Source organism: Chanodichthys erythropterus, chromosome 11 (genome assembly GCF_024489055.1).
Source record: "Chanodichthys erythropterus isolate Z2021 chromosome 11, ASM2448905v1, whole genome shotgun sequence".
NCBI classification, from domain to species: Eukaryota; Metazoa; Chordata; class Actinopteri; order Cypriniformes; family Xenocyprididae; genus Chanodichthys; species Chanodichthys erythropterus.
The window spans coordinates 3,516,906-3,588,994 of record NC_090231.1 but is presented as its reverse complement, the minus strand read 5'-3'; the positions used below and the strand labels follow the sequence as shown (position 1 = coordinate 3,588,994).

General features: G+C 39.4%; 2 protein-coding genes across 3 annotated transcripts; both read left to right on the top strand.

The window, feature by feature from the left end:
- Positions 1-34,495: 34,495 nt before the first annotated feature.
- On the top strand, positions 34,496-40,224 carry LOC137030274 (uncharacterized). Of its 2 annotated transcripts, XM_067400488.1 has the most exons (6): positions 34,496-34,755; positions 34,900-35,062; positions 36,224-36,364; positions 36,782-36,822; positions 37,068-37,128; positions 37,381-40,224. In XM_067400488.1, exons 5-6 carry the CDS (start codon positions 37,073-37,075, stop codon positions 38,234-38,236), a joined length of 912 nt encoding a protein of 303 aa, XP_067256589.1. In that variant the 5' UTR covers positions 34,496-34,755; positions 34,900-35,062; positions 36,224-36,364; positions 36,782-36,822; positions 37,068-37,072; the 3' UTR covers positions 38,237-40,224. The 2 variants fall into 2 exon arrangements, with proteins under 2 accessions (XP_067256589.1, XP_067256587.1); XM_067400486.1 differs by having other exon boundaries at positions 34,496-35,062.
- An 8,614-nt stretch (positions 40,225-48,838) lies between these two features.
- On the top strand, positions 48,839-55,039 carry LOC137030610 (uncharacterized). Its single transcript, XM_067401024.1, has 3 exons — positions 48,839-48,917; positions 49,940-50,033; positions 53,711-55,039. Exons 1-3 carry the CDS (start codon positions 48,884-48,886, stop codon positions 54,399-54,401), a joined length of 819 nt encoding a protein of 272 aa, XP_067257125.1. The 5' UTR covers positions 48,839-48,883; the 3' UTR covers positions 54,402-55,039.
- The last annotated feature ends 17,050 nt before the right edge of the window (positions 55,040-72,089 follow it).

Sequence of the window (72,089 nt, the reverse complement as noted above, 5' to 3'; positions counted from 1 at the left end):
GGATGGAGGTGAAAGTTTGCGTCAGCATCTGCGAACTCAGACAAGTGTAAGTACCAATCTTTTATACTCCAAGTGTTAGATAATGATTGGTTAGATCTGAATTAATAAGTGACGTAACATTTGAGTCTTCCCGGCAGAACTTGCGCTAGAGCTTCATTTCTACCAGAAAGACTCGGGAGGCAAGATAATGAAACCGATATTTATTACCAAACAGCAAGCAGAATATATAAGGTTAATGATCTTTGGCGTAGGCCCCGTCCGTAGCTCACGTCCTGAGGGTTGGAGACTTTGCATTTCCTGCCTGAAGCTGAAGGCAGGGGCGTAGCCAACCCCCAAAAATGGTGGTGAGACGTGACCGCCAGGACGGAGCCCACTCTCCCCCCAAAAACTGTGAGAGGGAATGTATACCCACCAGAGGAGAATCTTGCAGTTCCTGAAACAGAGAAAAACAAATTAAAACATAATAAGAGAAGGAGAAAGGACAAGAAAACAAGCAACACAGAGACAAGGCTGCGATCGGCCACACAGAGACAAGGCCGCGATCGGCCACACGACCACGATAGGTCACACAGAGACAAGGCCGCGATCGGCCACACGACCACGATAGGTCACACAGAGACAAGGCCGCGACCGGCCACACGACCACGATAGGTCACACAGAGACAAGGCCGCGATCGGCCACACGACCACGATAGGCCACAAGAAGACAAGGCCAAGATAGGCCACATGAAGACAAAGCCACAATAGGCCACACAGAGACAAGGCCGCAATCGGCCACACGACCACGATAGGTCACACAGAGACAAGGCCACGATAGGCCACAAGAAGACAAGGCCACGATAGGCCACATGAAGACAAAGCCATGATAGGTCACACAGAGACAAGGCCGCGATCGGCCACACGACCACGATAGGCCACACAGAGACAAGGCCGCGATCGGCCACACGACCACGATAGGCCACACAGAGACAAGGCCGCGATCGGCCACACGACCACGATAGGCCACACAGAGACAAGGCCGCGACCGGCCACACGACCACGATAGGCCACACAGAGACAAGGCCGCGACCGGCCACACGACCACGATAGGCCACACAGAGACAAGGCCGCGACCGGCCACACGACCACGATAGGCCACACAGAGACAAGGCCGCGACCGGCCACACGACCACGATAGGTCACACAGAGACAAGGCCGCGACCGGCCACACGACCATGATAGGCCACACAGAGACAAGGCCGCGACCGGCCACACGACCACGATAGGCCACACAGAGACAAGGCCGCGACCGGCCACACGACCACGATAGGTCACACAGAGACAAGGCCGCGACCGGCCACACGACCATGATAGGCCACACAGAGACAAGGCCGCGACCGGCCACACGACCACGATAGGCCACACAGAGACAAGGCCGCGACCGGCCACACGACCACGATAGGTCACACAGAGACAAGGCCGCGACCGGCCACACGACCACGATAGGTCACACAGAGACAAGGCTGCGATCGGCCACATAGAGACAAAGCCACGATAGGCCGCATGAAGACAAGGCCACGATAAGTCTCAGAAAATTAATAAGGTTATAGAAGCTGAAAATAGTATGAAGAAATACAGCAAACATACACCAACACAAGTATTTGCGTGAAATTACTAAGAGAAAGAGAAAGAACAAGAAAAGAAGATAACATGGAGACAAGGCTGTGATGAGCCTCAGAAAATCATAAGGCTATAGAAGCTGAAAATGGAATGATGAAAATACGAAAACATACCACCACCAGTATTTGCATGAAATTACTTAACACGTGAATGGAGAAGGATAAAGAACAAGAAAGGGAGATAAAAGCGACATAGAGACAAGGCCACAATAGGCCACACGGAGACAAGGCCACGATAGGACACATAAAGACAAGGCCGCGTTAGAAATACGTTAAAGCTATAGAAGCTAAAAATACGGAAGCAATGATGAAAACGAGAAACATACCACCCCCACCAGTATTTGCAGAAAATTACTGATTGTAATGAGCATTTGAGTTGAGCATTGAGCACACAGCAGTCCTCTTCATCTGCTGTTAGGAGAATTTCTAAACCATGCTAGTGGCTTGACGGAACTTAGCCAACAGGACTCCATCTAGCAGTCAGAACCTGCTGAGAGAACCCCCAAAAGAAAGTTAACTAGATAGCATAACAGATAGGTATGAGAATACTAAATTGCATAGATACAGATGAAGACTGAGAAAACCTTGTCATAATGCTATTGAAGAAAGGAAAATGCATACTTGGTAATGCTATATTAGCTAACCTTAGCTAGCTATTGAACTCTGCAAAAGCTAGCAAACCTTGGCAAAAGGATAATGCGATAATTGTTGTTCAGTACCTCGGTGAAGAGAAAAACTGTGAAGAGCCCTGCACAGGAGATGGGGCGCGATAAGCACAAGCAAAATGCTTATAACCAGGCAGGGGCAGAGTACTGAACGCAATAAATCCAGATGTTTGAAATGCGGTAGGCAGCACGATCGCGATGAACACATCCACAATAGTCACGTCACAGAAATTGCAGTGATTAGACCAAGTTGCATGCGTTCAGGTCCTGAAGATGAGCACACTATTTTCTGTGAACACCAAAATATGTGTACCATCTATTTGTGTTTGGATGGGCACGCGCGGGTTATGTCAAAAGTCCTTGTGCATACAGCACTTATTGCTTAGGTAACGAACACAGAAAACCAATGTGCTAATTGTAGGGGATCAGCGAAATGCGAGATCGAATTGATGAAATGTTAGAATATCGTCAGAATATTATAATTTGATCTAGCTTACAGTCGACAGACTAATACACAGAACTGCATAAACTTTAAACATGCTCAAATGCAGATTAGTATGATAGTATGACGCTAAGACCAAGTAAAACATATCTGCTTTATCTCACGATTTTAATTTGACAAATAAACTGACAAGTATGAGTAATATTTCAGCACTGGAAGTATTTGGTAGAATTAATCGTCTTATCCTTTATAGCTATACCCTGGGATTCGCTTGGCACACCCACAATTTCACACTGAAATAGATTTTAGTTTTATGCGGTGAAGACAATGCAGTATTATTTACATTTAATTTATTCATTTCCTGAACTTAAATACTTACCTGAAAATATAAACACTGTTATTACATTTAAAGGTGCAATAAGTAATGTTTTTTGCTGTAAATATCGGAAAACCACTAGTCCAGTGTTATATTTTTTGTTTACTTGAGTACTTACAATATCCCAATGTTTCCAACTTTATTTTTATGTTGCGAAAAATTACGATTTTAACCAAGGCTCCGGGACGTGTGAGTCGCCGCCTGTCAAGGGCGTCATACCTGCATTAACCTGGTTATGACCTGGTTGTGACCTGCATTAACGTGGTTTCCGGTTTTAATTTGTAGTAACCATGGAAACACCATGCTTTAAAATATTACACATTTTAATAGACAAGGGAACAACTGTTTTGATATATAGACAAAAAACAATTGATGATAAATAGCTCAACATGATTATTCATTGTTTAAATCTAATATCCTTGATTTTGGTGAGTATGCCTCAGAGAAAAACGCTATTTTTGTCAAGTAGCTAACATAGCATAATCAGATGCAGCTTTATTTTTATTAACAGTAATACAGCATTTTCTCCATCATACAATACATTTTAAAATTAATTTATCATGCATAAATTTATCATTTATCAACACGAAACATCCAGCAATGATATTCCATAAAATCGATCTATCTTACTGCAGTGTGTAACAAGTGTCTCATAGCAGCCGCCGAGTGAACGCACGCAGTAATGTTATAACATCATTTTCAACACACTAAAATTATAATAAACGGAGCCATGTTACCTCATACTCGTGACCGGAAAAGCGGAAGCAGCGCCGGCGACTCTGTCATAATAAAAGTCCCGCTGCTCGTGAGGCGTGTGTTGCGCAATTGCTCCAGCGGCCTCGTTCAGTTCCTACAACATTCGGTCCTGCTCTGCTTCATACTACAATAACGTTAATATTCACATCCATGAACATAATTCTTACTGAGTCCTATCCCTATTCTTTTGCACCGACCGTTAAGGTGGAGACCACATGTCCCAAGATTCTTACATGCCATACATCAGCCCAGTCATTCTAGAATTACTATTAAATTCCAAAGAATTATTTGAGTAAACTGATGATTTTATGACGAATTACAATATTCGATAATACAATGTCTCAGTATGTAATACAATGTCTCGTTAGAAGATCTAGACTACATGTAATGATGTGGGTGTGTTGCTTTAAGGTTTAAACCGCAATGGGGTTTTCCAAGCCTTGCAACAATATCCGTATATGGTATGCCATTCTTTGTTTTGTCCTAAACGAATGGTACTTGAAATATGTGGATGATCATAACAACGTGCTAAAGGCTATACAATATGAACAAGCACTACAAGCAACGTTTAACGAGCGCTCTGACTAACAAATGCGTGCGCTTGCATACTGATTATGAATGTGAAAAGAACAGAAGACGATTCTTCGCCCAATAGACACCAAGGTGCATAACACGATGAAAATACTTATCGCTGAGATGAAATGGCTAATCCGTAGTGAAGAGGCGAGGATGGTGAAGATTGCAGCCGTGACTAACCCTTTGATGATATTGCTGAGACGAAATTCGAAAACAAAAGAAATCCGTGAAGGGAGAACCTGCATGCTTCTGAAATTAAACGGGAATCTTTCTCCTATGGCCGTAACAGCTCAAACATTCGAAATGATAGGCTGACATGAACTCAAATGACACTGTAGCTTAACATTTTTACATGGAGTAGTAAATCAATATACGCAGACATTTTGTAATCTGTTTGATTATTTAGATAATCACTATAATAGTCTGTGCATGCATCGAGAGAGGAATATTGTTTTACAGTGGTTCACTGAAGCTTGGGTTTTAGATTGAAATACCAGTGATTTAATGGATAACGACGAGACAGGCTGAATTTTAAACGAGCTATATCCCGCACCGACGTGAAAGTTTGCGTCAGCATCTGCGAACTCAGACAAGTGTAAGTACCAATCTTTTATACTCCAAATGTTAGATAATGATTGGTTAGATCTGAATTAATAAGTGACGTAACATTTGAGTCTTCCCGGCAGAACTTGCGCTAGAGCTTCATTTCAGTTGTATAATTTCAAAACAATTATTTTGTTTTAAAAAAATGAACAGTGTTTACTTGCATAATGCTATCAGATATGTTTTTCCCTATCGTTGGAGGGAAACTTGCATCCCAGCAGGCAATGACGTGACAGGCGGACCTAAACCAACCTATTCAAAAACAAGGTGACATGGATGACACTCGTCTCATCGTTGAGGTGGAAAAACATAAAATTCTGTATGACCCGCAGAATGTATTGTACAAAGATTTGAATGCGAAGGAAAAAGCATGGGAAGCAGTTTCGTCGGCTGTTGGTCTCGACAGTAAGTTTTCAAATCTTTGTGTCATGTTTACGTGTACTAAACTAATCCAGCAACTGTCAATATAAGCGTAATGAGTATAACATTACGTTATTTAGGTTTATGGTTTTTCAAAATGATTACAAACATATTATTGCTGTTAAGCCTATATGTTGTTCGTGAATGGTGTTGCCATTATTTTTGCAGCTAAATGTCATTAGCATGTAGGTGTATACATTTAAGTTTAAGCATTAAATAGCTCGATGTACATACATTTGTATGTCTAATTAGTATGCTACATGTCATAGGGCAGACGTGAAGTAGTTATAAAATGTCTTGCAAATGTGTGCTGTGTCAAAGCACGATGGCCGCTTCCTGCTTCAGCAACACATACGCACTGCATACGGACCGCACACACACTGCAGACGGATTGTGTGTGAAACAGGCGTTTGTCAGCCTCCGTCTTCCTCCGCATACCCCTCGAGTGAATTGTCTCCCTGTGATACGCTGGATCCACACTCCTCCGCTGAGTCCAGAAGGCGGAAGAGGAGGAAGAAAGCCACTCCAGCCCTCTCCGAGCCTGCCGCTCCCGTTCCAGTCGGGATTTTAATCACATATGAGGGGATGGACTGGACCCCTCTCCCAGTATCTCCAGACCCAGCCGCCGCCAAGCCCTCTGCTCCAGCCGCCGCCGAGCCAGCCGCTCCAGTAGCTGCCAACGAGCCAGCATCTCCAGTTTCAGCTGCCGAGCCAGCATCTCCAGTCTTGGCCACCGAATCTACGGCCTCAGCCTGCCATGAGCCCAATCCTACCCTGAAACCCATGCCATTCCTCAGACTCATTAAGACCCTCCTGAACGTTCTCAAGTATTGTTTGGGGGGGGGCAAGTACCCGTGGGTGGAGGACATGTAGACACTACACATGTGGGTTGGGCTCAAGAAACACCATGGCAGCCCACGGCACCTGACCCTCCGTGGCCGTCCAAATTCAAATGTAGCTTAAAATGGTTATCATTTGTTTATTGAAAGTTCTGATGAGTAATGTTTTAGGGATGTTATACCATGCTTTTGTAAATATTCCATATTTTATAAAGTATTTTGTCGTATTAAGTCATGAGTCTCATTGTCATTATTTAACTTTTTTTTTTTTTTTTTGCATATGTAAAGTGGTTTCTGTATGCATTCTAGATTATTAATAATTGTCATGTTCATGGCTCTCCTGAACATTTAGCTATGATTTCCAGTTGCTGCTTCACCTCTTCAATTTCTTTCTACATTTTATTCAGCACCTTATTTGTCTCATAAATGTCATTCTGAATATTACAGATCCTGGACTGATAATCACCCAGCCAGCACAGCTATGTGGGGCCCAAATGGGCTTGACCTGGCCTATCCACCTGGGGCCCAGCCAGTTTTGTCCTCAGTTTCCATGTATACTCCACATGATGAAATGAACATATACTCCGCTCAGATGAAATGAACACTACTCAGTGTGGACACTACAGGCTGTTAAATGTAACACTGAAACATTGAAGTTAATGAGATAATTATGTGATGACTGAGCATTATTGAAGATAGCTGATGAGAACAAGCAGAAGGAAAGAGGAACAAGAAGAACAAAAAAAAGAGACTTTGACTTTTAAGGTCTCTTTATTACAAAATATAGTTACTCAAATATAAATTTGAAAGCATTCATCAGAGTCAACTTCACAAATACATTGATTAACTTCCCATTTATATTTGAACATCTGCAGATCATTTATTAACTCACAATAACTATACTTTATACTAATACAGGATTTTATTAATCCTTTCAATATGGAAATAGCATCAGTTGATCCCTCATCATTCTATTTACTTTTTCTTGACAACCATATAGCAATCTTTGCTTGACCAAATAAGAAGTTTAATAAAACATGACTCCTCATTTTACTTCTGCTGTACTTTGGCCCAAAAATTAACCTTGCAGGTACAAATATTTCCCCCAAGGTTTGACATCATTCTTCCATTTTATAAAATAATGGCTGTAATTTCACACAATTAAAAAAAAAAAAAAAAAATGGAAGCCAGTTTCTTGTACTCCACTAAAAGGACAGCTCTCCTCAACCTGTGGATCGGAACTAGTAAGACATATGCAAAATCAATTTAAGACAAACTCAGTAAGGTTAAGATTAACAATTAGCAACAGCCTTTAGCATGAGGTGCCCCACTAATCACAACATGATCACATCTTCATTCTACTATAAACTTTAAACCTAATATGTTCCTTTATATTTTATGAATTAAGTAATTGTAAGTAAAAATAAAAGTAGATCTGAATAACTGCATTTAGTACATGACCAATTAAACTAAAAGCCCCTCAAAAAGTTGAAGTAACTCAAATCATTTGAAGAAAGCAATTTAACAAATGGCATAAAAGTGATCCACTAAAAGTGCATACATGTGTAACTAAGAGCATGCAGCTTATAGTCTTGACCCATCCCTGACCTAACCACTGGCTCTGCTTTCACCAAAACTACAACTACAGAAAACCCCAAAAATCAAAACAATAACAGATCCCTCCTATAATAATGGTGTGGAATAAATACACAAAAATACACAAAATAACTCTCCTTTACTCTCCTTGTACAATCTGTAGCAAAGAAAGCTAGGAAAAAGATTTCTGTTTGTACGATTAAGTGTGTCCTGCTTGTGTTGAAATGTCGAATAGTTGTTTTAAAAGATGAAGAATATTGAGTATATTCTGAGTATATTGAAACTGATCAATATAATTATTATGCCCTTTAAATATGTTGATTGAAATGTAATAAAAATATTAAGCATATCTTAAACATAATTTGTTTGTGCAATGCAAAAGAATACATGTACATTTTAGGAAAAATTAACTGTTGGATTTTTAGCCATTACGTTTGGTATATGTCCAAATCAAGAAATCACTGAAATATCTTTAGAGTATATGTTTACTCATGTTGTGTCAAAAGTTGTTTTTGCTTGAACAACTCAATGTTGGGCCATGCAATGTGAACCAATCACTCTTTTACAATCACTTTTTTTGTTACACATCACTGCTTGCTTGCAATGAAGTTAAACTAATGGAAAGGGAGCAATGCAACAAAATAATGTCTTGACACTTGATACACAGAGCTTCATTAATTATAATTTGCAAGAGCGTATTGTTCTAGTATCCAGTTCATCTGATGGTCTGCACATAGGAAACTTGATAACTCTAAAAAAATCAATATTTGCTCATATTAAATAAATCTACAAATCTACTATTCATGTAACACTTTTATAAGATGTGAGACTCTTTAGACCAAACAATGAGTGAAAGGAACATTACACGTGAGCAGAACAAAAGTAGGTCTACTGTGTCTTTAGTAACATTTTAAACATTTTAAAAAATGAAAACAGAGAAAAAAAAAAAAAAAAGCAATGAAATGGCCAAAGTCTAATGCATGTTCACATAGGAAAACAATGGAAAAACAGTGTGGGCCGATACAAAAACACTTTTGAATTGCTGCTTATATACCTAGCAGTTGGCCATCTAAATTTTCCCAAAGTTATCTGTCAAAAAGTTTGTATCAGTTGTTTGTAGGTGAACATCCATTTCATCCAGCTCTGTTACACTATCGGTTATTAGAGCTGGGACAATACATTGATTCTGTATGTTCACAAAGAAGAGTGCTGAAGAGCATTCAGCTGAGTCATGAAAGTGGTTAAATATACTTGCACCTCAGCTCAGAATGCTTTTAAGATGCGAGATTTATGTAAACACACCCTTTTAATTCACTTCAACTGTTTCAAACTTTATGAATGATTATTTATGGTTTAAGTGGTGTGTGTAAAGGAACGTCTCAGTTACAAAGGTAACCGTACGTCGGACAGACCGACGAATAGGAAACTTGCTAGAGAGGCCAATCTACTTCGAGTGTAACTAAAACGAGCCAATGCACATTGGCATGCAATCATATGCATCAGCTGCTCGCCTCGCAGCGCGGGTATATAATGAGCAGCAGGTGCGTTGCATCTTCAGGTTTTCGCTGACGAGCCGAACCGGATAGGCAGCAGCATCAGCGGGGTACAGCGACTGTGGCGACGGGACGTACGTCTCTGTTCCCTCCTTCAGGGAACGAGGGTTACCTTTGTAACCGAGACGTTCCCATTCAGTCAGTCACGTTCGACATACGTCGGACAGACCGACGAATAGGAATCCCTACCAAAGCGCCACAGGAGGTGCCCCCTTCCAGCGCTCTGTTGTAAGCCGCCTGAACCCCCTTGCCTGAGGATGGTGGGACAGGGCTAACACAGAGAGAGTCGATCACTGCTGTTCCCCAAAACCCATTCAGTGAGACTATTGGATAACGCTGGGAAAGCGTACCCTTTCGCTGGGAAAGGAACGGTGTGGAGAAATACATATGGACTAACCCTGTAGGGCTGTGCTACATATGGAAGAGCTGGGGTGACTCCAACCCGATGAAGGGTAGGTTCTCCCAGAGGGAAAGACATGGGCTTCATTTAGGAGCAACCGTGGAACCATCCATATGGGATCCCCGTAGGGTCACACATATGGAACCCAGCCTAAACCCGGTTCTCAAGGATACAACAGAGTATAGGCCTGGTGCCAGACGCTCCGCCACATCGGCTTCTGAAGGGATATCAGAGGACTCGACAGGGTCTGCCTTGTAGGGACTCTCTGGAGAAAAGAAGCGCATGTAGCGCAGCAAGCCGACACTAAGCCGGGACCTCTCCGTGCCTCTGACCTGTGGCGAGAACACGGGAGGAGACCGGCTCGACACGAAGGCTATAGTATCTAGCGAACATGTTAGGTGTCGCCCAGCCCGCAGCTCTACAAATTTCTATCAGCGAGGCGCCACGAGCCAGCGCCCAGGAGGATGCGACACCTCTCGTGGAGTGAGCATGCAACCTGAGCGGGCAGGGCACGCCCTGAGCTTGGTAAGCCAGGGCGATGGCATCCACTATCCAGTGGGCCATCCTCTGCTTGGAGACAGCCTTTCCCTTCTGCTGGCCTCCATAACAGACAAAGAGCTGGTCTGAGGTCCTGAGGCTTTGGGTTCTATGTACATTCGCAAAGCGCTAACTGGACAGAGTAAAGCCAGGGCTGGGTCTGCCTCCTCCGAGGGCAGCGCTTGCAGGCTCAGAGTAGGATTTAACCGCCTTGCCCCCCTAAGGAACCTGACGACCAAGTCGTGTTGACCAACAGATTTGCCATCTATGTGGTCGTGGTAAGCGGAGATAGCAGCAGTATGGACTTTGAGGGTGGAGGGGGACAGCCTACGCTCCAACCCTTGAAGCAAGAAGGAAAGCACGACTCCGATCGAGCATCTTCGGGGGTCTTCTCGGCGAGAAAAGCACCACACGACGAACAGGTTCCACTTCGAGGCGTAAGCACGTCTCGTAGACAGTGCACGTGCCAAAGTGATGGTGTTAAGTACCTCAGGGGGTAAGTCACCTAGAACCTCCGCGTCCCGTCCAGGGACCAGACATGGAGTTTCCAAAGGTCTGGACGCGGGTGCCAAAGAGTGCCCCATCTCTGATAAAGCAAGTCCTTCCTCAGAGGGTTGGGCCAGTAGGGCGCAACTAAGAGGACCTGCTCCTCGTCCTCCCTGAATTTGCACAGGGTCTGTGCAAGTAGGCTCACTAGGGGAAACGCATATTTGCGAAGGGTTAGTGCGTCTGTCCCAAGTGTTCCTTCGGACAGGGGGTAAAACAACTGGCAGTGCGTGGTTTCCGGTGAGGCAAACAGGTCTACCTGAGCCTCTCCGAACTCTCTCCAGATCAGCTGGACTACCTGGGGATGGAGTCGCCACTCTCCTGGCAGCTCAGCTCGTGATAGCTCGTCGGCCACATGACTGAGCACACCACGGACAAGAATGGCACGAAGCGACCTCAGACGCTTCTGACTCCTGTGGAGGAGATGGCGGGCGAGTTGCGACATGCGACGGGAGCGTAGACCACCTTGGCGGTTGATATACGCAACGGTCACAGTGTTGTCCGTACGGACCAGTACATGCTTGCCCCATAGCGGCCATTTGAGGCGGCTCAGAGCAAGACGTACTGCTAGCAACTCAAGGCAATTGATGTGCCAATACAGAGGGGGTCCCGTCCAAACCCCTGACACTGTATGCCCGTTCTACGTGGCACCCCAGCCGGTGGCAGAAGCATCTGTGAATACCACAGCATGCTGGGACACTTTTTCTAGAGGCACTCCTGCCCGGAAAAACAAAGGGTCCGACCACGGACTGAAGGCTTGGCGGCACTCCTGAGTGATTGGCACCCGGAACGTGCCGCGTTGCCACGCCCATCTCGGGACTCGGCCGTGAAGCCAGTGTTGAAGCAGTCTCATATGAAGCAGACCGAGCGGGGTTACTGCTGCCGCGGCCGCCATATGCCCCAGAAGCCTCTGAAAGAATTTCAGTGGGACCGCTGTCCTGCCATTGAACGTATTCAGGCAGTTCAACACCGACTGAGCACGTTCCTCTGTGAGGCGTGCTATCTGTTCGATCGAATCCAGCTCCATACCGAGAAAAGAGATCCTCTGCCCAGGGGAGAGTTTGCTCTTTTCCCAGTTGACCTGAAGACCCAACTGGCTGAGGTGACTGAGCACCAGATCCCTGTGTTCGCACAACCGATCCTGAGACTGTGCTAGAATGAGCCAGTCGTCTAGATAGTTAAGATTTGCGAACACCCTGTTCTCTCATGGGAACAAGGGCTCCCTCCACGACTTTCGTGAAGACGCGGGGAGACAGGGCCAGCCTGAAGGGTAGGACTCTGTACTGATATGCTCGACCTTTGAACGCGAATCTCAGGAATGGCCTGTGTCGTGGAAGAATCGAAACGTGGAAGTACGCGTCCTTCAGGTCGATCGCTGCAAACCAATCTCGGGGACGGATGCACTCGAAAATGAATAAAACCACTGCATGTTTAAAGGCATCCTCTCCACAGCACTCAACAATTTTATCCAGAATCTCCATTTCTTGTCTTGTGTACCTTTCAACTTTTAGAACGATGACAAAGGCATCAACAGCTGGAGCACATTCAATAATGGATTTAATAATCAATAATCTGAGATTTTATGAATTCCTTGTCAAGACGTGTGTCAAAGAAACCAGGTGTGTCAATAACTGTGACTGATCTTCCACCAACCATCTCAACTCCTGTTTGACATCCAGCTGTTACAGATTCAGGTGAAGATTCAGCTGTGAATCTTTCTTTTATTGAGAAAAGTATTTCCACTGCTGCTTTTTCCATCTCCTGTTTTTCCAAGGAGAAAAATCTTTCTTGCAGGTTTAGACTCTATTTGAAAAATACACTCTGGTAAGTGAATAATGTTTTGAATACTGATTAAATAAATAAATAAATAAATAAATAAAAACTATAACATGTTAATACATATTAAACCAATTTGATTGTAGTCTTATTTTAATAACACTGTTCTTACCTCTCATTATGTGTGTACATTGCTGAGCTGAATATCTGCAATGTTGTAAATAATATTCAAGACATTATTGTTACATTATTGTTTTTCTAGATTGCTTAGACATTTAAATCAAGTCAAATATCCTAAAGCATAACACATTTATTATATATATATATATATATATATATATATATATATATATATATATATATATATAAACACATTATATATTTATTTATATATATAAAACTACAAAACTATAATCACTATTTCTGTTTCATTCAGGTTGCAAACACAAATTCAGTATTCCACTGGGCCTCAAAGTGATTTAAAGGAGATTTCTTGATTTATGTCATTGAATGATTGAAACATGCATTGCCTATAGACAAAAAATAAATAAATAAATAAATAAATAAATAAAAAGCTATACAAATAAACAAACTGAATTGTGAATAATTTGAATAGTTTGAATTATATTTTAGTTTAGTTTTGAAGAGATTTAAGTTTGAGTTTCATCTTTAAAGTTTGAGGTTTGTACATCTGGAAATGTTACAGCAACTGAATTGAACAAGTAAATTGTTTCTCTAAATTACCAATAAAATTACTTGACCAATGATCAATTTACAACAAGATTCAGCATCTATAGCCTATATGTCATTTTATATTTTATCAACAGCATCAACATGGTTGCTTAAAGTGCGCCACCAGCTGGACGGGTGCCAATGAGCACTCCAATGCCCCAGTTATGAATTGTTTTCTAAAATACAGTGTTAAAGGGTTAGTTCACCCAAAAATGAAAATAACGTCATTAATTACCCTCATGTCGTTCTACACCCGCAAGACTTTCGTTCATCTTCAGAACACAAATTAAGATATTTTTTGATGAAATATGATGACTCGGTGAGGCCTCAGCAAAGCCAAAGCCATCGAACCTCTCAAGATCAATAAAAGTACTAAAAACCTATTTAAAACAGTTCATGTGACTACAGTGGTTCAACCTTAATATCATAAAGCAACGAAAATGCTCTCTGTGAGCCAAAAAATAAATAAATAAAAAATAAATAATAATAATAATTACTTTTTAACAATATCTAGTGATGGTGATGGAGTATTTTATCCATCCTACAGAGAACAATTGTAGAATTTGCTTACTATAAAAGCTAGAAGTGTTTTGAGGCCTCTTGGCCTATGTAACTGTAAGGGTCAGATGTGTCTGAGAAGTTAACTTGGCCACTAAGCATATTTTGCTGGTAAATTTCCACCAGACAACAGGTGGCTGTGAAATGAAGAAGATCATTATCAAGGGAGCCATGTGAAGGCTTCTTGTCTCCGGTGAGTATTGACTGGTTTGATACAATGTTTCATTATTTGCCCATGGGAAAAGGGTTGACAATCAATTGGCAGCAGGACCATGAGAAATTAAGTAAAAAGATGAACAGTAGTTGGCTAGAGAGATTCAGATGTGGAGCTGGCATCTCAGTTTGCTGCTTGACAATAAAGTTAAACTCACAACAAAAAAAATTGCCACAACAATGGCCGATTTCAATACACTGCTTTAGAGCTTTACAAATCTTTTGTTTTGAATCAGTGATTCAGAAACTGCCAAACTGCTGAAATCATGTGACTCTGACGATCTGAATCACTAATTCAAAAAAAAAAAGATTTGTGAAGCTTCATGAAGCAGTGTTTTGAAATCACTTTTTTTATTTTTTTTTGGTGCACAAAAAGTATTCTTGTCACTTCATAACATTAAGGTTGAACCATTGTAGTCACATGAACTGTTTTAAATATGTCTTTAGTAGCTTTCTGGGAATCTGAAAGTGTTAATTATCTTGCTGTCTATGCAGGCATCACTGAGCCATCAGTGAATAAAAATAAATAAATATCTTAATTTGTGTTCTGAAGATGAACGAAGATCTTACAGTTGTGGAACGACATGAGGGTGATAAATTACAGAAATTTCATATTTCGGTGAACTAACCCTTACATTTAAACTAATATTAAACCATTAACCTTTAACCCTTTTAAAAATAAATAAAAATAAATAATAATAATAATTATGGCATCGTTGGCAAAATAATAGTAGAGACAGAAGTACCTATATTCTTTTGAATACTAGTGCATTTAATGCCGAGTTCAAACTGCACAATTTTCAAAGTCATCAGATCACTGTTGTTTTCTCTATAGTGTTTTGCTATTTTGAACCAATAATCAGAAACAAAAAGCAGTTGAAGGATGACTGTAAGGAACCCCGCATCAGCCCAAAAACGGAGTCTGACGGCCCGGGCTAAGGTTAACGCGTGTATGCCTTTTCAGCGTCTCTATTAAGTTCACTTTATTTCACTCATTTAATCTGACTCCAATTTCAAATGATTCTTATTCTTAGGTTGTGTTTCCAATTAGAATTCAATCCTTAGTTATGCCTTAATTTAGATTTTTGATGTTCTGATTACCTTATATCTTCAATTATTTCGTTCACTGCAGTCCGAGTATCGCTTTAGAAGAGTTACTTCGGCCGATTTGAGCACTCTTCCCGGACACAAACTCGTCTGTTCTGACCTTAAACATTGGATGCAGGGTAAATATCTACCTTTAAGTTGGTCGCGCTCTGCTTACTCGTAAAAAAAAGCATAGTTTTATATATATGTACGAAAACTGCAACTTATTTAAGGCAGTGATTGTCAGAAATCGAAATGGACTTAATGGATGTGCCCCATGCTCCATCTATTAAACCTTTCGTATGAACAATCCTGAACACAGATTTGAGGTAATACCTTCGCTTTGATCTACTAGAAAATAATGAATAAAGAATAATACAGAACAAACCATTTTATTTGTCAAGTAAAAATGTATCATGCCAATTACATTACAGTTAGACAATTAGAAGTCAATTCAGAAATGGTAAATGCATAACATCAATTACTCAAAGAAATGCATATACACACGGTGATGTGTGAATGTCTTCAGATGTCTTCAATCTCTGCATGGGGGTCTCTGGCTACAGAAAATCCCACATGACTGCTTTGCACTTTACCTTTTATACCAGGACCAGAACAAAAGAGTTATAAATATTTATTACACCAACACCTGTTTTGGGGGAAGAGGAGTGGGTTTTCACAAATGGCACCACCCAAAGACAGGACAAAAATTTTCCTTAGTTTTCAATCTTCTTCATAATACCAGTGACTGCTGTGAATTTGAGACCATTTTACCAATCGCACTGAGACATTTAAAATGATACCAAACATAAAAAGGGAAGAACAATAAATACACAAGTTACATTATATGTCTTGAAGAATTTTCAGTGACTTGAGTCAAGGGAAAGGAAGGAGGGTGTGTGTGTGTGTGTGTGTAGGTGTGTATGTATGTGTGTGGAGGGGGGGCATTGTCCTTTTGGGGTTAGGGCAAGGCGTTGTCAATTGCTATTTCTTTGAGATCTTCTTCTCTAGGTGAGTTTTATTGCTTTATTGCAGGATGCTTGATCTCAGTTTTCATTTAGCAGGAAAATCAAGCCTTACAGACGTGCATAATTCAGTTATTTATCTGACTCCAGTATAATTAATCTGACTTCATTAAAGTTGTCGTTATTTTTACCTCTTATTCAGTAAAGGTAAAAGTCTTTCTTTGAATTGATAGGAAAATATAGGGTTTAAACTAAACGTTTAGATAATGAAAGTTACAATCAATTTAGCTTTCAACATTATCAGTTACAAAAGGAAAGATTCTTAAACCCTTTAAAGCAGGCAAAGTTATTTATTATGTTACATATTTAAATATACAGACAGTAGAATGGAACAACATACTGTATAGAAAACTTAGTTGTAACAAATAATGCACTGCTGTGCAGAAAAGGCCGTAAAAGCCTTTATTGTATTAAGTTAATTATAAAAAAATAAACTAAAGAGTGTTAAAATAAACTAACCAGAAATAATCCTAATAATAAAAGTGTAAGAAATTATAAAATCAAAGTGAAATGTATGTTAGTGTGATGATTGACATTTTAATGACTGTCCAATTATTTTTTAATTGATTAAAAAAAAAAAAATCCCCCCACCCTCCCCCAACCCCAAAATATTTTTTTGTTGCCTCAGGGCAACGTTGTGCGACAATGGTACAGGGTCATAGAGAAAATTATTATCAAAATCATATATTTTTTTTAAAAATTCAAGAAATCATTAAGTAAAAAGGGAAAAACACTTGAAAGACATTGATATATTGAATTTGATACATGCATAGGTCTGTATCATGTAGTGTGCTATGCAATATAATGTACTTCATGTAATAAGATTTCACTCCGTACGAAACTTCAAAAAGCACTTCTTCTCTGCTGTGACATAGTGGTGTATGTTACAATTTTTGCACATCACTTTGGGTGTTCCTGCACACCCAGGAATCTTGCATCTTCCCTTCTTATAAAAAATGTCTAAAACTCCTCGAAAAGTACCCCTTATCGCACAACTTTCGAGGCAACGAAAAGAAAAACTGAATTTCTGAACATGCAAAATAAAAAAAACTTCATAAAGTCTGACAAAAGCCTTCTCTACACCTTCATATACGCACACATATTTTTTTATGTGCAGTTCATGTCGTTTTAAATAAGATTACTAAAGCAAATAATATTGCCTTCTTCTCCCACCATTTGCTCCTGTGTCCATGAGTCAGAACAGGACGTCTCACCTTTAAATGGTGCTTGATAGTGACTCCAACACCTTACTGAACTGTTCTTTGGTACTTTCTCGACCTTTCTAATTGGTTGTTATCATTTAAAGAAAAATTTACTAAACATAGGGCTTAAGAAAACTTTCTGTTGCCTGAGGGCAACGCTGTGCTGTAGAGGGTTAGGATACTTCAGTGTCTCCCATAATTACACTACCATTCAGTTCAGTTTATAAGCTGTCAGAATAGACCAAACATGAGTTAGAAAACACTAGTAGATACATAGCAGGTAGTTGAAAGCATATATGCCATGTGAAGCAAATGGTACAGATGAGGTGTATTGAGGTGTAAAAGACTGTCTCTACAAACAGAACCACCCTGTGCCTGGAGTGTCCCAACAGTCCTCAATCAGCATATTGATGAATCGCTCGCACTAGATAGGCATTAGCATACTGTGATGATATGGCCATTTTGCCATGTTTAATTCACATGTATACCTTTTTAAAGGGATTTCTGAAGTACTAGGGCAGTAAAGAGTTCTACCCATATTTGCTCAGCCCTACATTAGTTAATGCATTAACTAATGTTAACAAACGAGACCTGATTGTAAAGTGTTACCCTGGGCAGAGTTTCCCAAAAGCATCGTAACCCTAAGTTGATCGTAGCTCCATTGCAGCTTAAGCTTATGATGCTTTTGGGAAACTCTGCCCTGGTCTGTGAAGGATGATTTCTGTTTTTGTTTGACACCAAAAAAAAAGTACAATCTGGAATTTTTAAGGTATATCAAATTTTTTGATAATATTACCATTGATCTATTTATCTAAAAAAAATAAATAAATAAATAAAATGTCAATGAAAACATGTATTTAATTGCTCGTTTGTTTGTCAGCATAGTTTCACTGGCACATTTGTCAAACATACAACAAACAAACACACAGAGTGGATTGTGGCCTTATCTTAGATTTGCTACCGTACTTTCCTAAAGTTGTTTCCTAAACTTTGCAAACATGAATATTAGCATGAGATTGTCATTGAACTGGAACAGACATATTTTTCTTCCCAGTTTCTTTCTCTGAAGCTGCCAGTTCCTCTTCTAAATGTTTTTGAGCATTTTATGATTGTCAAAGATAGACTTGTCATTTAATTAAATGATCTTATATGAACTGTCCTTGTGCCTGTATGTAACAGATTTTAGAGTGCATTAATGTTTAAAATGAACAGACTTCAATATGAAGCTGTGTGACTCAGCACTATCAAAAATATGCTGGCAAATGGGTTAATGTAACAAGCTGGGTCAAAAATAACCCAGCACTGGGTTGCCAAATAACCCAAAAATGGTGTTTTTAATTTTTAGAGTGTCGATATTAATAAAAACATTGTGTCTTCTCTATAATGATAGACTTACTCTTAAGCTTAAATGTTGATATGTTGATGTGTTTACTGACTTGGTGCTCTGAATATTGACATTCTTTTTATTTATTTTTAAAACTGCTACTTTGGTGTAATGCAACTGTTACTGTTTTTTTTTTTTTTTTTTTCTTTAATAAAGTTGAATGTGTTAATAAAATTAGAGCTAGAATCTCCTAGAATGTCCTAGAATCTGGTCTTGAATTTCTGCTTTTTAAATTCAACAATATAACATTGTTTCAAAATTATATCATTGCTCCTATTAACTTGCTTGTTTGAATACTTAATTAACAGGCTTTACAATTTTTATTATAATAGCATATCACTGTCTAAAAAAGGTCAGAATATCTTGCTCACCTTCAAGAGTTTCCTCACTTGTAGAAGTTCTTACAGTGATATTTATAGATATTTTATACTAACACCCGCTCGTGTCCGTTATATACCCTGCTGTCATGATGATGGGTGGAGACTAGTGGACAGACTTGCATACACATTTATTTTTTGCTTTCACTTTTGATTGGTAATTTCATATCTTTCACAAAAACAACCTGAAACTTCTCATCCATGATGCTATGACATTAAGGACTCAAATACAGGACTGACAACGTGTGAACGTGGCCTTTGAAAAACGTTTTCAAAAGTTTGTGTTTTCAGGCCCCCAAAACTCCGATGTTGTGTAAATGAATAGGCAAAACACATAAAAAAAAAAAAAAAAAAAGTTTTGACTGGTGGATTCACTTCACCTGTGAAGATTTCTCTAATGAAAGTGAAACTACAATATACAGTGCTGCAATAAAGTATGATAATGAAAAGTTTAATGTTTTCACCATAAGACATACAGAAATCATATTTCATAGTTTGAAACATATGGTGAAATATTTACCCACCAACAATGTTTTAATGAAGAGATGTATCTTGTCTTAGAAATATTGTTGTAGCCATAGTTTTCTTTAGTTTTTGGTTAAATGTTTGCTCTAAATAATAGTTGTAATATTTAACCTATAATATTAAAATTAAACCATGTTGCATCAGTATTTGTATAATTCTTTCAAATTAATATTTTAGAATGTTATAAAAGCACATAACATTATTATGCTTTTTCGATCCAAAGGCAGAAATGTATTTATCTGTTTTAACTAGAGCGAACATGAACTGGAATGAACCCGAGCAAAATCAAAAATGCTGTTTGAACCTGCATATCTTCTGGCAAAAGAATGAATTATAGAAATATGAGCCACAACCCTTCCTTAATGTGAATATATTGAAAATACGTAATGTATGTGACGACTTATACCTTGCATTTTACTTATTGTTCAGAACAGATCATCAACAAACATAATACAACATATTTTGCTTTGGTTAAAATTCTACAAAAATGACTTTAGCATACTTTAGTGATATTTGTATACAGTGTTTAAACTTTGACAAAATATGTTCTCCTTGCTTTTCTTGAGCAAACAGTTTAAGTGAAATAAATGTGAAATGATCATATAGAAATTGCATTTTGTTTTCATTTATTTAGAAACACAGTACATTGCATAAATGTGCACACAGACCCACCCTTTGACCAGTTTATGTAACAAGACACAGGACGAGTTCTAACAGGGGTGCATACTTGGTTTGCTCTGTTTGTTTTTTTTAATTGTACTGTCATACTCATGCACATTTTGCATCATGTCTGGACTGGAATTTTGAAGTTATTGCATGCACAAAAAATAGAAACATTCTTATGAAGAAATGGGGTCCAAATGGGTCTCTTTTTTTCTAATAAAATACTATCTTCAAGTATCTAAATATTTAAAATAAATGACTGCACCAAGGAAAAGGACATAGTTTCAATAGTTTCAATTTGTTTATTTTGCACAAATCAATAAATAGTTTTAATTCTTTTGGTGTTATTTGAATACTTCATGTAGAGGACAATTTTAAGATTTTGGTCTAGTTTTGCTTCCATGTCTTCTTGGAACTTACAAAATACACATTTAGATGGTATTTGTTTTAAGCCTACTACCCCCTGTTTGTTTGCATCTGTAGCATTCTTATAAATTAACCAAAACAAGCTAAGCTGCATATCTAAAAACATCAAGAGTTTTTCCCGCTGAAATGTTATAAGTAGCCTACATAATATATATTATAACAAATGCCTGAAGAGGGTGCCAAAAGCCTTGTGATTGTTGTTGTTACACAGCATGATCAAATCCTTGTTTTTGGCCACTTCTTTATGATAGAAATGCTACAGCCACAGTAAATTCTTCAAAAAAAATATGTGGACATCAAAACATGCACACTCAGAGCAAGGTTTAAATTTTTATTGACGTATTATCCTGTGTAAATGTAAAAATTATTTCATTATGCAATGCTGTTTTATGATTTTTAAATGCTGTTTTATTATTTTTAAATGGTCCTCCAGTCTCGCTTGCAGAAAGGGAAGAATTGACACCACATCACAAGTTACAAGTTATTGATTCCAGCTTTGTACACCAGTCGGAAAAAAACATTTAAGGGATTAGTTCACTTTCAAATGAAAATTAGCCCAAGCTTTACTCACCCTCAAGCCATCCTAGGTGTATATGACTTTCTTCTTTCTGATGAACACAATCAGAGTTATATTAAAGGTCCCGTTCTTCGTGATCCCATGTTTCAAACTTTAGTTAGTGTGTAATGTTGTTGTTAGAGTATAAATAAAATCGGTAAAATTTTAAAGCTCAAAGTTCAATGCCAAGCGAGATATTTTATTTAACATAAGTCGCCTACATCGAACGGCCAGTTTGGACTACATCCCTCTACTTCCTTCTTTAATGACGTCACTAAAACAGTTTTTTGACTAACCTCCGCCCACAGGAATACACAAAAAAGGGGGCGTGGTCTTGTTGCGCTCCCACGGAGAAGAGCAAGAGTTGCGTTTGTAGAGTGTGTTTGTCGCCATGTCGTCGAAACGCTGTTATTTTCATCCCGCAGTCCAATCACCTTTGTTTGGCCTTCCCAGGGACGCTGTACTTAGAGATCAATGGTTACAATTTATGTTTAACTCGGTTCCCGAAAATTATAATCCACATGTAAAACTATGTTTACAATAACACTGAACGCATGCATCTCCACGTTATGGTAAGCTGCTGTTGAATCACAACACAGGAACCGCTGGCACAATCAGAACTCGTCACGTATTTCTGAAGGAGGGACTTCATAGAACAAGGAAGTCATCAGCCCATTTTTATGACAGTGGAAACAGCGGTATACAGATAAGTAAATTATGTGAATAATTATGTGTTTTTTTACACGCGAAACATAAACACATGTTATATTGCACACTATAAACACAATCAAAGCTTCAAAAAACCACAAAAAACTGGACCTTTAATAAATATCCTGACGCATCGAGCTTTATAATGGAGGTGAACAGGGGTCACGAGTATGAGCTGAAGAAAGTGCCTCCATCCACATCCATTTATCATAAATATACTCCACACAGCTACGGAGGTTTAATAAAGGACTTCTGAAGTGAAGTGATGCATTTGTGTAAAAAAAAAAAATGTGACTAATAAATTCTTTGTAAGCTGAAAACGGAAGACTGCTATAGAGCAGTCCTGCAGAGCTTAGCTCCCCCGACACATCTGCCGGGAAGTTTCAGGTGGTGAAAAATTTCTTGAAAAATCTAAATGTATTAAAAATTAGCAAAAAAATGCACTTAAAAAATGTAGAAAAAAAGTTTAGAGCCGTTTCAAACATCATGAGATGAGGGTTTAATTTGTTACATTGAATGATATTATAAGTATTATAAGCTGATTTATATTTGTGTGTCTGTATAAGTCTGTTGTAGTTGTGTTTATGCTTGTCTCTTCTCTTTTTTTCTGTTCTTGATCTCCTTTTCTTCAGTAAATGATAAATCTGGTTAACAAACTCAAATGAGGGCATGCAAAATAACACAACTATGATACATCGACTTAGACAGGACCAAGGCTGCATTCCACTCCACTTTTAGACACGTACACGCAAACTTTGCTAAAAAGTTCCCCTCGGGAGAATCCCTGCTGCCATTTTGAAATGCGTTCCATTTTGTGAAGTGGATGAGGGAAGTTCATATAGACAGACACTGGCTCCTTCGATTTTGACTGAGGAAGCAACTTCATATGTATTTTCTCACTCATTCGCGTTTCTCTACAACTCTAATGTGCCAATATCTTTAGCAGTCCTGCCCACGGAAAGCTGCCTTCATATCGCCCAGCCCATTTACCAACTATCACTATCACATTACAAAATGAAAAACTCAGTGAAATGATTATTGCCTACTAGTTCCCATTCAGTCGGTCACGTTCGACGTACGTCGGACAGACCGACGAATAGGAATCTCGCCAGAGAGGCCAATCTACTTCGAGTGTAACTAAAACGAGCCAATGCACATTGGCATGCAATCATATGCATCAGCTGCTCGCCTCGCAGTGCGGGTATATAATGAGCAGCAGGTGCGTTGCATCTTCAGCTTTTCGCTTCGGAGCCGAACTACTGCAAACACGATAGTGTCTACAAGCGAGTGTTTTGAAGAAAAACTTCAAAGACGAGCCAGCTCTCTCTCTGACTGCTCTTCTCGTCCGGTGCAGGAGGAACAGCACAGCAGTGGGGGCAATTTTGTTTCTCTTCTTTGCTTTTTCTTTTTGCCTTTTTATTTGAGCAAAAGCTGTGTCTCAGCTGTGAAAGCCGTTTTGACGGCTGGTAACGGTGCGCTTTAGAGCGCTAAAAGGCTGTTCTGACAGCTGGTAAGAGAGCGCCTGCAAAGAGAGTGCACACGACAGGCTGCACTTTCCCTGTCTGTGTTGCAGCGGCTTTCCCCTGCGTACTTCGGCACTGAGAGAGTTAGTCCCTGAAAGAGCTTACACGAGTAGTCCGCGTCTTTTTAAAGATGTCGTTCTACTTGTGTGCTGCTGGATGCGGTCGTTGCCTGGCGCCTCGGGATGGTCACCAAAGCTGTATCGCGTGCTTGGGCTTAAGGCACGCTGAGGCGGCGTTTGTGGATAAGTCATGTACCCATTGTGGGAAGATGACCGTCGCAGAGTTGCGGTCTAGACTCCAGTTCCTGCAAAGGGGCAGAGTCCCGGTGCCGCTGCCTCGTTCCAATCCTCCCCAGAGGGTTGCGTCGGGCGGCGGCGCTGGTGACCCTCTGGATTACGGTGAGTGCGTTTCCTTCGGGGAACCAACCCCCTAGGAACCCTCACCTCTCCTGCACTCCGCAGCCAGTAGAGCTGCCGGGGGAGCGTGGTGGACCGCCCCAGAGGTGTGTACCATCCGTATCCTTCGGAGCTCCCCAAGACGACCGGATGTCGATCGCTGCATTGGAGGGTGAGCCTGACGCTTCTGGGGATGACGATTCTGCGCAGCTGCCTCCTTCAGGAGTGACAACTGTGCCCGATTCAGACCCGGAAATGATGGCTATGCTTTCCCGGGCCGCCAACAGGGTCGGGCTCGTGTGGAATCCTCCACCGTGTCCCGAACCCTCGAGGTTGGACAATTGGTATCTCGGGGTGGCAAGGGCTGGTTCTCAGCCCCCCACCCCAGTGCCTTTCTTCCCGGAGGTGCATGAAGAGCTCACTGGCACGTGGACGGCACCTTTTACTGCCCGAAACCATGTCGGTGGGTCCTCCTCCCTCACCACCCTTGACGGCGGGGCGGCTAAGGGTTATACGCGCATACCCCCTGTGGAACGGGCCGTTGCTATGCAACTGTGCCCTAACTCCACCTGGCGGGGGGAGCCGTCTCTCCCTTCCCGGGCCTGTAAGTACTCGTCGGACCTTACCGGCAAGGCTTACCAGGCCTGTGGGGAAGCCGCCTCTGCCCTACACGCTATGGCGTTGTTGCAGGTCCATCAGGCCAAGGCACTGAAGGATCTGCACGAGGGTGGCCATGACCCACAAGTTCTTCAGGAACTTCGTGCCGCGACGGACCTCGCGCTTCGTGCGACATAGGTCACGGCGCGGTCAGTGGGTCGTGCGATGTCCACACTTGTGGTCCAGGAGCGCCATCTCTGGCTGTGTCTTGCGGACATGAGGGATACCGACAAAGTCAGGTTCCTTAATTCCCCCGTGTCCCAGACCGGCCTCTTCGGCGACCCGTGGAAGCAGGTAAGTGTTGCACAGCACACTGTGACGCCGCTGCGGGCCGCCTCACAGAGAGAGCCTCCCGGGCCGCGTCCCTGCATTCCACCTCGCTGCCCCGCTGCGGGTACGCCTGTGGTTCCTCTGGTCCCACTGGTGCGGTCTCTGGGAGCCTGGTTAGCGCTCACCAGTCCGTCCCGCTGGCTCATTCGGACCATCAGGCTCGGCTACGCGATTCAGTTCGCCCGGCGGCCCCCGAGGTTCAAGGGCGTCCACTTCACTGTAGTGAAAGATGTCGATGCCCCTGTCTTGCGTGCGGAGATCGCAGTCCTACTGGTGAAGGACGCGATAGAGCCGGTCCCTCCAGCCGATATGAGGTCAGGGTTCTACAGTCCCTACTTCATTGTACCCAAGAAAAGCGGCGGGTTACGACCTATCCTGGACCTGCGAGTCTTGAATGGGAGCCTTCACAAGCTACCGTTCAAGATGCTCACGCAGAAACGCATTTTCGAATGCATCCATCCCCGGGATTGGTTTGCAGCGATCGACCTGAAGGACGCGTACTTTCATGTCTCGATCCTTCCGCGACGCAGGCCATTCCTGCGGTTTGCGTTCGAAGGACGAGCATATCAGTACAGAGTCCTACCCTTCGGGCTGGCCCTGTCTCCCCGCGTCTTCACGAAGGTCGCGGAAGGAGCCCTTGTTCCCATGAGAGAACAGGGTGTTCGCATCCTCAACTATCTTGACGACTGGCTCATTCTAGCACAGTCTCGGGATCTGGTGCTCAGACACCTCAGCCAGTTGAGGCTTCGGGTCAACTGGGAAAAGAGCAAACTCGCCCCGGTGCAGAGGATCTCTTTTCTCGGTATGGAGTTGGATTCGGTCGAACAGATAGCACGCCTCACAGAGGAACGTGCTCGGTCGGTGTTGAACTGCCTGAATACATTCAACGGCAGGACAGCGGTCCCACTGAAATTCTTTCAGAGGCTCCTGGGGCATATGGTGGCTGCAGCGGCTGTAACACCGCTCGGTCTGCTTCAAATGAGACCGCTTCAGCACTGGCTTCACGGCTGAGTCCCGAGATGGGCGTGGCAACGCGGCACGTTCCGGGTGCCAGTCACTCAGGAGTGCCGCCAAACCTTCAGTCCGTGGTCGGACCCTTTGTTTCTCCGGGCAGGAGTGCCCCTAGAACAAGTGTCCCGGCATGCTGTGGTTTTCACAGATGCTTCTGCCACTGGCTGGGGTGCCACGTACAACGGGCATGCAGTGTCAGGGGTTTGGACGGGACCCCATCTGCATTGGCACATCAATTGCCTCGAGTTGCTGGCAGTACGCCTTGGCAGTACCTGCCATCTCCTCCTGTGGAGTCGGAAGCATCTGAGGTCGCTTCGCGTCATTCATGTTCCCGGTGTGCTCAACCGTGTGGCCGACAAGCTATCACGAGCTGCGCTGCCAAGAGAGTGGTGACTCCACCCCCAGGTGGTTCAGCTGATCTGGAGAGAGTTCGGAGAGGCTCAGGTAGACCTGTTTGCCTCACCACTGCCAGTTGCCCACTGCCAGTTGTTTTACTCTCTGACCGGGGGAACACTCGGGACAGACGCACTGGCACACAGCTGGCCCCGGGGCCTGCGCAAATATGCGTTTCCCCCAGTGAGCCTACTTGCACAGACTCTGTGCAAAGTCAGGGAGGACGAGGAGCAGGTCTTGCTAGTTGCGCCTTACTGGCCCAACCGGACCTGGTTCCCAGAACTCTCACTCCTCGCGACAGCCCCTCCCTGGCCCATTCCTCTGAGGAAAGACCTTCTTTCTCAGAGACGGGGCACTCTTTGGCACCCGCGTCCAGACCTCTGGAAACTCCATGTCTGGTCCCTGGATGGGACGCGGAGGTTCTAGGTGACTTACCCCCCGAGGTACTTAACACCATCACTTCGGCTCGTGCACTGTCTACGAGACGTGCTTACGCCTCGAAGTGGAACCTGTTCGTCGAGTGGTGCTCTTCTCGCCGAGAAGACCCCCGAAGATGCTCGATCGGAGTTGTGCTTTCCCTCTTGCAGCAAGGGTTGGAGCGTAGGCTGTCCCCCTCCACCCTCAAAGTCCATACTGCTGCTATCTCCGCTTACCACGACCACATAGATGGCAAATCTGTTGGTCAGCACGACCTGGTCGTCAGGTTCCTTAGGGGGGCGAGACGGTTAAATCCTCCTCGTCCCCCCTCCATTCCCTCTTGGGACCTCGCTCTGGGGCTAAGAGCACTTCAGATTGCTCCCTTTGAGCCTTTGCAATCGGCAGACTTAAAGATTCTGTCTATGAAGACTTTGCTGCTGGTTGCATTGGCCTCCATCAAGAGGGTAGGGGACCTGCAGTCATTTTCGGTCGACGAATCATGCCTGGAGTTCGGGCCGGCTATGTGCCCAAGGTTCCTACCACTCCCTTCAGGGACCAGGTGGTGAGCCTGCAAGCGCTGCCTTCGGAGGAGGCAGACCCAGCCCTGGCTTTGCTCTGTCCAGTCCGCGCCTTGCGACTGTATATAGACAGAACTCGAAGCTTCAGGACCTCAGACCAGCTCTTTGTCTGTTACGGAGGCCAGCAGAAGGGAAAGGCTGTCTCCAAGCAGAGGATGGCCCACTGGATAGTGGATGCCATCGCCCTAGCTTACCAAGCTCAGGGCGTGGCTTGCCCGCTCAGGTTGCATGCTCACTCCACGAGAGGTGTAGCATCCTCCTGGGCGCTGGCTCGTGGCGCCTCGCTAACAGACATTTGTAGAGCTGCGGGCTGGGCGACACCTAACACGTTCGCTAGATATTATAGCCTTCGTGTCGAGCCGGTCTCCTCCCGTGTTCTCGCCTCAGGTCAGAGGCACGGAGAGGCCCCGGCTTAGTGTCGACTTGCTGCGCTGCATGCGCTTCTTGCTCCAGAGAGTCCCTACGGGCAGACCCTGTTGAGTCCTCCGGTTACCCTTCGGCAGCCGACGTGGCGGAGTGTCCGGCGCCAGGCCTATACTCCGTTGCATCCCTGAGAACTGGACTTAGGCTGGGTTCCATATGTGTGACCCTACGGGGATCCCATATGGCTTTCTCCACGGCTGCTCCTAAACGAAGCCCGTGTCTTTCCCTCTGGGAGAACCCATCTCTAACCAAGTTGGAGTCACCCCAGCTCTTCCATATGTAGCACAGCCCTACAGGGTTAGTCCATATGTACTTCTCCACATAACTCCTTCGGGGAAGGATGTGGCTTCCGCAGCGTTCCTTTCCTAACGACAGGTTACGCTTTCCCAGCGTTATCCAATAGTCTCACTGAATGGGTTTGGGAACAACAGTGATCGACCCTCTCTGTGTGTTAGCCCTGTCCCACCGTCCGCAGGCAAGGGGGTTCAGGTGGCTTACAACAGAGCGCTGGAGGAGGGCAGCTCCTGTGGCGCTTTGGTAGGGATTCCTATTCGTCGGTCTGTCCGACGTACGTCGAACGTGACCGACTGAATGGGAACGTCTCGGTTACAAAGGTAACCCTCATTCCCTGAAGGAGGGAACGGAGACGTACGTCCCCTCGCCACAGTCGTTGTCCTGCTGTGCTGCTGCCTGCTTAGTTCGGCTCCTCAGCGAAAACCTGAAGATGCAACGCACCTGCTGCTCATTATATACCCGCGCTGCGAGGCGAGCAGCTGATGCATATGATTGCATGCCAATGTGCATTGGCTCGTTTTAGTTACACTCGAAGTAGATTGGCCTCTCTGGCGAGATTCCTATTCGTCGGTCTGTCCGACGTACGTCTCCGTTCCCTCCGATGATCTTAAAGCTTAAATTATTATATCACTGCTAGAAAAATAAATTGTCTAAGGAGGTAATACATATGATCTAATTTCATCCAGGTAAGAGTTTAATTTTCTCTGTGGAAAACACTTAATTAATGAAGCCTTAAAAGATTTCATGCATCATTAGTTTTGTCTTATTTTGGCTTATATCAAGATAATAAATTAAAGTTGTTTTATCATGTTGTTTCTTGGTTTGGATTGAACAAAGCCATTCCTATGTGTAGTCCTACAGCTTCATTGTTAGTGAATTCATTTTGCGTAGATCAGTGACTCACCCAAGCAGAAACAGCTCCATGTCTGCCTGTCTGAAATCTCTATCATCATAAATATTGAGATGAACAAAATGAGCATATGTACAGATCAGCCTGGGAAATGGGAGATGAAAGCATGAATCAGTTCTTCACAAACCTGGAAGAAAAGAACAGAAAAAGTGTTCAGATGACATTAGATGTTCTGAATGAGCGAAGACAACTTGAAGCCTGTGTCTCTAATCTGATGGACCGAATCAATGAGAACGAGTTAAAAATATGTACGGTCATCCGCCGGAAACGAGTAATTTGAATTTATAAATTTCTAAATAAAAACACATCGCTTCGCTTCAGAAGGTTTTTATTTTATTGTTTTATTTATTTTTGGTCTGCCATACATAACCATTATAAAGCTTGCAGGAATAAGGATATTTTTAGATATATCTCTTATTGTGTTCATCTGAAAGAAGATAGTCATACACTTAGGGCAGCTCGAGTGTGAGTAAATCATGGGATAATTTTCATTTTTGGGTGAACTATCCCTTTAAGTTCACACAACAAGTCTACAATAAATCAGTCCAAACTAATTATTTTTTGTTGGAAAAATATAAATCAATTTCATGGAAACTTTCTTTAATTTAATTAAGTTCACTCAACAAATTATTTTTCTAACACAAGAACCTAAATTGATAAAGTTTGTTAAACAAACTATTATTGTTTAAATTGACTTGTTGTAGTCTTGTTGTATGAACAATTTAATTGTGTGGAAAATTTTTCCTTAATTCAGTTACATCAAATAAACTTTTTTTCCCCCTTTTTTTTGAGCATACACTGTAAAACCTAACTATAAAAAATGCATATTACAGAGTTACGCGCGATCGCTGAAAGTGAAAGTAAACAGGAGCGCGCATTCAAACGCGATCTCAATACCCCGCATTTTGAAAGCGGCTCCCTGATGAATACAGATATCTCTCAATATGAAAGCTATTTTAGGCTGGTCAGTGTAGTTGTAACCATCTCTCAGCTCTGTATCAAAGAAAAAATTGGTCTTATTTGCACTTTGAATATTGAGAGAGTGTGATTATGGTTGCACTTATTGTAAAGTGTTATCATGAAAACGAATAACAGTTTTCTCTTAATCTTATTAAGCACAAACAGTAAGGTTTCATTTGTTAACATTAGTTAATGCACTGTAAACTATGAACTAACAATGAATGACTATTTTTATTAACTAACATATACAAAGATTAATAAATACTGTAGCAAATATATTGCTCATTGTTAGTTGATGTTGGTTAATATGTTAATGTTAATAAATGAGACCTTATTGTAAAGTGTTAACATTTTTTATTTATAAAAATAAAATGTTTTTATTTCTATGATCAGTTTGTGGAAAGGAGTTCAGTTAGGAGGTCAAAAGTTGTAGAAGCTCATAAATCATGTACAGTAAGGCCTGAAGAGACTGAAATCATACAGAAGAGAAGTCAGTCAGTTTAGTTAGTGGCAAAACCTTTTACAGTGCTTGAGTATTGTTGTCTTTTACTGCATATGATAATTCACACTCAGAAAGTAGAACTGAAATAACATTCATTACAAGATGATTAGTTAAAAACATTTCAAATACACCTGCAGAATATTTTTTCTAGTCATGTATTTCACCATTGAGGATTTCTTAAAAATAGTGTGTAAAAATCTTGTCTTGTCTCGTCTTGTGAACTCAGTCTCGAGTCTCGTCTCGTCTCGTGAGATACCTGTCTCGTCACACCCCTAAATCGTAATGTAAGCGGATCAGGGTTTCTGCTCTGATGAAGACTAATTTATTTACTTTATAACTGTAAAACTTTGTTTGCACATCACTGCCTGTATATGTCATGTATGCAAAACTAAATTGTAAGAAACGCTTCAGATTATAATGTTTTAGTTGACTAATGTTATGATTACTGACTTTATATATTTGAGTGTGTTAAGTTTTTTCATCCCGGCCCGCGTAATGACGTCATTACGTCGGAGCGTAAAAGAACCGGTGAACCGGTTTTTTCAACCGGTTTATTGAATCGAACCGTCCGAAAGAACCGGTTCGCGGAAAAGAACCGAACTTCCCATCACTACTTCAAAACTCGTTTTCCACATGTGGGCGGTCATTACACGCCCCTTTCAGCCGATTGGTCAATCAAATCTGAGCCAGTGACGTCATCTTCAGTTCGTTCAACAAAATAACAGTCCTCTGCCGTGAAAAGCACAGATTAACCACTAGCTACTTTAGTTATGACAAAAATAATATATTAAATGTTTGCCAAAACGAATTCATTTAAAGCTGAACTGAAACAGAAACCGGCGTTATAACCTAGGCTACCTCTCTAATTTGACACAAATCCAAATGTTTCAATATTCACGATTTGGAGGCTAAACTATTTATTTATTATTTAAACGCTTTTATTGTAAACAGACTACTTAAAATGAGCAGTATAACTTTTTATGTATTTGGTTGAATGTATGTTATTTTGACAGTTAGCCTAACTGCAATGTCAAATTACTAAAACGCGTTCACTTGAATTTTCTTATAAAAGCGGAAACAACTTAAAATACTCAGACATTTATGGTCAAATATATGTAACATCATTCGAATCTGTGAAGGGTTAAATAGGCCTATTATTTTTGTACACTCACAATAAAAACAAAACATTGCTCGTAAAATAAACAAAGAAATTTTCTGCCGTCTCGGTTTCCTTTCTGTGTACTTCTCAAAAATGAACCGACACTCATATTGTCGCATTTTTCCCCCTTTAATTTCGGTAATATGTTAATTATTTAAGTGAAATAAATTTCGCGCATAGACATAGGCTATTTATTCCTTTTAGCCTAAATAATTTAATCCTTTTTTCTCCATTCACAGAAGCGCGGCAGGTGATGATAATCCTCATGTTCTGTTGTTTATTCTGCTATTTGTTCATGTAGGCTAAAACTAAACCCCTGGGATTTTTTTAATGATTCACAGACATTTATCAATTCTAATTTCGTTTAATTCCAATTTAATATAATCTTGTCAGTTAATGAAACGATGATCGCGTCAGTTGAAAGTCAGGGGGAAAAAACAGAATGACAAGGCAACAATAATTTTCGTTTAGTTTAAGTTTTTCAAAACATCCACAGAACTGCATTACAGTAAATTTTCCAAATTTTTACAAAGATAATACAAGTTCTATGTTTAATATAGCCTAGGAGAGTTTTTGTTTGCTGTTGTCCACTGAAGCAATTGATGCAGAATCGCCAATTGCCGTTAAATCGAAATTGAAAGTAAAATGTTCAGGGCCATTTATGGCTAATTCATTCAAAAGCGAAGGAAAGACAGAAAAAGTGAGGATAGCAAGTAAACTGTGACATATAATAATGTTCACTGTGTTCATAAAAGTTCTAGTGCTATGTTTAATTTAAGAGATAAAATATGCATGGCCATGCATATTTTATCTCTTAAATTTTTCTCTTAAATTAAACATAGCACTAGAACTAAGGAAAGCTAAGGAAAAATATTAGGTGTTGTCACATGTCAAATAGGAATAACAGTTTTATTAGCCTATATTATATTTCGTATTTGTCTTTTTGTCCATAGGCTACATATCGTGAAAACAAATGTAACACGCACACAACCACCACCACCACCACCAACAACAACTATTTTGTGTTAAGAAGCTGCTCTTAATTTTTTTTTTATCGATGACTTCACAGTGCATTAGTAGCATGCTGTGCATGAATAACACTGAAAATATGAAAATATCTACTGCGGGGCAAAGGATCGCCATCGCCTTTCGACGAAACCATAGACTGTAAAAAAGACGAAACCCAGCACGGAGGTTATCGTGGTCATGTGCGCCACCTAGTGGATAGCCTATATGACTGCATCTACTCTGATAGCCTACTGCAAGGAATGCGTCTGCTAAATGATTGAATTTAAATGTATAAAATGTAAGCAAAACATTAAAATAAGAAAAGAAAAAAAAAGAAAAAAAAAAGAGTGCAGTAGCCACTGATCTATAATAGAGAATAGTATATCATTATATATAGCCTATTGATCGGTGGTAGTAGCCCAAAGAATGTCATGCGCTTGATAACAGATGTAGAGGCATTTACATTTTAAAAACACAATGACAGCTTAAAAACAGACTGAATTAAATCTACTGTAGGTTTTTTTTAAACATTTTTTTATCTGTGCATGCATATTTCTGTGAAATACGCGTTAGGTTGCACAGAAGAAAGTCGATTTATGACATCATCTGATATAGCGGCAGAGGACTGTTATTTTGTTGAATGAACTGAAGATGACGTCACTGGCTCAGATTTGATTGACCAATCGGCTGAAAGGGGCGTGTAATGACCGCCCACATGTGGAAAACGAGTTTTGAAGTCGTGTTTCCGTCAGTGTTCCCAACTTAGCAATTTTGTTGCTAGATTTAGCAACTTTTCAGACTACACTAGCAACTTTTTTTCCAAAAAGCACCTAGCAACAAATTTAGCAATTTTTAACATTTATTTGGCAACTTTTAGCAACTTTTGGAAAGTGACTCTAATCAAAACAGCACACGTACAAGCTAGCTAAATAGACTGAGCGGTTGATTCATAATTCCTTAAGATCGCTGTGGAAATAGCTGTAAAAACCGGAAGACAAAAGACAACGAGTGGGGGCGGGGCTACACAAGGTCTATATATAGCCAATTTGTTGAGTGCACATTTTTGGCAAAATAATTTAAACGCATTAAGTTCAGAGTACAATTGTTTGGTTAGCAAGTCACAATTTTTTTAAAAAAAGACAAATTTATAATTTCCTACACAAGTACCATTAGCACTTCAAAAAGTAAAGTAATCGAGGAAACCACTGAACAGCTAACCAACCCAGCAGCACACCACACCATTTAATGGAGAGAGTTGTAAAGAGGTGCCTAGCAATAGACAAACACATTTGAGTTAAGATGCTAGCTCCAATTGTTCAATATAGACTAATTGTTAATTTACTGATACACCTTGTTATTAGCTTGTTTAACTGTTGATCATTTAGGTAGCATATTAACTACGACAGGGCTTTAATTGTTCAGTTCATGTATAGTTTCACTGGTTAAAAGGAAAATAGCCTACATAAAATGTAATTGTTCAAAAGTGTTTAACTGTTCAATATCAATGTTGTATTTAAAAATAAAAATAAATCTGGTCATGAAAAAGTGTTGTTTGTATTCATTTTAAAAATGCTGTGTGTTTGTGTGTGTGTGTGTGTGTGTATTTATTTTACAAACAAATCTAAATTAGCATTTCAAATAATATCTATGTAGTTTTGCGTTGCGATTACGTAATGACGTCATGGCGCAATTACGTCACAATGTCATTTAGCAACTTTTAGCAACAAAACGATCTGCCTTTAGCAACTTCCCCTGAAAATTAGTTGGCAACACTGGTTTCCGTTTTCTATCCGTGACCCGAAAAAACGAAAATCGAGTCAAAATCTCGTTTTTCCGTTTTTTTTTAACAACCGTTAAAAACGACCGTTTTCTCGTGTCTGCATATTTCATTTCAAATTGGAAAACAAACTATCAAAACGTACACGGACCCTGTCCTCTGGCTCTGCTATCCAGCAAACACGACAAGAGGAGTGACTGAAGATGCCCCCTGTTATTCGGTAGAATTGGTTATTTTGAAGCCATTATCTGTGCCTTTCGTGAATTAAATTGGAGTGAATAGCGCTGTTAGTTCAGCGAATGTGAAAACTCAAGTTTTTACTCTGTTAATCCTGCAATAAAAACGGTTATTACTTGCTGAACAGGCACACAAGGTATCCTAGCAGCCGCCCCATGCCATACCCAGCTAATGCCCCTGGGGCTGAAGAGAAGAGAAGTTCCTCTGATTCCGATTCGACGCGTGGAGCTCGAGATAGGCCTATTACTGCGCAAAACACACACAAGATCTTCGATCAGGACTGCATCAAGGTTTGGCTAGCGTAATGCTATGAATGTGTTTTGGGAGCCCATTAATGATTAGTTTGCATTATTAATGTGTGCGGATAATCTGCGACGCGACGCGCAGTAAACAAGAAATCGAAACTAAACACACTGTGGCGAAAATTGAAAGAAAATAACTGTTTGTAATTTTTCTTTGTTTGGAATAGCTTAACTAAATAAAATTCAAAGTGGACATTTTTTTTTCAAGTGGTAATACCATACTCTTACAGCAGGACATTTTGGGTGCGTCTCAGTTGTAATGGATTAGACATGATTTCAGTCATAGGCTAATTATGCACAAACCACAGTTTCCATTAGCAGCAGTGAACGACTTTTAAAATGTAATTTACAGTACACTAGATATAACCTAAAAAAAACTGTTTGCAATTATGTTTATTGTTTAAAAAAAGAAATGTCGACGCAAAGACGCTCGCTCCGTTTTGGTTTAGGCCCACCTGCTCTTATAATGTTATAATAATAACTGTAGCCTATAAACAACAAGTGCAAATATTAAACGTGGTATATGATGTGTTTGATCATGATGAGTCGCAATGAGCCATTTGTGGAGATAAATATCACAAAACACACCCGATTGTCCATTAACCTTTAGATTTCTACACGATTAAAATTCGTCAAATACTGCAAGAAAAGAAAACGTGAACGAACATTAGTGGATATATGTTTGGATAACTGTTTGGAGCACTGTACAAAATTATTTTATGGTGAAGTAAATACTACAGAAAAAAAAAAAGTAATTTTTGCATGAAAAAGTTAGTTCAGGCAAGAATAAAGTAAATTATATATGAGTACTCAATTTAAGCTTGTAGAATTTTTATAAACATTATAAAGTACTCAACTTTTCTGGTACTGGTGTTCCCATCCTGCACTGGGCCTTGAATAATTAATTAGGTCTATTTTTAGCTGTTTTCGAAAGAAAAAATAGTACATTTTACTTATTGTTTTATACAGTGAGTAGAAACGTAATAAATATCCTAAAAAACGAAAGCCCAGGCTAACGTTAGTTGTTTTTGGTGCTTCGTCCATAACAATTATTGCTCTAGACATTGACGCGTTTCCACAGAGATGTTTGTGCCCGTAATGAGCTGCCAGAACTTTTACATATTTATTCTGTGCACTTCTACATTGCAGGCTATTGAAGCGCCTCTTCTGAAAGCAGCTTCATTTGAGTCGATCTGATTGGCTGTGGCGAAGCGATGATGTCATTTGGGCAATGGAGATTGATCTGTCTGCGAACCAATAGCAATCTTCCATGAAAGCGAAACTGAAACCGTAAGAGTAGTACAAAAGTACAGTATATGCCTAACACACTTTTTTTCTCTCACCCATTTTAAATTCTTTGTCTTCCTATTATTTATATTATTTATGCTGTCATCCACTGTTATATTTACATATTGAAGTTATCCTTGTTTATATTTGATATATATATATATATATATATATATATATATATATATATATATAATTCACACATTTTGTGAGATAGGCCTATGTAAAAAAATATGAACATAAAGCTATTGATTTATGTATCCTACCACTGAGCTTAAATATTTATTATATATAATTATTATATATTAATGATTATATAATTATTATATATGTATGTGATTGGTTTACTGTAATAATTAGCCTGAATTACAGATTTAGTTTTGGAATTAATAAAAAGTTACATTTCCTTGTCTTGAACAGATTGGATTAGTCAGAAGACAATTCTGGGACAATTTCAAAAGGTACACGTTATTCCTTATTTACTCCTAAAGGGTGAATATTATTCATTAAGCTACATATTCTTAAATCATGGTACAATTTAGTCTCTTTTAATAGTACCTTTAGTACCACCCTAGTGACAGCCTTTTTACCTTTTTTTTTTATTCCTGAGTAACTGTAAAAACAAAAACAAATACTTTATTATGGGATTATGGGATAATCTGTACGAAGAGAGATGATGTATTAACTTGTGTTTTTTTAATCACAGCAACAATGTCATCATCCGGTCCTCTCCGGCGGCGCAACAGCATGGAGCTTCCTCCTTCAATGTGAGAATCTCATTTAGTCAAAGAATCAGAATATTTGTGTCTTTAACTAAAATGTGATCTGACTATATTACGAAGCAATATTTATACAATATCTTGAACTTGTGCATTTATATGTAAGCAAGAAGTAAGAATATAGCAAGAACTTTAAGTATTAACTGAAACTCATCTGCATATCAATAATATGGTTAACATAAAAATTGTATTACAGATTATGGTCTATAAAAATAAACTCCTAATTTTTCTTTTCTCTAGAGCTGATGTTTTCCGGCTCAAAGCTGAATTTATTAAACTCTATAACGGAGATCATCCTCAACTCCAGCAGTGCTTAAAGAAACTACAAGAGATCATCAAAACATTTGAAAAAGATTTCAGAGGTTCTATTGAAGGATCTAGAACTGCAGGATGGTTGGGGATCTTTGGAGGAACTGCTATGGTTGCAGGATTAGGATTAGCTTTAGCTCCATTTACTATGGGAGCTTCTGCTGTTATTGCTGGAGCTGCTAGTGCTGGTGTTGCTGGTTCTGCTGTTGCAGCTGCTGGTGTTAGTGCTGCTGGTGTTGCTGGTGTTGGTGGTACTGTTGGAGTTGTGACACTCGCAGCCGCTGGATTTAAAAGTTACAAATGCAGATCTGAGAAAAAGGACCAGATGGACAGATTAAGAAAAGACATTGAATCTGAACTGCAAGAATTTCAGGATAAAATCAGCCCAATGGCTGAAAAGATGAAAGACCTTCATGAGTGTACTGAGAACAAAATGAGAGACTTTAAAAACCTGGAGAAAGATGCCAGTGATTTAGTTAAGATGCAGATAGAAGAGCTTGCTGGACTGACTAAGCAGATGTCTGAAAACATGCGTTTGCTTGCATCAATAGCAGAAATGTTTGGTGGGTTTAGCCTTGTGCTGGACATGATCTCAGTTAATGAACATGGCAGAGCGCTCAATGACATGGACAAACTAGCAGAAAAACCCATACATGAAGAAATAGATGAAAGTGAGATCAGATCAAAAGCAGGGAAATTCATTGCTGAAATTAGGAAATTAATCAACCAGTTACAGAAAATCATTGATGAACTTGAGAAAACAAAACACAAGCTAGCAGAATTTTAAGAGACAATCTGAGAAACAAAACATTATGAACCGCTGAGACAGAAGTTGATCCTGACAGAGACCGAAGATTCACTTGACCAACATTATATTGAATGATTTGAACAATCCCATTTGTCTACAATTATTCATGTTTAAATCACCAAATTTAATTTGATATAGTTATAGTATATCACTTAGAGGGGTTTTGCTAAAGTAAACATTTTAACATACTGAAATTCAAATAAGATTTCATTGTTACTGTTATTTTTATGTATACAATACCTTATATATTTTCACGTTTCACAAAATGTGTATTCCCAAACATAACATGTTTTAAAATGCACACACATAAATGCATTTGATTACAATGCATATGAAGTAAAAAGGGCTTTGTAAATCAATGGCAGGTTCAAGTAAGAGACAGAGTGAGAAAAACTACATTTTTCCTTAGCAAAGTAATATTTTGTACAGTTTGGTTACCAGGCTAGAATCAGAAAGTAATTCAAGAATTTAAGATAACACTCAATGTGTAAGCCATTTCATATCAATAAGTAATCAGTGACCACATTATAAAACTCTGTGAAATGTGTGACAGTGTATTTGAATAGGTTTTGTGCTGGTTTTAGTACTGAAGAAAAAAAAAAACACTATAGACAATGTCACTGTGAAATTGTAAATGCAACAATTTAATAAAAAAGAAACCATTAAAACTTATTTTAAACCATTATTACTACCACAATGTTTTACACTTTTAATATACCATGAATATTTTGAATAGGGTACTTCTTTCAAAAGTACTGTAATTTTATTACATTAATTTATTATATTTGCATGAATAAATGGTCAAATACCAACAAAGGTTAATGATGTGAGTATAAGTATCATTTATTTATTTGTAGAATATTGTACAGTGAACCTTCTTTTAGTCATTAAATCTGAAGATAGTAAAACATGGTAACTTATGGTCTGAGTTCAGATTTATCCTGATTGTGCAGTTTGTCCAATAAAGCTCATTGTGTGCTCTGTTATAGGACTTATTTTGTGAATCTTCAAATAAGCTATATATTGTAGTTTGTTCGCATAAACCTATCAACATAATCAGAACTAAAAAAAAAAACAGGTAAAAGTTTACAGTGAAAGATGTTTAAATCTGAATCATTTAACTTTCATTTGGAGAGCAAAGTTAAATCTCTCAAAGAGCCAAATGAGAGTTAACATAGTCAAACTATGTTTAGATTGAATTCTCACTGATGTAAATGATATGAGTAAATCAAATCAAATAATTTTCTATAGAAAACATCACCTCAAACAACTTTTATTTAGAGGAAACTCAATCATCAGAAGTTTATTTAGGATAACTGTTTTTATTTTTATCTCCATGTGGCAACTAGTGATGTCCGATTCTTGAAGGATTTGTTCTTTTGAGCCGGTTCTCAGGAAGTAACCGGTCGAGCCGAAGGTCCAGTCCCAAATGGAACCCTAAACCCTCACAGCCTTTTTGTTGTTGTTGTTATAATAATGCATCAAACAATGAACAAGGACAGAACAGATAGAACCTCTACAGGAATTAAATTACATAAAATCGTCAAGTAAATTTCCACAAACAAAATAAGAGAAATGAAGAGAAAAAAATAATATGATGAATACATACAGAGGAAACATTATGCATCAGTGGCATTACCAAACAAATCATCATAAGATTTCAAAAACCACTTTTCTTGTTCTTAATCAACCTAAGTGTCATGATCATTACTGGGAGTGCCCTTGTCTGCCACTAGAGGGCACTCCAATCTGGACGCTTGGTTTTCATCACTCAGAACTTCATTTCCCATAACCCACTTCCTGGACTCATTATCCTTCATTGCACCAGCTGTTTTGAGGTTGTAATTAGTGTTCTGTCTATTTATACTCAGTTGTTTCTTCCTTTGTTTGTGGTTTGTTGTATTATGTTACGTGCACTTTTGTATCTCTGGTTTCTGTTTTTGTGGACTGTTTCTGTGGAGTTTGACCCTTGCCTGTTTCCTGGATTACGTGTTTGGATTATCACATTAAAGCTGCGCTTGGATCTTACCATCTTGTCTTTGTGTGCAATACGTGACAGAAATGAAGTTCCGAGTGATGAAAACCAAGAGTCCAGAATGGAGTGCCCTCTAGTGGCAGACAAGGGCACTCCCAGTAATGATCATGACACTAAGAGATTTGAGAAATGCATCAATTAAGAAATGTGAAAAAGTAGACTTCAAGTTAGAGAATTTTTACTTTATGAATAAAAAAATGTCCAAACAAAATAAAACAATAATAATAATAATAATAATAATGTAATTTATTGGAGTATTAGTCTTTTAACTGAGAGGATTTGGAAGAATCAAGGTTTTATTAAAGGCTCCTACAAGAGAGACTTTTATTATGAAATGAATTCCATATCATTCCAGTAGAGGGCAGTGTAGTTAGTTGATCGGCTGTTATTTGTTGTGTTTGGGTGATTAAGGCCCCGATATACTTAAAACAAAGTTCTTTTTCGTTCTTCGTTTAGGGGTAAAACGAAGTTCGAAATGCATGACCATCGATGTACTTTAAACGAACATCTGACGCCGCCCGCGCTGCTGAGAGCGACGCTTAGATGAATATGTAAAAATGTGCTGTGCACTTTCTTCTCAGTAACAAAATAAACGCAACAAAAACAAGCTTTTTTTATAGAAAGCATAAGTGTCTGATCATAACATGGGTATGTTAGCACGAGCTCTGCAAATTAGCACTCCAGTCATGTCATCAGTAGTATTACATCTTTTATAAATTGAGATTTTGGCCAAACGTATTTTACAACAGAAAAAAGTTGCTCTTTTTCAGTTTCAGCACATGCCCCTCAAAAGATCTGTGCATGGCCCTGCAAGGAACCCAAAATCCACCAGGAGACAAAATGGAGAAAAAATCCTTGGGAGAAACCAGGCTAAGTTGTGGGGCCAGTTCTCCTCTGGACAACGATAAACAGCATGATCATGATTCAGGCAGCATTACAGGTCATAAGTCTGATTGGGATTGGAACAGAGGTGGGTAGTAAAGAAGGGTAGTAACATTTACATGTTATAACGCGGTTTGACCTGTGGGGCGCATTTAAGTAAATTTTTTTCATGAACGATGGCCCATTCACAAATGAATTACTCTTTTGAGTTGATTCTGTTCAAAGACTTGATCAAACAAACATATTTCTATGAGTACAGTTTTTGGATACTCTACCCACCTCTGGGAAGGATCCATACCTCGCCATGCTTGATCAGAGAAAAACACCATCACAAGGGATCAGAGCAAGCCCAGCACAGCTGTTGTTCAGTAGGAGAACCAGAACTCTGATGCCCATGCATGACAACCTGCACAACCTATACATTTGGTCATTTCACTTTATAAAATCAAAACCAAACACTCGAAAAGGACAGATTGGAAACATGAACTGTAGACTGCATGCTATAACAGACATGCAAAAGATCTAGATTCTCTAAAACAAGGAGACAGAGTCCGTGTCCAGCCAGAGGAACATAACAAAACATGGAGAAAAGTGACAGTTGTGAAACCTGTGGACTACAGATCTTATGACGTGCAGCTCCTCATTCTGAGGAGAAACTGCCGACACCTCAAGAGGGACAGGGCCACAGTAGTGGAAAAAACAGAGTCTTGTCAGTCTTCAGAGGTGAACAGAGACAGAGTGACAGGCTCAAAACGAAGCACAGACACTCCTGTTGTTTCTATTACAACGTCTGGAAGAAAAGTGATTAGATCTCACTACCTTAAAGACTATGAACAGTAACCCAATAATACTTACCTCCATGCTCTGGGGGATGTAGTTGGTATATTTGTTCACCTGCTGTTACAGTTTGTATTCATATGTGCCAACTGGGAAAAAAAAGAAAAAATGGGGGGAATATGAAGAGTAAAGATAACACTTTATTTTGGTATATGAGTTTATTAATTGAAGGGAATATGTATTAGAATGCATTAAGGAGACTGTAACGATTGGACGACAAGAGGGAGATCCATTTGCAGCATTTATTAAATAGCATTAAGGGCAGTACAGGAATCATATAACCAGATAACAGGCAGAGGGTCGAGGCAGGCAGCAGACAGGGATAACCAGAAACAGGCAGGTAAGAAGGCAGGCGGCAAGAATCAGAGTCCAGGATAACAGTCCAAACGGAAACAGGCAGAACAGACAGGGAAACGCTCAGAAATGACAACCTCAGTAAATCAAGACTTTGCAATGTGTGAGAGTGTGGCACGTCCTGATATTGCTGAGTTAGATGCGTTCCTGGGTCTACATATTTTGTGCCCTGAAGACCTACTGGCAGGTGATACTGGATGTGCAGACGGGTATGGAGGTCTCCAAGGTCCAGGAACTCTAGGCACCATGGCGGGTCAGAGTCCGTGGGCGACCCTGGCGGATCAGGAGCCTTGGGACGCCAAGGCGGGTCAGGAGTGTCAGGTAGCCATGGCAGGCTGTAGGCTGTAGCCATGACGCAGCCATCTTGTCCGTAGACTCAGGCAAGCAGACTTGAGTGCGTAGCGACCGGCAACCTTGAGTGCGTAGCAACCAGAGACATTACAAATACCGTCTTACTAAAATTGCAATGTTAAGACAATTTTCAGTCAATACAAAGTATATGTGAATGTATACATGCTGTTCTGAGTTACATTCCATTAAGTTCTTAAGTGATCATGTTGTCCTTCAGGTTGTAAGTTACTTTGAAAAAAAGAGAGAGAGAAAGGATGTTGGGATGGTTGTTGTTGCAGCATGGACTGTAACACAAGTTGTCTTCTAATGTCTAGATCTGATAGTAAAGGTTGGGTTTGTTGTGTTCAGTAAAGTTAAGTGTACGGAACTAGATTGGCGTCCATTCTATTTATAATAGAGGATAGAATGAAACACCACCAATTCGCCAAAACGCGAAATCGTTAGGAATTGTCATGCGATTGTGTTAGTGTTTTTTTTCTTCATTAATAAAATGTTCTTTTTTAAAAATGATTTTATTGAAGGAATAAGCCCCAAAAAGCCATGATTTACAGTAAATTTAGAAAATAATGTGATCAATCAAAAGGGGAAGTATCGTGATACTAATTCATATTTTCTTGACTTAAAGATAATCAAATGATTTCACAAAAGAGATACATTAATGCATGTGGCAGATGCTTTTATTTGAAGCAAATTACATTGGATTAAAGCTATACATTTGGTCATGTCACTTTATAAAACCAAACTGTGCTCTGCAAAGAAAGCTTTTATTGAGAAGCTTCAGGAATTATATCCAGATTAAACATGCATGTGGCATAGCAAATCTTTCATTAATGTTTAATGTTTAATTAAGGTTTGCACTTCTGACCAGGTTTGGATGGTCGTTTCTGAGTTTGTCCGTCATAGTGAACAGGCAAACAGCGGTTGTTAATGACATCACAAGCAACAATCACATAATATTGGCCTTTAGAAAGGCTAACTTCACACTTTCCTTTTATTACAGAACTTTGAACAATGAACACATTGAACTTTTCATCACTGATGCATAGGTTTTTTTCCTTTATGGTGCCACGATTATTGCAGATTCCTATACTGCTATTGGTATCACTGCGACATAGGAAGGATTGTGGTTTTGTTTTTGTTCTGCCACAAAGTTTCTTTGTTGTTAGGTACTTTGCCCAAGCCTCTATACTGTTTGTGTCGAAATCATCTTGGAGAATATGTCGTTGTGTAAAAATGTCGTATGCATTGTTTTTCTTAGACTTCTGGCAGGGTTTATCTGGAAACATTTCCGGTTTATCATAGCTGAACGTGCCTTTATCCCATCCATCGCTGAGCACCAGAGTCACGAAGAGCATGAGGACAACTGCCGATTTCATCTTGAAGACATATGAGGGACAGATGTTTAGAGCTTTACAGATAGTTGAAATAGTTAATACGATAACAGACCAGCTAATTAACAACATCATGTTCATTAATAATAAATTCATGCATGAGACAATTTATAGATTCATATGGCTTTGATTTAAGTAGTTTTTTCTTCATTTGAAGAATCTGCAGATTTACCTTTGTGCCGTTCTTGAGTTCTTGTTAATGAAATATGATCGTAGAGTCTGATCTGGAGTTCAGAAAGCATCAGCTGTGTCTGAGATGATCAATGACTCTGATATTTATTAGGCAAAAAAAAAAAAAAAAAAAAAAAAGTTGTGAAAATGCTTGCATATTTTCTATTGAGCAATGGCATTAAGCAAACCAGAGTGGTAAAACCAGTGTGAGAAAGGCAAAAAAACAAAAACAAAAAACAGGAAGCATAACCTACTCCTTCCTATGAAGGTCTTGGTCTTGTCTTGGTCTCAGACTAAAAGGACTCTGGATTTTGTTTCAAGACCACAACTGTGGGGATATTGCTAAATTATCGTTGCATTGTCTGATTTCTTTGTTAACATCATTAATCTGATTGGATGTAAAACTTTATGCTTCAAATTCAATCAATAACGCATTTCTAATTTCATTTATTTTGTTACTGTTGTACCGGGTCAGAAATCAACAAGTGATTGTGTCAAAAATGTCACCAGAATTAATACAAATGCCCACAAAATTCAAGATATGATTGCAAAGAAGTACTTGTATAAGATCTTAATCATTATATTATAACACATGATATATTTAAGCAATATCACAAGAAGGCTGTTTTCACAAATACACAATTGCAAATGTGATATTAAGTTTATTTATTTATGTTTTACAAATGCTAAATAAACAAAATTTTGTTTTTTAAAACATTACAGTTTTTCTCGATTGCTAACACACTATAACTGATTCATTTGGCACAATTTCCCAAAACATTTATTCAATTCTCAAAACAGACACATTTCTCAAAACTATAAACTGGTTGCACTCGTTTTCACACACATTCAAATTTTCTTAATGATTTCTGCAAAACTCTACACAAAAATACCCTTATTTTACAGTGGATTCACCATGTTTTCATTCATAAAACACATTAACTCAAGTGTCACTATGTAAACTCAAACAGCACACATTTATAATATAAACAGGAGCACAGGTGATTGTGCTTTAGAAATTGCATCCTAGAATCACTGACAGTGTTTTATACTTCTTACACATTGAGTATAATTACAGTACACAGTAACAGTACTTTATATGAGAACAATTTCACTATTCTGTGTCCAGTAAACTGTAGCACCCTCAAATTTGTGGTTGTCAAATTTATTTGTAGCTTATACATCTACTGTATCGTGTCTCAGTTTGCAGAACTGAGACATGACTGCCTAGGGAAGGTAGAGAAAGTCTTTTGTCAGAAGAAACTGCTATCGTACTCTATACTGTAATGAATTTTGGCCGAAGGTGCAGAGGATGGCAAATTTATTTATTTATTTATTTATGTATGTATGACTGTAATTGACAGTAAACTGTACTATGTACATAATGTACATATTTAGTTCTTTGCTTTTTAAACTTTTCTTCTCAAGTGATCACTTTACATTAGTGAAATGAAAATATTTTTTCCTCAAGCTCATTGTTGCATTTTACTCTATCTGCACTCTTTCATTTTTGATGTATACTGTAATAGACACTGAGCTGCCAAATTATTGAATCCCAATAAGAGTTTTTTTGTTACAGTGTTATGAACTGATCTCACTGGTGTTCACTGGGAAGGAAAGTAGTCTGTGTATTTGCAGGTTTTGTGTGTCATCTGAGGCCAAAGTTTGAATTTGACAGAAGTGAATACGTTTTTGACTGAAATATTTTAATTTGACATGGAAGTTTGAGGTTTGTACAAGTTGGTGTGTAGTTACGAGATTTGTGTTTATGGTTGCGAGAAAATGGTGAATTGTTTCATGAATTGTGTGTTAGCAATTGAGAAAAACTGTAATTTTAACTTTATTTATGCATTTGTAATTGTACCAGTTCAGATCCAACTTCTGATCCACCTCTGCAGTGTAAAGATGAATTTTGTTGTTGATTTCAATTGATTGGTAACAACTCTATATAGTGTCTTATTATTCTAAATGTAATTATTGATTACAGTTTTTTCTGATTGCTTAAGCACATTTTTTGTAACTATTGGCTATTTTTGCAAAACTCTACACACAAATAAGAAAACCCTTCACCAAATCACCAAAACATTGTAGTTCTCTTGCAAAAGCTAATAAACCTTGATTAACTCTTGAAATCTTCATAAAAATGGTATTTTCGTATCAAACAGTTAACACAAGCCATCACATTACAGTTTTTTACAGACGCTAGGACACATTTCTCAATACTTAGGTCACTTTTGCAAAACTCTTCACACAGTTCTCCTAACCAACTTTCAGCTTGGCAAAGCAGTTCATTTCACATTCAAAACACAAATCCCACAAATCCCTTCATTTCTCATTGCCTACACCATGTTGTCATTTAGAAAGCACTAGCATTCAATATTGTTCACTCAAGTCAGCCTAGCTTGAGCTCAATTAGCACACATACATACAGGTAGAGTTTCTGTCTGCTTCCATTTTGTAAAAAGGATGTGTCACAGTTACAGTAATCAGTACTTATATTTTTGTAGGACACAGAGACGATGGAATGGAGGAAGCCTGACTAGACATTTTCTTCCTCTAACTTCACCTCCTTGTCCTTGTCATCCTCTCCCTCTCGCTTCTTCACCTACACGTCCTCTTCCTCGGCCTCCTCTAATTCTCACTCTTCTCACTTTTCCTGCTCCCTCCATTGTACTCCACACAGACAGCTTACCTGTGGCATATTTATAATGCTTAGGCTGATTGCAAAGTGAACTAATTATCTAAAACAGTTTTCACATGTGACAGTGTGCCAGACAGTTGGCAAAATAGTGTAAATAATAGCCATACATGTGTATAGTTTTGCTTGGAGTGTGTTGATCATTTGGAAATTGAGTGTAAAGCCGTGAGTTGTGTTTACAGTTCCTGTGTAAGTGGATTGTATCTACAGTTTTGCAAAGTGTGTGTTACAAAATTGCAAACTGAGTGCAAAGCAGTGCTTGTGCTTTTAGTTTTGCAAACTCAGTGAGTGGTTTTGCTATAAGTATTAATAGTTTTAGAAATTGTGCTATAAGAATCATGGTTAGGGTTTAAGTATTCAGAAAAAAATGTAAATATGGATCTTTTTTTAGATGAATTTGAGGAGTGCTAGTCTGTTCTTGGTCTTGTCTTGGTCTCAACACACACTGGTTTTGGTCTCAGTTTAGGTGTTTTCTCTTGATTACAACACTACCTACCGCATATGAAACCATAGACCATAATGGTAGAACCAGCGTGAGAATGGCAAATGTTCTCACACATGTAAATCCAAAAATGTTCTCATACATGTAAATATATAAATATAACGTAATAAACATAAATCTGAAAAGAAGTCAATATTTATTTTGTGCACATTAAATTTGTGTATTCGGTTTTAATTGAACTTTTGGTATTCAACATAGCATTTAAAAATACAACAACCATTCGTTTTTTTTTTTTTTTGTTATTCACGATGTGGCTATAAAACGAAAAAGGAATGCACACAAAAGGTACACGGACCTCCATCCATAGGCAGTAAAACACCCGTTCACACCTTTAGACAACTTATGCTGCGTTCCAGGCACGTTTTTGAGCCCGTAAGTCACGACTTCAAACCACGACTGACTTTGCAGCATTCCAGGCAAGTCACGCCAAACTGCCTGAGCGCAAGGTATTGCTAGATGTAAACAAATCAGCATGGCGGACCGTACGGGGCTTATGCTCATTTATGATCATTTCTATGGCCAAAGGTGCTTACTGTTATACCTGTTATACCGTTATATTGTCCTAAAGTCTATTTCTCACCGTGCACCACTATGTGACGTCCGATCACGGAACTAGGAGTACATTGATCTAGTATGAGTTCACGGGTGGGAAGTCACGGGTTTGACTGCCGTTCCAGTGCACTTTGACGGGTAGAAGAAGGTTGTAAAAACACAGGTTACGGGTTGCCTGGAAGGTGGCAATAGTATCTGTAATTCACACATCTTTGGATTGTGAGGGAAACAAGATCTGAAGGAAAAACTTTCTGGCTCAGCTGTTTCCCACTGAGCCACTTGTGCTGCTGTTAGATATTGACATAAAATACAGATACTTGTAGAATAATTACTTATTTAAAAACTGAATGTGGACATTTTTATGTTTTTGGAATGTTACAAATCAACGTTACTAGAATGTTGAATTTGAAATCAAAAATAAGTTAAAAAGAACATTTGAGGAACATCATACCTTTTAAAATATGTTCCATAAAGTCAAGAAAACTGGACTTTTTTTTACTGGACATACTGATTTTTTAAAAACGTGTTTTACGTGTATTTTGAATAGTGCATTTTAAGGAATATTTATGTTTGTATTTAATATTTTATTATTATTATTATTTTACAATTGAACATTCAAAAATGTATTCACTTGTTTTAACTGCAGCAACATCAGCCAATTCACCATCTTTAAAAGGTTATTTGGGTAGTTTTTAGTTAAATATATTTTTTATATAGTATTATGCATATTTTCTAAATATTAGTTATGCTTATTTTGTTTTACAGTTATATTTTAGCCCTGCTTTAAGTTATCAGCCCTAAAGAGACTTTTATTTTGAAGTGTGGTTCAAGCAGATGCAGAAGATGATCAGAGATGGACGAAGTTACAGAATCACAGAGTCATGGAGGTAAATAAGAAAATTAAGAGCAGCGGTAAATGAAATTAGGACATGTAGTTGTTTTATTTTAGTATTTTTGTTACTGTTTGATTTAGTTGTTTAGACTGTGTATGGTTAGGAAAATGAGGAACAGTTGAAACATGCATGTGACTCACAGCTGTCCCGTGATTCTTGTTCCTCACATGCACAGTACCATCCTCTTCGCTTGGGTTCAATTTTAATGACATACGGCTCTCTAATACAAAGATATGGTGGTGAATTTCATTTCAGCAGCTCCATTAAACGTTGAATAACTTATTGTAATTTTTGACTGTGAAACTGAACTTTGATGTTTGTGATCTTTAGTCTCTGCTGCTGGATTAAAGAGATAAGAGGCTCTTTAACTCTTACGCCACATTTACACTGCAAAGAAGTGCTTCTTTAGTGGGATTTAATGTATTTATGACGCCTCTGAGCAGCATTAAACAGCCTGTGAATCTTCAATAGACACGTACAATTTACTGTACAATAGCAAGACATCTTATTAAGCCAGGCTAAATTATGCAATTCTGACCCTCAGACCCTTATATCAAAGTATGAATAAAATGAAGAGCTGAAATAACTTTTTTTGGTAAAAAGGCAACTTTTATAATTTTAACATTTAAAATTAGTTGATCTGCATGGAACATATTTACTCCTTATCTTTATGAACTAACTGTGGATAAACTATTTATAGGTATTCGAATGCCTTCAAGTTAATGACTAGTGTTTGTTTATTTGTGTATGTAAAAAGCAGAAAGTTTTCCAACTGTGCACGGTTTACTCTAACTGCTGAGAAGAGCACAAAGTTAGTGATGTATATTTATATTTTATATATCTCTGATATGTAGTTTAGTATATTTAGTTTGATTTATGAGTAGATTTAACTTATGTAAGATGTTAGTCTTAATTTGTTGTGTGTTTTTTAAATAGAAAATTATTTTGGTGCTTTTTTTGTATAATTGTAAATTTCTCTCATGAAGCACCAATATTCTTGTGTTTGCTTGTTTCAGCTCTGATGGTGTGTTGTAGAGTCAATACAATAAAAATAAAAAGGAACAAACGCAAGCGTCAGTGCAAGAGCAAAGAGAAACCTCCCAGAATGATGTAAGAGAATGATTTTATGCATTAATTATCTGTTAATACAAAAATGTGATTGAGTCAGTGACGTGACGGGTCATTTTTATATATTTTTTTTTTGTCCAAAGGCCTTAATAATAATAAAAATCAAAGATATGACAGTCAAAGTATGTAAGTCAGTACAATTAGATCTCTTTTACTGAATCCAAAAGATTTTAATGATATTTAAGATATTTTGAAGATTTTGAAGTGTCAAAAGGTCATTCGATTTAACCGTCCAAAGGCCAATACAGCCATTTAATTTGTGATAAAAATATCTTAAAACTAGGGCTGTCAATCGATTAAAAATTTTAATCTAATTAATTACATACTCTGTGATTAATTCATCTAAATTAATCATTAATCGCATACGTAATTTTTGCTGTGAAAGTATTAAATATTTCAATTCAAATGAATCAATGCAGGGTTTTTCCTGGGTCAAAAATGGTCTTCGGTGGTGACAGACATGGTCATCCACACAAACAGTAAAAAGTGCCCTACCCATGTGATCTGAGAGCCCGATACTGACAATAAAGTACCCGTCACTCTCACTGATTTTATAGCTTTGTAAGAGAAGATGCTTTTTTGCTAAACCTGAAAAGTATTAAAAAGTAGCATTTAGAAGTTATATTAACTAATAATATAATTTTCCACCATATACAATTGAATGCACCAGCTAACAACAGCTTGCTTTGTTCTGGTTTCACCTCACTCCAGTCTAAACTAACTGATTTTATAGGTAGGCCTAATTTACTACACATTGTCATTTAAATAACCTGAAAATATTGTGGATTATTAAGGCTAATTTTACTAACCACTCTTGCTAAATGGGGTGAGCACACTTATGTTCTCATTTCAGAGTTGTTCGAGTAAATTATTCATTATAGACAGTGTGGACAGATGATTCATTAAAATGAATCTGTTCAAATGAGTCATTAGGTCGTGAATTGGACATTAGCGGACGTTGACACGTTGCGGGTGAATCACGACTGTTATTAGGACATCGCAAAAGATTTGTCAACACAGAAAACACTTCACCACTGGATATGATTTTCTTTTTGTTTACTGAAAGTGTGGTTTATGTCAGCTGCACGTGCAGGACGCCTGTCAGAGAAGATGAGGTGACGTTCTTTTGAGCACTATTCACACCCAACGGCAACCTCCCCCAGTTTCTCGTGAAGCCAATACGGAAGTGACTTAAACTGCGATTCATCGACTGCCCGCTAGGGACAGGCTGCAAAAGTGAGCAAAATCTCATTGACCATCATGTTAAATTAGCCAAGTTTACAGCAGAAAAAAAAGCATATTTACAGTCTGGTTCATATTGTGGTTTTGGTCTATACGAATTTTGCCCTTCATGACAACTCTGAGGGGGGTGAATTTTTTTTATAACTCATCCGTTTAAATTATATTAAGCCTTAAAGTTCTGCATAATTAAGGGCGTGGTCACTTGAGTGACAGGTAGATGCCGCTGCTGTCTGTGAGCCATCATGTTACCTCAGCAGCTAATTTCAGCCACTGAATTTGGCATCTCAGCCGTATTTGTGCTTTTTTCTGGATTATTTTATACAATATATGGCTTGCTGCATACTCGAGACAGATGTGCGTCTGTGTACATGTGCTCGTATGTGGAAGATAAACAGAACACACGTTGTTGGATTGTCGTGGCATTGTCTAAAAGTTTTGTTCCTGAGATTTACTACAATGACAATACCAGGAGGATATACAACTCCGACAGCACTACTTGGATATAACTAAAACTGCTGCACTATTTTGAAAAATTATACTTTGGGAACGTGCTCATTAGTTTGAGAGATGTACATCTGGTACACACACACACACACACACATTATATATATATATATATATATATATATATGAGTTTTACATTATAAACGATGCTCAGATTGCATCCTTTCTTGAAGAACGATGATGAAGAGCAAATAATTCCGAAGATATGTAATACAAACGATGGATAATATATAAAATTTCATGGATTTGATGCGTTCATGGACAAAAAGTACAGTTTTTTTGTTTTGCAATGGACATTTTACCCAAGCGCCACGGATTGGATTCATCTCGCGATCTCTATTTCATTATTATAAAGGTATGAAATCCCATTTGATTTGTGTTATTTGCACACCCCACACAAATTAATTAACCCACTGGTGTTGGAGCATCTATAACGTTATCGTAAAAAAAGCACCATAGATTGACAGTAAACCTTTAGTACTTTCTAATGATATTGTTATCTTTATTAATATTTTAGATGGTATCTAAGATAGACGGGCGTGGTTTCAGCAACAAGTCGCATGGGCTTCAACTACGTCCTGCCTCTTTGCCCATTTTCAGTTATCAGGGAGTGACGTACGGTGACGCACTGCTAAGATGGCAGCGGTCTCATTTTCGCTTCAAAATTGCTGTTCAGAACTCTATGGGTGACGTCACGGACACTACGTCCATATTTTTTTACAGTCTATGATTCACACCCAGCGGTTATTCAGGAAAAACATTCTCCGAATGCACCTTGTGAAACATGGATTCGGTCTTACGAACTTTTAGCATTGTGTCAGTTGATTTAGATTATTATGTATGAGGTAGAGAGAGTGCAAAGACGGTGCTTACTTTGAAGACAAAGAGAGCTCGCGCGCACGAGGGAGGAGCTCTGCTCGTTCTGTCCGTCAGCGCAGCAGTCGTCTCCCTCCTTCATTTTACAGTCGGCTAGAACGGCTCCAGGTTCAAAGGTCAATACGGAATGGATTAATCTGCGTTATTTTTTTTAATGCGTTATTTTTTCTCAAATTAATTAATCGAAATTAACACGTTATTTTGACAGCCCTACTTAAAACGTAATAAATGTATTTATTTTTTATAACATCATAAATCAACATAGTGCAAAATGGCATTAAAATTAAGTGTAGAAGTCGTTGCTTTGTTATGAGAAAGAATGTCTGGAAAAAATAATTTCATTTATGTTATTTGGAGTAACCAATATAAAGGGACCATTTGAGATCAAGTCATACGGTCAGTATCATGTGACAGGATGTGACATCATTCAGACACCTGCAAAGGACCACATGGTTATGAAGCAAAGTGACTAACTCTCTCTTAACTATCTGAAAAATTCATGTTTTCACTTCATCATACACATGTCCCGAAACATCAGGTCATTCGGTACAACCGCTATAAAACATGAAAAATGTTTTAACATTTTATAAACTTGTACTAAATATAACATGTTTGATTGTCCTTTTGCTAGATAGCTAGATATCAGCCTGTTAGCATTGTTTGAAAATATCGTCATTCAGTAAAACCAAAATTTTGGTTAAACCAAATGTTTTTTGGTGACAAAAAAATGACAAAATCAGTGTTAATTGATTATAAAAACCACATAATCTCATTGTTAACACTTAATGAAACTTCAAAATTAATTATATCTCCATTAGGGTTTTTTTTTTTATTACACTTTTAAAAACCTTATTCGTCAATGACCCGATTATTGCATTATGAATCAAAATTGATTTAAGAGCAAAACTTGTGTATGTATCATAAACTATTAAAATAAAATTGTTTAATGTACATTTCAGCAATTGTTAGTATTATTAGAAACATGTATTACAAATTGTATAATACAATACATTTTAATAAAGTTTTTTCCCCTCTAGATCTGTGTTTAATCATCTTGAAAAAAAATTGATCACCCTCTATCTGAGAGATTTCCCTCAGATCCAGCAGAGGATGGACCGAGTGTGTCTTCTCATCAGCACATTTGAAAAAGATTTCAGACGTGCTTCTGAAGCCGTTACTAATGCAGGGAATGTGGAAGTAGCTGGAGGATTCATGATGGGATTGGGGTTAGTTTTAGCTCCAGTTCATCTGGGCATTTCTGCTCTCATCACAGGATCAGCAGTAGTTGTGCTTTCAGGAGCTGCAATCAGTGATAAACTCTGGAACAAGAAGATCAGGAGCCAGCAGGACAAATTTATACAAGACACTGAAGCTGAACTTTTAACATTTCAGTATATAATCACCCCTCTGACTGGCAAGATGAGAGACATCAGTCAGCGAGTTCATGAAATACTGAGAGACCTCAATAACCCACAGCATGATGTTGGGTATTTGAGTAACTATTTTTCATCTGCCAGTGAATTAGTGCGCTTCATACAGATCTATGACATTAGTGTTCTGGCTGCGCAGATACAGTCTCAGACGTCAAGTTTGATGGGAGCTCAGTGGATCAGACTTCTGCCAGTTAGGATGGCGTTCATTCAGATGTGGATAGAAATGATTCAGTTACAGAATGTCATGGATGAAATGACTAAAACAATAGAGAGAATAGCAAACCAACCTGGTTAATATGAAGGAAATAAGAAATCTCATTGATTTGAAGCGCTAAACATTCAATTGTCATAAAAACTAATGTTTCCATCAACTGAATGAAATATAATTTAGCTATAGTTAAACATGATATATATTTCTAGATATTTTTTTTTCAATTTTTTTGCTCTGCGTTGTTGATCAAAAGCATTGTTGATCATTTTATGCATAACTACTTATTTAAATGTTGTAAAATTATCTATATTTTGTTTGCAAATGTACAAAGAGGTACTATTTATACCCAACTACCTGGAAAAATTACAATTAGAGAAAACAAATGTTTTATATTGTGTGCATGTATTTATTGTGGTGAAAAAGTGTTATATGGTTAAACTTAAGTTGTTGAAACTGAACACTGTTGCTTAAAAACAGCTTTTGAATAACAGAAAACAACATTTTACACAATATATGTATAAGTATTAATATGTTTATTTAAATTTTGTGCTGTTATACTGAACTGCATTGTCTTGATATGTCAACACCGTGTACATTGAGGCCATCTAGTGTTATGAAATGATCATTAAAAAGAAGCCTGACATATTACTGGAACAAGTACTGAAGAATGATCTGCCTTTTAATATCACTGCTGATGTCAACAACATTACATTTAAATATAACTAAAGGATCTTCAAATGTTTCTGACATTCATTTTCTCTTTCTTGCTCTCCTTAGTTATCTCTGTTTGCAAACATTTTGTCTGTAAAACATTTTGAAACATAATATATTAATAATATACTATACTAAAGTAATATATTCACTCTTGTGTTATAAGTTTCCCTATTCTTACATATGCCCAAAATAAGCATATTACAAAATAAGCATTAAAAATTCCATGTAAATGTTGATTTTATAAAAAATAAGTGCATTTAACCGTATTACTGAGCCAAAAGCTACACATCCATCAAGTGAGTTGATCAAAAATACAGTGAAAATATTGAAATATTACAATTAAAATACCTGTTTTCTATGTGAATATATTGTAAAGTATAATTTATTCTTGTGATCAAAGCTGAATATTCAGCATCATTACTCCAGTCTTCAGTGTCACAGGATCCTTCAGAAATCATTTTAATATGCTGACTTGATGCTCAAGAAATGCTAGGTTACGTGTGCAACCCTCATTCCCTGAAGGAGGGAATGGAGACGTTATGTCAGAACAGACTGGAGAATGGGGTTTTGCCCTGAGAGCCCAATCACCTTCAAGTGTTAACAAAACAAGCCAATGGTATACTGAGTACCTTGGTCTGCGATATTTGCATCGTGTGGGTATATAAGGAGCAGCACGAGCAACTCGCATTCAAGCCTTTGCTGAGGAGCCAAGCCAATCAACCCGGCATTTCAGTGGAACAGCAATTGTGGCAAAGGGACATAGCGTCTCCGTTCCCTCCTTCAGGGAACAAGGGTTACATACATAACCTAGACGTTGCCTTTCAGTCGGTCACGCTCGATGTTACGTCAGAACAGACTGACGAATGGGGTCCCTTACAAAACGCCACAATAGCTGTCTTCCAGTGACCTGTAAAAGTGATAGCACCCTGTCGTGAGACTAGCACAAACGAAGGACCACACTAATACAGAATACACTGGGAAGCATACCCCAACAGGAATATGTTGACAAACTGCCTGCTCAAGGAGGTCTTACAAGGAATCAACCCACAAAATGGTGATAGGAGAATTCTGAGGTAACCAGCCCGCAGGCTGGGATTAGACATCAGAGATGGCAAGTTGCCAAGGGAAGACACATGCACCCAAAGGAGACTTACTGTGGTACGGGTAGGATTACCCAGGAAGGGGAATCAACACATGGCGGCACCTAGTCCAACACGGGATGACCGAAGGGGCATGGACACAAGTGTAGACATCAACAGTGCTGGAGAAACCCAGGGTTCTAGCTGTGGAACTCACCTGAGGAAAAAGCACATGCATCCAGTCCGTAGAGTGGAATGGCGCAGCAAGCAATGACACAGAGCAGGTCCTACTACTGGCCCGAAGAGGCGAGTACCCAAAGGGACACAGGTTCTACGCGAAGACTATAGAATCTTACGAATGTGTTAGGTGTTGCCCAGCCCGCAGCTCTACAAATGTCTGTCAGCGAGGCGCCATTCGCCAGCGCCCAGGAAGAAGCCACACTCCGAGTAGAATAGGCTCTTACCCCTAGGGGCCAAGACAAGTCTTGAGACTGATAAGCCAAAACAATAACATCCACTATCCATTGGGATAGCCTCTGTTTGGAGACAGCCTTCCCTTTCTGCTGGCCTCCTAAACAAACAAAGAGCTGATCTGAGCAGGGGTCTTCTCGACGAGAAGAACACCGAGTGACGAAGAGGTTCCACTTCAGGGCATAGGCCTGTCTAATAGACTCTAGCCAAAGTGATGGTAGCAACCACATGAGGTGGCAAAGTACCTAACCTTTCCGCGACCCATCCAGAACCCAAAGATCCAATTCCAAAGATCGGGATGTGGGTGCCAGAGGGTGCCCCGTCTCTGAGAGAGAAGGTCTGTCCTCAGAGGGATAGGGGGGTCAGTTCGGAGCTAGTTCGGAGGCCAGGCCAATACGGCTCAACCAAAAGGACCTGCTCCTCGTCCTCCCTGATATTGCACAATGTTTGTGCCAGAAGGCTCACTGGAAGAAACGCATACTTGTGCAGGTCCCACGGCCAGCTGTGTGCCAGAGCATCTGTGCCGAGAGTGCCCTCGGTCAGGGAGAAAAACAACTGGAAATAAAAATTGACTGGGGAGGCAAACAAGTCCACCTGAGCGTCCCCGAAGTGTTCCCAAATCAGCTGAACTGACTGGTGATGGAGTCTCCACTCCCCGGGGCGAGACTGTTGCCGAGAAAGCTTGTCGGTCGCTAAATTGAGTCTGCCTGGGATATGAATGGCATGAAGCGACCTCAGATGCTTCTAACTCCACAAAAGGAGATGGCGGATGAGTTGCGACATGCGGTGGGAGCATAGCCTACCTTGACGGCTGATGTACACTACGGTCGCAGTGTTGTCTGTACGGACCAGAACGTGCTCGTCTCTTAGCAGGGCCCTGAAACGGTGCAGAGCAAGCCATACTGAGAGAAACTCAAGGCAACTGACATGCCACTGAAGTCAGGGTCCTGTCCAGGAGCCTGACACAGCATGCCCATTACTCTGCTTCAGACATTGCTGCTGCACCATAAACTATACAGCCATAATCTATTGATGACCTCATGCATGCTCTATAGATATCAATTAGTGAATTTTTATCTGCACCCCAGTCACAGCCAGCCACAGCTCTCAGTAAATTAATAACTTTTTTGTATTTTGTTTCTAAGTGTTTTATGTGTGTTTTCCATGTATACCTACTATCAAACCACAAACTCAAGTACTTAAATTTATTTACTTTCTCCACTGGCTGCTGATATAATGTTAACTTTCCATCATGACATTTGCGTTTGTTTGTGAACATCATGTAACGGGATTTGCTTGTTGATATCTTAAACCCCCATTCATATGACCACTTCTCTACTTTTCTTACTGCTTTCCTTATGTTCTCTAACACATGCCACATTCCTTCCTCTCATCCATATGGCACCATCATCTGTGTATAAAGCTGATTTGATGTGTTCATCTAAATTTAAAAACGTCTCGGGTTACGAGTGTAACCCCTGTTCCCTGAGTAAGGGAACGAGACGCTACGTCGAATGACGTGATGGGAACCCTCTGTATTTTTCTGTTCGTGAAGCACCTCTGTATCCAACCAATGAAGAGACGTGACGTCAGAGGCGGGTGACGTCACGGATCAGGAAGTTATAAAGCACACCTGAACACAAAGCACGCCAGCTTCTGTAAAATGTCTGAAGCAAGCGCACCAGGTATGCAGGAGATACGGCCACGTGACGTAGCGTCTCGTTCCCTTACTCAGGGAACAGGGGTTACACTCGTAACCCGAGACGTTCCCTTTCGTGGGAACTATCGACGCTGCGTCGAATGACGTGATGGGAACGCAATCCCAACTACGCCGTGTCTCAGAGTGCCTGGCTGCTATCTTGTAGGACCCTGGCCCCCGGAGTGATATTAAGATTAAGATTATAAAATCTGATGAAGGTGTGCTGGGATGACCATCCAGCCGCACCACAAATGTCGTCCATGGAGACTCCAGATAAGAGAGCTCTGGACGCGGCCATACCTCTCGTGGAATGAGCGTGCACCACTAAGGGACACGGACATCCCACTGTCTCATATGCAAGTGAGATGGCCTCGACCACCCACTTGCTTATCCACTTTCTTTCCTGATCCGAACTCGTAAAAGGAGGCGGGCAGAAAGCCTCGAGTACAATGGGACCTGGGACCCTCGTCGGAACCTTCGGAACCTAGCCCGGCCTGGTATGCAGAAAGGCTTTCACCATACCAGGCGCAAACTCAAGACAAGATGGAGCGATTGACAGCGCTTGTAAATCACCAATTCTCTTCAAAGAAGAGACAGCAAGAGAAAGATAGTTTTAAGTGTCAAGAACTTGTCTGACACCTCCTCTATTGGCTCAAAGGGAGCCTCAGCCAGCCCTTGGAGCACAATAGTGAGGTCCCAGGTCGGGGTCTTTGTGCGCACCACAGGTCTCAACCTGAGTGCACCACGGAGGAAGCGTACTACTAGGGGGTCTCGACCCAGCGAGGAGCCCCCTACAGGGATATGATGAGCCGAAATAGCGGCCACATATGCTTTCAGCGTGGAAGGGGTTAAACCTTCAGAAAACTTTTCCTGAAGGAACTGAAGCACGTCAAAGACAGAAGAATGGACCGGGTCCAAATTATGCTGTTCACACCACACAGAGAACAATTTCCATTTACATAAGTACAACTTCCTCGTGGAGGGAGCTCTGGAGTGAAGGATGGTCTCTACAACCTCGGTTGAGAGACCAGTTCCTATGAGCCTTGCCCCCTCAGGGGCCAGGCCCACAGTTTCCACATTTCTGGGCGGGGATAGAGAATCGTGCCGCCCGCTTGAGACAGGAGATCCTGCCTGAGAGGAAGCTCTAAGGGAGAGCCTTGAAGTAGAGACATTATGTCCGAAAAACCATATTCTGGTCGGCCAGTAAGGTGCCACCAATATTAGGTCGACCTTCTCCTGGCGAACCTTCTCCAGAACTCCCAGGAGCATTGAGACTGGGGGGAACACATACAGACGTAGCCTCGGCCACGTCTGTAGCATGGCATCCAGCCCTAGAGGTGCTGGGTGCTGAAGTGAGTACCACAGAGGGCACTGAGCTGACTCCTCTGTGGCAAATAGATCGACTTGAGCTTGGACTTGGTCCTGAGCCACCACTGTAGGGGTCTCATGTGCAGAAGGCCAAAAGTAATAACGTTGGACGCAGCTGCCATAAGACCCAACAGTCTCTGAAACTGTTTTACAGTGAGTGACTGGTCATAAGAGACCACCGTCATGTTGTCCGTATGGACCAACATGTGGTGGCCCCTCAGGTCTGGGAGGAAGTGTTTCAGTGCTAGAGACACCGCCATCATCTCCAGCCGATTTATGTGCCAGGAGCGCTGATGGTCCTCCCACAGACCCTGAACTGAGCGGCCACTCATGACCGCTCCCCAGCCCGTGAGGAAAGCATCTGTCATAAGCATTACACGACGACCAGAAGTCCCCAGCACGGGTCCCTGGGTTATTAACCAAGGCTCTTTCCACATGACCAGAGCACGAAGGCATCGCCGCGTGACTTTGATCATGCGAAAAGGATTTCCCCTCGGGGAAAACCCCTTGGTCCTGAGCCACCACTGTAGGGGTCTCATGTGCAGAAGGCCAAAAGTAATAACGTTGGACGCAGCTGCCATCAGACCCACCAGTCTCTGAAACTGTTTTACAGTGAGTGACTGGCCTAACTTCACCCCTTTCACGGCCCCGAGAATGGAACTCAAACGAGCAGGGGACAACTGCGCCTGCATCGTGGTGGAATCCCAGATTACACCTAGATAGTTTGCAATCTGACTCGGAACCAGCACACTCTTTTTGGCGTTGAGCCTCAGCCCAAGCCACTTCATGTGCGACAGGACAACATCTCGATGTTGAACTGCCAGTTGTTCTGTTTGAGCTAATATCAACCAATCGTCGATATAGTTCAGCACGCGGATGCCCTGGAGTCTCAGCGGAGCCAGCGCTGCATCCACGCACTTCGTGAACGTGCGGGGTGAGAGGGATAGGCCGAACGGAAGAACCCTGTGTTGGTAAGCTTCGCCCCCGAAAGCAAACCTGAGGAACTTCCTGTGTGAAGGATGGATGGATACATGAAAGTATGCGTCTTTCAGATCTGTCGCTACAAACCAGTCCTCGGACCTGATCTGAGGGATGATCTGTCTGAGTGTAAGCATTTTGAGTTTCAGCTTCTTTATGGATCGATTTAGCACACGTAAATCTATGATCGGACGCAACCCTCCATCCTTCTTCGGAACAATGAAGTAGCGGCTGTAAAAGCCTGACATTTTGCTGGGAGGGGAAACCCTTTCTATAGCCCCTTTTTGCAAAAGCGTCGTTACTTCTTGCTCCATCATCAGAGACTGCTCTGGGGTTACCACCGTAGGAAGCACCCCATTGAACTTGGGCGGTCGTGAACCAAACTGAATTCTGTAGCCCTGTTCTATCATGAGCAGCACCCATTTCGAAACATTCGGGATTTTTCCACTCTTCCAAATATTCTACTAAGGGAACCAGTCTCTCGAGACTGGTCTCTGGTGTTTTTTGAGCACTTGGCTCGTCTATCTGACGCGGCGCACCGGCAGACAGACGAATCACGTGCTGGCCGACTCTCCTCGGAGGATCGATGGAAACTGCTGTGCCCTGACTCACGCTTGGTGGCAGGGTTGACAGAACGGTCCCCTGAGGGCACCGAGGAGGACCCGATATCCGAACCCCCCCGGAGGGGGCTGCCCTCGAGAGATCCTGCACTATGTCAGGACCTCTTCTTTGAAGCCTTCCGAGAGATAATGACGGTCTTCAGATCCATCCTAGTCCGGAGGCTTTTAAATTCCTCAGAATTTAATGTATTCAATATTTCATTTAATCCTCAAATTAAATGCAGCCAGTTCTTATATTTTTGAACAGACTGAATATATTTAGAATACAAAAAAGAATTATAGCTCGTAATAATTTGCATGGTATTTTAGGGAAAGAGAGAAAGGGAACTCCCGTCTACTCAGATCCCTTAACACTCTGAGGTCTGACGGTATCGCCGGCGATACCACCGTGTTTTTTTTCTTATCAGTGTGAAAGAGACTCAAAATACTCCGTCAATGTTGCACATACAATTAAGAGTTATACACCATTTTAATCTGTGGAATATCTTCTTTCATTTGTGTACACTCAGAGTAAAAACAGAATGTTGTGCTTTTTGTAAAATAAAGAAAACTAACATGATGCGTGATCTCTCCTCTCCCTCTGAACGAACTCCAGTCCGATAGTTCTCAGAAAATGAACTGTAACTTAGTGAATACTAATGACAAAAAAATTACACTTATGTCTAAAAAAACGTTAAGATGTCAGGTTTTAAATTATGTAAGTCAAATCGAAAACAAACCTTCTTTGTTTATGTAATCTGTATGAAAAGAGAGCCATGTCAGAAGTCTGTGATTCAGCTCATTATCCGCTAATGCGGCCACGCCCACGGAGCCAGCGCTATTCAGACGCTAATTCAGTCAATACATGCATTCATTATCTCAATCGTGTATTTATTGTCTTGAAAAGTGTTTATCTGGATGTAAAAGTCATGGTTAGCGATCTCTAGAAGACATGCAGTTAGTTCCTGTTTACTTGTCTTCTACAGATGAAGTTTAGATGAGTTTTTGTTTCTTTAGCGCCCTCCGGCTGCAGTATGTATTGGAAACTCCATTCATGGAATAGCCTCTTCTTCTTTTAGATGAATTTGTGGACTAAAATGCACAGTTGAATGCAATTGAAAACACCAGCGCTCATAGTAATGACAATGAATATTAAGTTAATATAACTCCTCTGTATAGAAAATTGACATAAGCATATGAGAATCCAATATTTCTCCAAATGTGCATGCTTTTAAACTAAAAGTCTATATTCAGACTCTTTGCATCACAGAAATACATTATATTTTAAAGTATAATATAAAACCATTACTTTATATTGTAATAATATTTTTCTGTATGTTTCATATATCATAATGAGCTTGAGACATCACAGAAGGTTTTTTTTTCACAGCCTACCTGACTGAAATGCCTCATTAATATGCAAGTCATTTCAGCTCATTACTATCCAATTCTTCTGTCTTCTCAGGTGAGAATGGCCCATTATTCAGTAGTGATTCACGCCTCCATGCATACTGTGTTTCTTGGCAAAAAGTGTCTTACAAAAACTAAATCAATATATTGTTTTATATGAAGGAGTAGGCAGCATAATTTTTACATAATTTTGAAGCAAAAACTCTAGTCTACAACCTCCAATACCCTAAAGTCTTATGAACACAGATTTATTATACTTTTTTTGGCCTTATTTCAGTGACTTAAGTTTTTTGTTTTTTCAACAACCACGCATAAATGTTATTCCTTCAAAAACACAAACATGTACATACATGTTCCTCACATATTATTGTAGCCTAGTTTGTGCCGAATACAGTGTAACGACACTTTTTCCATTAATATGTTTATGAACAACTGAAAAAAGCACAAATGTCAGGGCATATCAAAAGTTCTCCAGGCCCCAAATCAGCCTCAGACTCCAGAGGGTTAATATATACATACACATACACACACATGCATAATTACGGACACGTGATACGCTGAACCTGGCTGGTGAGGGCAGAGAAAAGGCGCGCCCGTCTCTAATCCCTCTGTCAGATCCATTTGTGAACCCCATGAACGGAGCCTCCGCCCTGCCTCAGCAGAAGCGGGACCCGATCCGCGGGGAACACTGGAGCACAGTGTCCTGAGAGTGAGTTTTTACAGTGCACACAGACGGCTCCCTCGAGAGCTGCCTGGGCATACTCACTCCCACTTCACTGCTGTTTCTCGCCATAATACGTGTCTTTTTTATATATAAATATATGGATTGGTGTGAGATACTCTTGTCCTCAGACGAAGAGATCTTGACTTGTTTATATGTAATAAGACAAACAACACCAAATAAGACACACAAGATACAGAGAGCGCTTGCTGAAGACAACAGAAGCTGGCGTGCTTTGTGTTCAGGTGTGCTTTATAGCTTCCTGATCCGTGACGTCACCCGCCTCTGACGTCACGTCTCTTCATTGGTTGGATACAGAGGTGCTTCACGAACACAAAATATAGAGGGTTCCCATCACGTCATTCGACGTAGCGTCGATAGTTCCCACGAAAGGGAACATGTAATTTATCATAATGTTAAACAAGACAGGTTTGCACTCCCCTGAGGAATATCATTATTTATATTTAAACTCCATGGATACCTCTGATCTAACTTTCACTCTAGTTTTCCTATCTGTTAGAAAGTCCATAATCCAATTATATAATCTTCCTCCAAAATCTGAGCAAGTCTAAATGCATCTGGTTGTTGAAACCACATGTACATTTTAATTCTCCCAACAATGCTAAAAAACGTTTGAGAGCTTGTTAAAGACTAAATAACATGGTATTATAGCCAGATATGACAGCGGTATTGCATCACGCATCTTCCTCTCCAGGAAGCCGACGCGCAAACTGCCGCAAATGAAAGTGAAAGTAAGTTGCATATGCTCAATCATTTTCATTAAAAGTAAAAAACAAAACAAAACAAAACAAAACAAAAAACAAATGATCTTACCAGTGCTGTTTTCGCTTCCCCCCTACTGTGGTCTTTGATTTTGAAATTAGCTGATTATGAATGAAATGCAGCTTAATGTTTGTTGCTTTTGGTGACGTGAACTCCATTAAATCTGCATATAGCGCGGGAATTGAAGATCAGATTTCAACCCAGTCTCACAGCAGTTCGTGACATAGTTGGAATCGAAGTGACCAGGTGTAAACAGGTCCTATTAATTACTGACAAATTGAAATGGCACTCAAACCAATCAATTAATCTTAACTTTTCTGAGTAAACAAGTTATAGTATGTGAATAGTACAGATTACTAGATTTTTACAATTAAGTTAAGACATTAAATAAAGTTAACTTAGAACAACTGTTGGGTCTGTGACACGCATCCTTGTTTGTTAAACAAATCAGATATTCAGGCGTGTTTATCAATGCTATACTGAAAGCTCATCTCTTCTGTGAGCTGCATCCTGCTTCTATGCAAATCTTCTTCTATGCTTTCACTATTTCTGATATTCCTCCATTCCTTCATTTCTTATTTTGGACAATGTTGGAAACTTTGTATCTAGCACTTCTCATGTTCTTGCCTTGTTGTTTTCCTCATTTTTAAGTTGCTTTAGATAAAAAGCCATTTTGATGTGAGCGGATAATGATCTGTGATCAAGAGGATCAACCCAGTAACCATTACAGATTCCAGGTGAGCTGAATTTACATTAATCAGTCACATTTTGAAATGTGAACATTTTAGGTAATTAATTACATTTTTAATGTGATGTTGGTAATATTGTTTTCAGGAATTTTCATAATCAATGGTCATAAACAATCAATTAATCAATATATCAATATTAATAGCACAAAAACGGATATGGAGGATTCCAAATACAATATCTGCACAGTCTATATTTATATTATAATTTAAATGAAAATGTGTAAATAAAAGACTATTGGCATTTTCAGTTGTCAATGTTTCCTTACTAGCATGAAATTGGAATTTTAATGTTTAACTGTTGCATTAGTGCATTTTATTTATAGCATATAAACTATCATAATTGGCTGACGGATTTAATGAAATGTGTGAAAATGTGTAATTGTAATGAGAGGTGTGCTGTGGCATTGTCACAGAGACTGATACAATTCTTGATCTCCTTGCTCTGCTTAATTTAAATAAATTTAAATTAAATGCAAATTTTGCACATGAAACACTACAAAGTGTTACACACATCTATTCAAACCAAAAATAAATTTATATTTATACCATGCTCAGTTTAGAGTAATATTTTATATCTAAAACTAACATGATTTACATCTTCAAAAATTGTGAGCTCAATATTTTTTGATAGGGACAAAACGTATTTGTCACATGTGTGTGGAGACAACGATGCAAGTTTCTAAGTGTGAACTGTATTTAATAAAGTATGCTCAACCAAAACAATGATTCAATTCGCTAAGAACTTCTGAAGATGTGTGACAAAAATAAAGTCTTTTTTTTTTTTTTTTTTTTTTTTTTGTGTGATGAACTGGACACGGTGGCTGTGTTATGGTGCACTTGGCAAAACCTATTGATCAGGGATGTGTCTAGTATGTCCATGGTAACTACCCACAATCCTTTTTTCAGCCTGTAGCCTTTCCTGTCCACCCTGTTAAAGCATATACAAAATCTTTGATTTCATTCCTTCAACCTATCATACAGTATTTGTTAACTCACACTATGAAATATTATAAACAATCACAATTTCTTTTTTACCTCATTATTATTGTACTAGGTTATTACTTAATTTAATTAATCATACATTTTCCTTTTTCTTAAATCACAGTAATACAATTTATCAATCAAAATCAGCATAATAGCAACCATAATTTGTTTGTTTTATCATGTGTATTAAAACAATTCATATTGTGCCTTTGATTTTAAAATGATCTCCAATCATTATTCCTATCCAAAGTATTAAAGAAAATTGCATTACCAGTATCCAAAAAAACCTTAATTGTGACCATAGTTTCATTGGTGTTGTTTTCTGCCATGTTATTTAACTGCTTAAGATGAGTTTTTTTAAAGTTTCTTCAAAAGGTATACCAACTATGTCCCCTTGGCATCTTTATATTCAATTTTATGCTTCCTCTTTTCAACAAAGACTCTTGCAATTCTGCTTGATTATCAATCTAGTTGTTGCAGGTCAGGATATTATAACATGTGCACACCTCTTTAAGAGAATTTCTAAGCAATCCATTAATGCCTGTTAATTCTCCTACAATTAATATTCCTATTATTATTCCCACCAGAATTAGTACAAACCAATCATCAATAATCCATTTAATCACTCAACAATTCTTGCCCAGCATCTATGACTGTAGTTGCTGTTTTTCTAAGGCTTTTCCAACTAGGATCCATCCTTGCATAATTCTTTCTCCTAAATCTTTCCAGTCTTCAGTAATCAATTGTCTAAATCCTGCATTCTTTTTGGCATACTGCAGTCTGGCAACAATACAGTACCATGGAGCTAAAGGCATACACCTGCCTTTCTCTTGATTGTTAAAATCCCACATATGCCCCATAAATATTGGTAAGGTTGTTGTAATTCTTTTTGCTAACAATCTATTAATCCCTAGATTAAGGCCATTCCTTCTTATATTATAATCAGTTTTGGTGTAGAGATTGGACCATTCAACATTCATAACTTTAGAAACTCTGGGATCTCTATCTGCCTCATAATGTAATACTCTCCATAAACTCCTGGGGGCGTACATTACTGTTTGTTCTCCATTCAGGTCATATGAAAATCTGTATTCAGGTTTCATAATATTTTTACTGTTATGAAATAACATCAATGAAATTCTGGGATATCTGTGGGAATATACTTCCCATTATATTAGGATGTTGTACCCTTATATCTCTGAACATTTGCTACATTCTTATAAGTAGATTTTTTGCAATTTTGTATTTTTTTAATATTTACTGTAGTACAATTTGAGACTTCATGTACATAAAACTACTATCAATTGTATAACAAAATCAACTAAGGGTCATATTCCTGCTAGGACTATCGTCCCTGTTATCAGAATTGCCAGTAATACAGGTTTGGGCAGGCACGGTTCTGTCCATTTATTCATATTTTTTGCCCAGTCTTCACTTTTTTCTCCATCATCCAATTTCATAATTCTTGAAAAATAAAAACAAATTTTTTATTTTTTTAGTTTAAGAAAATAAACTTTATTTCCAATGGACATTCCTGACTCTAGAATAACCCTCAAGAAACACACTTTTTGCATTCCAACTACTGCTTACTAAACCACAAGCTCTATGCCATGCCAACACCCTGTGCCTTCCTATCACCAGTATCACCTTTTTCCATATCACTAATGCATTCCTCACATTTTATCCCTTTCAAACCTGTGCATACACACTCACAGTTAACTTCACATTTCCTGTTCTTTGAGTCATTATTACCTGTAGTTTGGGATACTGTATTCTGCATTCCTCCATTCATTGCTCAGGGATGCTCCTTATACTGACTGCTTTTTATTTTTGGTTCCTCTAAGGGCTTTTCCTTAAGATCCTTTTTACACCTAGGTTTGGACCATCCCAACATATATATTCTCCAAAACATCCACATATTCTCACAGTTTCCTCCAACAAACAGCCTGTTACACTTTAAACTGACAGCACTGACTATTTTTTCATGCTGTGTGTTTGTCAGTATGTAATTCGTTCTGCTTTTTGAGACTAGTCGTGTCTCTGCTCTTATCACTCTCTGCCTGTTGATTGATATCATGTTTTTAAACTTCAGTTCCTCTGAATCTTGCAAGTCTTGTTTTCGTAATGTTTTAGTCACCTTTGACCAAAAACCTTTTAGACCGAATTCCATTATTTTGTAATTCTACTGTGTGTTGGTCAATTATTTTTACTATTTTATCTTTTTTTCATGATTAAATCTTTAAATGTTTTGTTCTTGTCTTTATTCTCTAGTTTTATCCACACGGTGTCTCCTGCCTTGCACACATGTTCTTGCTTGATCGGTCTGTCATTCTGTGTTCCTCTTTTTATATCTGTGAGTTAAGGTAATATGTTCCTCTATTTGAGTGTTCCGAAGTGTATTGTTACAATTTACTCTCATCCATTCCTTAATTTATCCAACGGCTCTTTCTGCTATCCCATTGCTTTCCAGCATGTACCTTAATGCTTTCTGTAATCCAATATGTTTCTTTGCCAGCCAATTTCCTAATTAATCTCCAACAAAATAACTTCCACTGTTGACTCATACTGTTTTAGGCCTTCCCCAAGCTGTCATTAATTCTTGAACTGCGTTAAGTATTGTTTTTCCACTTGTTTCTTTCAGAGCTTAAGCCCAAATTTTCCCAGTGTAACCATCTGTTACTACTAATATGTATCTATGTCCTAACTTTGTTTTAGGATTAAGGGGACCAGCTATGTCCATTGACCATTCTTCATTAACTCTTTGTGAGGTTATGCATCCATAGTCATTTCTTAATGTTTTCTGGTATCCATTTCTCATGCAGTTATCACAATGTTTTTCAAGTCTTGCAGCTTCTGCTGCTTTCATATTGTGGTTTGCATAACTGCTATGGTCTTCGCCCGGTTTTATTTTTTCTACCTGCTGTTTAACTGCTTCTGTTAAATTCAATTCTAATAATTTTGCCTGGTAATCTACTTGTTCTTCATTTGGCTCTTTTGAGGAATTAAATGTGAGATATCTAGGATTTGTTCTGTTCACTGGAATTGGTGTGGATGCTTTAATCCTGACTCTCCTAGTCTGTACTCTGGGCTCCTCCTCCCAATTGTCACTTCCATATGTATCTGACTCACTGTCTATATTATCCTTGGATTCTGGCTCCTGTAATGTCTGCTGTAACTCTCTATTTTCTTTTTAAAGTGTTTTTAACATTTTATCCATTTCTCCAACTGCCTTCCTCATATAGGACTAACCTTCCTGGAATATAGTTTTCCAGACCTTGACCATCCTTCTGCCTTAGCTATGCTTTTAGCTGATGGGGATCTCCTAGCTGACCTTGTTTGGCCATACGTTAGACTGCATCCATCAATTATTTTTTGATCCCACTTCCATTCTAATGATCTACCTCTCTCTCTGTTGGTTGTTTTTTGTCTTTCACTCATTTGATGTTTACTTCAGGCCAATCGTTCTTTATCTGATGTTACACCCTCCTGAGTTCAAATTTTCCTGCCCTCGTATTACGTAACCTTACTTCTCGAAGATTGTTATCTGAAGACTCACTACTTTGACTGTCAGTCTCTTCTTCTGTTGTGTTTTGCTTAATAGAGTCTGACAGCCATTGTCACCCTTGATCTTCTGCCTCTTGGGGTTCAAGGTCTTCCTCCCAAGGTGCAGTAGGTTTCAACTTACTTATGTTTTCTGATAGCCTTGGCATTTCTTCGTACTTCTCTTTTTGCTGTTTAATAATATATATATTTTTTTTATTTTCTCTTGATCTCTCTCTCTTTAACAAGGAGATTTATAGTCATTTGAATTTCTTGGGACATTTCTATTATTCCAGCTATGAGTCCCTCCAGACATTTTCCTGTCACTATTGGGGACATATGTATTTCTTTATCACCTCTGTCATTAGGTTCTCTAGTTATTTTTTATTTTTTATTTTATTTTTTTTTTATTAACAATCTAATCTCTTCTCCAGATTGTTCTTCTGTACATGTCTGTGTACTACTATCGGTTAGTACATGTGCCACACTAGAGAACCTCTAAAAATTCTTATTGTTCCTGCCGGCTGAGGACCTATTCTCATTATCTCTATCTCTTTAAGAGCATCTTCCCCTAAGCATCCAAAAACTGCCTCAGCTATTGCTAATCTCTGGATTTCCATACACTATTGCCATGCCTTCAGATGTATGTTCTATCCAACCCTCATAGATTTGGATCATTATCTGCTGTAACTATTTCTGTAACTGCAGACCTAGGTAAGTGTGGTTCTACTATTGTTATAACACTTTCTCTGTCTTCCTCTTCTAGTGGTAAAGTAAGAAGGATTTCATTTGCATTTTTAAAGTCTGTCATTACTTCCCGGTAAATCCTATCATTTTCCATATTTGGAACTTCACCCTGAGATTTCTTAATTTTTTCCCATTCATAGTATACAGCTTTATTTTCCCCATGTTTTTTTTTTTTTTTTTTTTTTACACACTGTGCTCATAATGCCCTCTGAATCTGAGGTTTTGCACTGGATAGCCACTTCCTGTCCATAGTGACTTCCTAACTCTCTGGTCCACTGCATGATTGCTAAAGCAACTTCAGATTTTCTCCCATGCTTTTACCTGGTATTCTCCCCAGGTGTAGGCTTGATTTAAGATATTACTGGATTTTCTCTGGGCTTTTTTACCTGTCATATTAGGGCGTCCCCTACTACAGGTTTTTCAACTCAATAGCCCCTCTAGACCCCTCTCTAGGTCTCATGGTTAGCGATCCCGTTTTCTGGCCCTACAGTCCTTTCTCTAAGCTGGAGAACACTGATTCCCTCTGGACTAGTATCTAACCGAATCCTTTCTGGATTGGTCTATATGGGTTTTACTGGCAGCTCTTCAATGTGCTTTCTACACTTTCAACTTAAAACTCAAACCTCAAGCCACTCAAGTTGGGCACCATGTTAGACAGTGTGACCATTTATAGTACACCTCTTAACCCTAGGATACTCACCTGCCCTCCGGGAATGATGTAGAAGACTACCTTGTGGTTGTAAAGCCTCACGGAAAGGCAAATGTAACAATAAAATATCTCTTTTATTGGTTACAATACAAAGCAGTTAATGCACAATAAAAACTAAATAAAACTTAAATCAGCTTAAGCTAAAAAGCTTTATGATCTAGCTTTACCCAGCAATATTGAAGATGCTGTTAAGCACCCCTCGTTAGGGTATCAGGTGTCCTATGCTTAATGCAGGCAGCATCTGAGGAGGCCTTTTACTCCTCAGACTTTTATACTATTTTTTGGGAAATTCCAACTAATAGTACTCATTAATTGATCAATGCATATGATCCAATCTTCCTTCTGTAGGCATATCAATCTCTGTATCTCTTGCTTACGAAGACAGATGTCATTCCACTGTCGCCTACACTGTCATCTTCTTCTAGCACCCTTTCTCTTCTTCACCAAAGTCTTCGTCTGGCTCACCTCCACTTTAGGTTGCAACATGCTCTCTTCATCCTTATGTTCCTTCTTGTTAAACTTTGTGGTTGGTTACAATCATCAAACTCAAAAACCTAACTTCCACAACTGTTGCTTAGTCATCTTATCTTGTAACAAACAAAGAAAGTATTGCAATTAATTTCATAATCATTCAAGCATTCAAGCACATATGGCTTTAATTTAAAAACAAGCAAATAACAACACTGAAACAGGTAAATAGCAATACCAATATTAATTTCCAAAACAGATTACACAGATAATATATACAACATAGTGTTGTCACGATACTAGAATTTCTAACTTCGATACGATACCTTGAAAAATATCGATATTCGATACCATTTTCGATACCACGGAGAAAAAAACTGCCACAATATTAAGGGGTTATTTTTTTTATTTAAAGCTAAATATAACAAGTCTAGAACATATATTTTACATTAACAAAACTGTCCTGAGGTAGTGCACTTGTTCAAAAGCCTGTCAGATTGCATTACATTCAAAAACCAATAAATTGCAATTAAAAAAAAAAAAAAAAAAGTGCAATCTTTTGTATTTCCAAGTAAAATCAAATCACAATGTCAACAAAAGATACTTAAACTTCAAGCAAAAACAAAATCAGTGCAATCTTATGCATCAAGTATCAAATTAGTAAACAAAATAATTAAATAGAATCTGTTGCTGCAGTTTTATGCAGATTTTCTCTACAGAGGTGAGTGAGATTGACACCCATTACTGTAATGC

What these genes read in the sequence shown, in the direction of transcription:
- LOC137030274 (XM_067400488.1), top strand. Translation starts at nt 37,073, where the DNA reads ATGTCATCATCCGGTCCTCTCCGGCGGCGCAACAGCATGGAGCTTCCT. An exon ending in ATGGAGCTTCCTCCTTCAAT is followed by an intron (nt 37,129 to 37,380) that starts GTGAGAATCTCA and finishes TCTTTTCTCTAG; the next exon opens with AGCTGATGTTTTCCGGCTCA.
- LOC137030610 (XM_067401024.1), top strand. Translation starts at nt 48,884, where the DNA reads ATGGACGAAGTTACAGAATCACAGAGTCATGGAG. An exon ending in AGAATCACAGAGTCATGGAG is followed by an intron (nt 48,918 to 49,939) that starts GTAAATAAGAAA and finishes TGCTTGTTTCAG; the next exon opens with CTCTGATGGTGTGTTGTAGA. An exon ending in GAGAAACCTCCCAGAATGAT is followed by an intron (nt 50,034 to 53,710) that starts GTAAGAGAATGA and finishes TTTCCCCTCTAG; the next exon opens with ATCTGTGTTTAATCATCTTG.